The sequence below is a fragment of the Anopheles marshallii genome, chromosome 2 (assembly GCF_943734725.1).
Source record: "Anopheles marshallii chromosome 2, idAnoMarsDA_429_01, whole genome shotgun sequence".
Taxonomy (NCBI): domain Eukaryota; kingdom Metazoa; phylum Arthropoda; class Insecta; order Diptera; family Culicidae; genus Anopheles; species Anopheles marshallii.
In genome coordinates, this window is record NC_071326.1 from 72,878,633 (window position 1) to 72,950,721 (window position 72,089).

At 43.0% G+C, this 72,089-nt stretch overlaps 5 protein-coding genes across 5 annotated transcripts; 3 read left to right on the forward strand and 2 right to left on the reverse strand.

Annotated features, from left to right (window-relative positions):
- The first annotated feature begins 34,157 nt into the window (after positions 1-34,157).
- LOC128719149 (NADH dehydrogenase [ubiquinone] 1 alpha subcomplex subunit 10, mitochondrial) lies at positions 34,158-35,435 on the forward strand. Its single transcript, XM_053812771.1, has 2 exons — positions 34,158-34,403; positions 34,470-35,435. The coding sequence occupies exons 1-2, from the start codon at positions 34,170-34,172 to the stop codon at positions 35,433-35,435; spliced, it is 1,200 nt and encodes a 399-aa protein (XP_053668746.1). The 5' UTR covers positions 34,158-34,169.
- Positions 35,436-35,541: 106 nt separating this feature from the next.
- On the reverse strand, positions 35,542-36,736 carry LOC128718528 (nuclear speckle splicing regulatory protein 1). The gene is made up of 2 exons (XM_053812150.1): positions 36,726-36,736; positions 35,542-36,646 (listed from the first exon to the last, which is right to left on the reverse strand). Exons 1-2 carry the CDS (start codon positions 36,734-36,736, stop codon positions 35,542-35,544), a joined length of 1,116 nt encoding a protein of 371 aa, XP_053668125.1.
- A 463-nt stretch (positions 36,737-37,199) lies between these two features.
- On the forward strand, positions 37,200-38,066 carry LOC128710433 (ATP synthase subunit d, mitochondrial). The gene is made up of 3 exons (XM_053805486.1): positions 37,200-37,321; positions 37,486-37,789; positions 37,865-38,066. Exons 1-3 carry the CDS (start codon positions 37,200-37,202, stop codon positions 37,955-37,957), a joined length of 519 nt encoding a protein of 172 aa, XP_053661461.1. The 3' UTR covers positions 37,958-38,066.
- Positions 38,067-38,141: 75 nt separating this feature from the next.
- On the reverse strand, positions 38,142-38,870 carry LOC128708707 (DNA replication complex GINS protein PSF3). Its single transcript, XM_053803686.1, has 3 exons — positions 38,768-38,870; positions 38,607-38,712; positions 38,142-38,544 (listed from the first exon to the last, which is right to left on the reverse strand). The coding sequence occupies exons 1-3, from the start codon at positions 38,868-38,870 to the stop codon at positions 38,142-38,144; spliced, it is 612 nt and encodes a 203-aa protein (XP_053659661.1).
- Positions 38,871-39,376: 506 nt separating this feature from the next.
- Positions 39,377-41,416, forward strand: LOC128719495 (inosine-5'-monophosphate dehydrogenase). Its single transcript, XM_053813120.1, has 4 exons — positions 39,377-39,459; positions 39,596-39,746; positions 40,038-41,236; positions 41,311-41,416. Exons 1-4 carry the CDS (start codon positions 39,377-39,379, stop codon positions 41,414-41,416), a joined length of 1,539 nt encoding a protein of 512 aa, XP_053669095.1.
- The last annotated feature ends 30,673 nt before the right edge of the window (positions 41,417-72,089 follow it).

Here is a 72,089-nt window from a genome sequence, read left to right on the forward strand (position 1 = left end):
ATTTCAGCTATTTCTATATGAGGTCTAGGGTCTATCAACTATGGAGCTATTCTTTTATGAGATTACGAGTTAGTTTGTGTGACGAAATCGGCATTCGGGGTTCTGGTCGCATTGTCACCACCACAATTGACGTGAAGGAGTTAGACTTCGTGAGGCACTTTGGAATTCGATCTGATACAGACGATCTATCATCGTGACCTGAAGAAGAAGGTCAGAGCGTTAAACGGAGCCCGTGATCTGGCTACCCAATTGCACACTTGATATTAAACTGCAACAGAATGTAAATAAAATTCAAGATCGTGGCCAGGTTATTTGGCCCACAAGGTTGGTGGATCAACCTCCCAAATGGTGAAGAGACAACTGCAAACAATGTTCACTTCTATGTGAAAGTGTCTGACGTAACCGATCGCATCATAAAAGTCCGATTCTTAATATACTGGGGAAATATGCTTTACAGTTGGTCTGGACCAGCGGTGGTGTATTTTTTATAGTCGTGCCGTTCTTCACACAACAGCACCGGTCAAAATCACATCCGGACCAATCATTCGTACGCAGGACTAAGTATTTAGCTACGGGTAAATTGAGTCAAAGTAAGCCAGAAATGGCACCTCTTAGACCTTTTTCGGTTGTTACCGATAAACAGGTTGGTTGGTCCAAGAAAAACGACTGTAATATGACGACTCTTTCCAATATTGATAAATCCTTCTTAGCTGTCATCAAGAATAGTTCTCAGTAAAATTTGTAACTTCACGCATATAAAAAGACAATGAAGGATCCGTAAAACTGACGAGCTCTATTGCGCAATCGTCCGACTGTGGTGAGATTCTGTTGCCATTAGAATGACAAAGAACGTCCGGCCCTTTAAGGTCCTTTCAGGTCGTCCTTAAGAACAGAGTTGTTGTTTGCCCAATTTGAAGATGGATTATGACATTCTAAATAATAGCACCAGAAATATTGAAAAAATAAGTAAAAAGTTCAAATAAATCAGTTAATCGTTTCACACAAGATCATCCTTCCAATTATGCCACCGATGCGTTCGTCAGAACTTTTTTTATCTTACCTCAAACTAAATGCCTTCTCCAGTAGTTTCAGACTTTGCATGACAATTCAATTAATGATATGTATTTTATCGAACATACTTGTCATCATAAAAGAAAGATAATGAATTGGTTTCTTAGTAATAAATGTTAATCGACTAGGTTATCAAAATCGCACACACATACCCTTCTCATTCAAGCGTACATTACGAAACATTTCTGGGAAATATGTCATACCGTTTCCACAGAGCAAGTATCAAACAATCAAACTATCAACAAACAAAACGCACTGAAATTGTTACCGGTTTCGCAGTAAAAAAACAAACATTCAACTCCACTGCACAATGGATACATTTCCCAAGAAACAATCATTACACATTTGTACCTCCGAGACATCATCTCGTTCGGGCGAATTATGCCCACACGCTCTGCTGCACATTACAACCGGATCGGTTCTCGAGCGCGTAATGCTGACCTGCCGAGGTTGGAGAATTTTAATTGATACACGCTTAATTGATTGACCACGTGAGTGGCAGTCATGCGTAGGTATATTCATCAAACGCATGCATTACACTAATGAATTCCCGGCCATGGATTGGGATTAATACATTCCGGGCACCGATCGAGAAATCGGGCTCCTATACAAATCGCGCCAATACCCGGAAGCAGATGGATGCGCTGCAACTGCGCTTTTTAAAATGCATTAAAGTTAATTAATGAGGCTCGTGGCCCGATTGGCCCCATTGGCAACCCAGGCAAACAGTTGGGTTTGCTGCGTAAGCATGAATTAAAGCCCGAAAACGGACGCGTATTCCATATCCTCTACAATAGCTTAGCTTAAAATAAATTTTAAAAATATCCAACTTAGATCTAGGTTAAACCGAGACCACCGAGCTTCACACAAGAGCGAACGAATTTGATAAAAGGCTGAAATTCATGCAAGTGAATCTCACATTACGATGGTCATAAATGAAAAAATGTTCAAACATTACTCTAAATATATCAGCACAATTAGTGTGCTACTTCCCCATAAGCAGCTTACAGAGAGTATCAACTAATTGATTAATTATTGCCTTTGTGCATGGAGCAGACCATCGTTTGGAAGAACAAGGCCCGAAGCTAACATGAAAACACACACACTTTTCGTATTCTAAATTAACATCCTTCTCGTTAGCAATGTCCACATCATTATTATATGTATGGGAAAATGCTTGTCAACTTTCCTTGAAACTCACGCTACCCCAAGCCAATTTCAGCAGCGTAGTGAATACATCCATGCCCATATTAAGACTAAGAAAATGTTCTTCTGCCTCTAAAAATTCCTTCCCCAGGGTGTAGACTTCCACTTCAGCAAAGAATCGCCATTGTTCTGGTAGCGACAAAACGACCGGAGACATCGGCAATAAACCACACCGTATTGTGTGTTGCTTGCAAATTTACAGTTCATCCAAAGAACAACGAGACCTCGAGGCTACAGTGCCCGCCGTACAGCGCTATCACGGTTAACATCCAGCACGCTGGAACCTCACCTTTGCATCCACACTTGCATGCATCCATCATTCCAACACCGCTTCCCACTCGCTGCTTATCGCAAGCTACTTCTTGATGAATAAATAGCTGGATGGCCTGCGGTTTTGTGTTCCGTCTGCTACCGGAAATTGGTTCCTATCAAAACACTGCCACCGGCACCGATCTCGAGCATTGGCCGTTGATTGATCCTAACGAGCATTACGGTAGCATCCTGCACACACGGTTCACCAATGGTGTGCTTCCCCTGTATGACCCCCGGTGCCAAATCGGGCAGCTCCACTAAATGCAACTCCACCTGCCTTACTGTTCTCCCCAGCAACGTGAGCCTTCTCTCGCATAAAATCCCACCTACAGTTGGGATGCTCCACCTCGGAAAGCATACGGAAAATCTACTACATGCAACAACAATAAGACAAAAAATCAATGTACCCAGTGTCACTGGCACCAAACGCGCGTGTATGGGTGCATGTAAGCTAACATAAGGGTGTGTCTGTACCGTACAGCATAAAGAAATGCGAGCTTTTTTTGTTGTTGTTACTTCTACTCCAAATTGGGCAGCGTTGCGTTGGGCCAGAAGATTTTCGGAAGAAGGTTCTCCCCGGATCTCGGTTCTGGCAATCAACGAGCGATATGAATCATACGACTTTATCTTCGACCATCTGTCCCCGGTAAGAGCAGGAGGGAACTATCTGCGCGCAAAAACGACACACAGGTAATCCGAAAGGACGAGAAAATATGACTATTAAGTATAAGTATTTATGAGTGGTATTAGATGATGTATAGGAGCGAAACCGTAAGCAAAAGCCCATTCCCAACGGTGGCGATGGCTACTCGAGATAAGTGGATGGCGGGCAGGGGTTTGAATTATAGGGGCCAGACAAAGGGAGCGATACTTCTTATACCCGCCGGTGCCAAACCGTCCCCGACATGATAGCATCTGGTAATCGTTTTCTTACACCTGACGCGGCTATAAAACCTGCCCGGTAGTCCTCGTCGTCTGCTGGTACAATTATCGTCCGGTGGCATGGGATGGCACAATTCCGGTGTCGGGCAGAGTGATGTACATCAGTCGGTGGATCAACGGATAGGTGAATGACACACATTTTGGATACAGAAACGAGCGGAATGCACTAAAGTTTGTTTCTTTGTTGTGTAACGTCCAACAGCTTCGTCCCAGACAGTACCAAAGTACGGGCGGGAAGATATTGAGCTCATCGCAACATACATTGGCTGACGTGGCGTGTCTGGTGCTTCATCTAAGGTGAAACAATTGTGCAGCAAAATAACAACGACATAAGTACTAGTGGGCACAACTGTACTATATTTTGGTGCCACATGCAATAGATGCACGAACACAGTTAATAAAACTCATACTGACACAAAATGTTAGGTTTATTTCAGGCCAGACAACAAATTGATGGTTATTTTTATGAAGTAACAATTTATTGGACTTATTTAATCATTTATTTCCTAATTCATTTATTAATTAATTTGTGCATTGCTCTACTGTTCATATTTTTGTTTTAGAACAATTGTTCTAAAAAGCCTACTAAGAGCCTAGAAGTTAAACTTTTTAAAAATGGCAGGTGGATCAATAAAATCCCAGACAACCTTTTGTAAGAATAACCACCGTACCGGCAATCTTTTCTTGTAGGTGAAGCTTCAGTGCAAATAAAAGGCACAATAGGGGCCGCCTAGACATACGAGACAATGAGAAACGATAGAACGACGTACGAGTAAGCTTACGCTGCCTTGATTCGAACATGACAGGTAATCTAGTCTACAAAATTCTTCCATATTTAAGTACAGTACCAACAGAGTTTGGCTCATCATTTCGAATTATAATAGAATAATTAGCAAATAGATAATCCACACACAAAAACTTGAAACTTCTAGAAGAAAAAAAAGTTCTTATCCATCCGTCTTCAAAGAACCAGCTCAAACTAAGCTTCAAATTCGGGGAAATATCAAGTAAAATCTCTCTATCGCACCCAATTCAGGGATGAAAGCACCAAACAAAGAACGCTTGAGCAAACGACCCTTTGAAAGCTCACCCCAGTAAGCTACTGCAAGTGGCCAGATTGCTCCGTCACCCGATCGAAAGGGAACGTACCCCACACCACATTACCCATCGCAATCGGAACGCTGGAAGCCTGGAGTGCACTTTCCATTAGATGGTTTGCCTACGTACGAAAACGCAACAGTTCCGTTCAAACGAAGAAACCGTAGCAAAAAAAAAGGCGTTTCCACACCCACAAAAGCTCGTCGGCGTAAGAAAAACCATCACGAACACAAACACGCACAAACACAGACAAACGCCATGTCTGAAGCACCTCACCTTTTTTTTTTTGAACATTTGCAAGCTCCTTTATCCGTTCGGTGTCGGTTTGTTCGTTTGCCAGTTCGCTGTACGGATTGTTGCAAAATCACTTTTGCCATCTTGTGCGGCAGTTTTACGGGGAAAGAAACTTTTGTCGACCCTTTGCTTCTGGTATGTTATTTTCTATTTTATTTCTTTTCTTTTTTTCGGGGAGGATATCCTTCCACCAGCACTACGCTTTCAGGATCATTTTTCATTCGCATTGAAAGACGAGCTTTCAGCGTTTATTCCCAACCCAGATGGGTACGGATCGGTACGCTTCGATTGACATTGTTGCAAAAATTGACCCTCCGGTAGTGGGAAACCCGAACACGGCAGCCGTTGGAAGGGTTACAAACATGAGCTTGCTTTGAGCCCTTTTTTCTCCACTTTCTGAATGATAAGTAACCAGGAAGTATAATGTAAATCCATAAGCAAGTTAGCTTATACAGAGTCATGCTCAACGGATGCTCTTTAGGAAAGGAAAATATTACTCTTTACAATTTGCTTTCCTTGTGGTGCCCTAACGCCACGCATTCAATTGCTACAAACGCACACATTCGCGCGATGAACTAACCGATAGTGTCTTAATTGATTCCATTCAAACGATAGTAATAGGAGGCCGCCTTTACGATCATTCCCATACAAACCCACTAAACACATCGTTGTGGGAAAGTTCACACCACGTGTAAACAGCGAGCGAATGAGGGCTGGGTGGAGAGTTGGGCAGATAATTAATGGTCGTTAAATACCATCGACCGTAGCTGGATGGAAAGTGTGCGTCTTGCCGAAAACGGCACCATCGGCCCGCGGTACGTGTATTGATCCAATCCGGGGAAAAGGGGTTTTTTTTCCTGCGCGTCCGTGCACAACATGTCGCCAATCGCTCACTCCCACCCCCGGCTAAGTTCAATCCCGTAAGCCAATTTGAGCTGTTAAATTTATTTAAATCTAATTAATTCTTCGCATTTAACCCTTGTGCTTTAGCGCTGTTGTAAAAAGCGGCCAGTGCGGCGATTGGAAGGGCTTCTCCTAATTGATATTGATTCAACCGACACAACCCCGGACTGCGCCGGGGCCACCCCACACCCGCCGCCGGTCAGAAGCCATTTACCATTTCGGTAGGACATTTAGCATCGGTAAAACTTCCAGCCAACAGCCAACCGGGCCCGGGTGCTTTGGCGTGCACATTTGGTGCCCATTCCTTTTCTGCTTCCTGTTAAACCTAATGAGATGAGCTGAAAATGGATATTGGGATAGTTTTTGTCGCTCGTTACTTTAATCACACTCATTGGATAGAAAGGTCACGGTGAGTTGGTGAGATGGAGGGAGATGGAAGGTTGCTTGGGATGGGAAGAGAAATTATAGGGGGCCATAAAATTGACCAGACTACCACATAACTAAACGTACCGGCTGATGCACAGTGGACAAAATTAGATAGTTCAAGATAAAAAAAAATATTGTTGTCTTATTTTAGTTCTTATCATATCAAAAATTGTATATCTAAATCATCCGGCCGTTCGACCGATGATTTAACAAAATCGATATTATAAAAAATATTCTCGAATTATATAACGGATTATATACCCGAGAAATGTATGTCAAATTAAGGAACAGTTTGAAACCCTGCACAGTTCGATGAACAAAAGAAATATCTTTGAACGACAATGTTTCCGAATGAAATTTTGATTATTAGCACTATTTCGTAAAGATTTTTTTTTAATGTATTACATACGTTTGAAAACAATGTTTTTGGGGGATATAAGACATATAATGATGAGTTGATAATAAAAACCATCGAAATCTAGTCAAAAGAAAATAATAAAAAAAAAACAATTACTATGTTCGCTGTCAAGGTGACATTTCTTTTTTTTTTTCGTTAGAACGACTTATTTTACCACGTAGCCGGATAGTCAGTCCTTGCTATGGGGAGATTGGCCCGGATGGGATTTTGGTCCGGTCCGTTCGTGTGAAGACCGGTGCCGCTACCATCATGCCACCGGGCCCTTGTTTGGCCCTTGGCACCAAAGAACATGCTGGATTTTTATCAGCAAAGTCAAACGAAATGAAATCGAAAAATTACTTAAATGGTTGAAGATTCCTATCTAATGGGTTAAATACGACCATTTTGTGCCAATAAGATCGTAGTCAAAGTAGCAGGTTTAGCAGTTCAAACGGTAACCAAACCAGAACTCATACCGTAATTACTAGGAACATTGTACGATGTATTTGGTGGAACTAATTGAAAATCAAATATTACGTGTTGCTTCTGTACGGTCAAACACTAAATTCAGATCTCTACTTTCAAAAACTTTACAGTCAGCAACAGTTCTGGACAGCAATTAACCAGAATTGGACAACAAGAGAGGTGTATATATAGGAGGAGAAGAAGGCCAGAGCACATACATTTACCATGACTCGCCATAAACTTAGGGAACATTTTTGGAAAGCTTAAATGCATCAATGGTAGTAAGTGATTATCACCTGTTTTCTCTCAAAGCAAAGCTGTATGAGTGATAACAGCGTTTTCCTGCGTGAGTTTTCTTTCATGTACATTTTCAACTATTACTAAATGTCATTTTTTGCGCTGTTATATAACTTAAACGAAATTGTGAAGATATCATGACATCGATTTTTATCCCAGTATTTGCAGGGTCTGCATTCACTGTGCAAAGAACAAAGCAATAGAATGAGTTCAAAGGACTCATCCTATTTTTAGACGATGAACTTTGCTGACTATGACCATATCATGTTAATATTATTGATGTAAAAAAAACATTCTAAAACAAATAAACAACAACCGGATGAATTTAATGAAAATTAATACAAAGTGGCATGTTTCGTTCACCGCCACGTTACACTTAAAGCACGTTCTGGCAGCGTGGATTCGCACGTGCTCGTGAGGAAACAGCAGCTTGTGGTTGAATTTTTACGACCGAAAAACGCTTCCCGCAGCCCCCCAAACGCACACCTTATGCAACTATCTGCTGGAAATTGAATCCGTTTTCGCATTCCAGCTGACCCGCTATGACCCCTCTCGGGGTTGACCGGCACCGGGATATGAGGTAGTAGTGTTTAAGTGAAGAAAAGGTTAGCTTAGGTTGTAATGAAAGTTTAAAGATTCATCCACCTTATCACCTCGAGTGGGAGGTCGGCTGGAGAGCGTAACCGGTAACCCCGAGGTAACCCGTGCTCCACAAAAAGGGGGCGTTTTGTGGAGAAATCTCACGTGCATGCCATTAAACTTTTCCACCAAACAACCACCATCATGAGCCCGGTGTGGTTTTCTAGCCAAGCTGCTACTGCTGCCCGGGCCATTTCGTTCTCTGGAGGGAATAGAAAACTAAATCCCGGGGCTCTTCCGTACGCTAGTTGGTGTATGAAGTAATCCCCATCCCGTGGCACAAAATTGCGGATTAGATAAAGTAAAAATGTCTCCATCCGTTTTTTTCTTCTCTCGTTGTTTAAATTGGAATCCAATATTTGGGGGGTCCACCCGGCCACGGCTAGTGGCGGCGTATTGAATATTCATTCATATCAGTTCGATCCCGAACACTACCTCCGATCATCCGGATCATCCACCCCTGGCTGGATCCTGGTGGCGTGATTTCTGGTCCCTATTTTTTGTGTTCCTTTCTTTTTCTCTTTCTCTCGCACTCTAAAAACCACCCTCCCAGAATCGATCTACTAAGGGTGGTGGGAATCGACGCGTGGACGCGCGGGAACAAATTTAGTTTGAACAAGTACACGACAGGTATCGTGTTATGCCTTTGTGTGTCGGTTTTTTCTCCAAACCCCGACAGCTAACAGCCCCATTGGATACCCTTCTTCTCCCTCCCTTATGTTCGGTGGCCTTCGAGCAATCAACCGATAGAAAATATACGTTTCCACACACACACACACCCCTTACCGCACCCCACCTACAAGCATTCCCCATCAATACCTCCCCTCCCTTAGGTTAGGTGGGAAAAAAGGCACCGGATTTTTTGGCAAAGTCAGCATTCAGCAGGTTCACCGAACCCACCCTACACCATAGAAAGGTAACCGATCCAACCTTCCTTGGACCGGTTTGCGGTGTGGAAGGGGGGGAGGGGGGGTAGTTTGGCAACCCTCACGGAATCCCCCCCTCCACGGTCGAGAACATGCAACCTCAATTTCACAACTAGCATCGAAACAAGCGTTAAAGCTGGCGCGCGCGCCACGGCAAAGACGCGAAGGCGTGAAAATTTCCTTGCTTCGCTCACCATTAACGTCAGCATCGGTTTACACGAATGGAAATCAAATAAATCCGGACATGGCACTTGACGTTTGCCGAGACGGGTTGGTATGCTTTGTGTGAACGGGTTTTTTTTTTCATTGTTGTTGTTTTGTTTTCTCTTTTTTTTATCTTACTTTTTGTTGTTGTTGTTGGGCCTTCCTTTAGCCGTCCTCACACGATAAGGGTGCGAACGATGGTGGTGTATTTTTTTTGTTTTGTTCCGCATTTGATCTTTTCCTCCTTTTTGCTCACCACATTTTCACGCTTTGCCTTTTCTACTCGGCGTTTCTATTATTTTCCGGGTGGTAAATCATTCCCTTTTTTGATTGTTTTTGCTTGTTTATGCGTTTTTATTCTTTACCTTTACCTCTCTTTTTTTTTGCTTAAGCTCTGCCCACTACAAAATAGAGAGCATAACGAAGTTGCCCACGGTAGCCTGGAATGTACGCTTGCCTGTCGAATCCCGCAATACTGTCGAAGGTAAGTAAGTGTGTCGGTCGATGAAGTATATTATAAATTGAATACAACCGATAGGAATCCCACATCGACATACACGGGAATCGACCGTGCAGGGGCTTGAAAAACTTATTCAATAAAACGAGAGTGCTGGTACTACCAAACAAAAACAACCTACGAACTCATCTCGAATAAACTCATCTGACAGCAAATTGGGGTGTTTTTTTTCTGTTAGACAGAAACTCTATTAGTCCTTTCTGAAATAACCAAGAAGACGTTTTCAGCACACATATGAGTAGTGAAATTTGATACATAATCACCCAAGTTTTATGTTTTATCATTGTTCGAACGATATCGTGATTAGCATGTCAGCGAGACATTTTTTTTGAAGAGGCCAATTAAACAATAATGTTGTTTTTTTTTACGTTTTAGAGAACCAACTCTGAATTGATCAGAGCCATTTATTAATACTTTGAAAGCCATTTAATAAAACCATTTTTTGAGTTTCAAAAGATTTACAGGGGTTTCGAGGTCTTGTGGAAAAGTGCATTCCATTTTAGGATTATTTACAAACTGAACTGGAATTTATAGATATTAAGATATATAGATATTTATTCAAGATATTTGTGAACTCTGTTAAGATATATGTGGAATCTTGAGATACCTGTGGAGATATATCTGGAACCTTGAGATATCTGTAGCTTATCTATGAAGTTGTCTTAGTTATGTGGAATCTGTGTTGAGATATCTTTAGATGGTTCAGACATTCGTTGCGGGGGAATTTAACTGGAAAATTAGGAAGCTCTGTCTATTATTATTCTGTTCTGTCATATTCTGTGAAAGTTGAATAGTAATGTCCTGAGGTAGATCAGAAATCCTTCCTATTTTCTACTTTAAAATAATTCATGGATGGATTAAACTCTGACCCATACAGTTGAACCCATTTCTGGATCATTTTTAAGTTGAGTTCTAATATGTGAAGGTAGGCGGACAATCTTTCTTCCATACTTGTGTAAGTGCCTTATCATACACATCATCTGCTACTTTACACACCCTTAAACATTCTCGTCATGATAGATCTGTTAAATGAAAAAGAAATATCATTTTAAACAAGCATTAGCAAGCGAGAAGAATTCCATCTCTAACTGAACACATTCCAGATCAACTAGAAGTCAATAAAACAAAGGCTCCAACTTTATCCTTTCATCTCGATAATTCTGCAATAATGGTAAAAAATGATTACTTGATCTTATCACAAACAAACTTCAACAACCAGCGCCATAAAAAGTTATAATTGAACTTGTTTCGTATGAATAACTTTGACTATGACGTATGACTTAAGACATGTTTTTTCAACATCAGCTGACAAAAAACACTAATACAATGATAATGATGTAGAGAAAACCTTCCGCACTCCTGACCTCTTGACCAATCCACTCTTTCAATCCTGCAATTCCTTCATCTAATTGAAAAACAGCCATACAGCCATAATCGGATTTCTAAACGATTACCCTTTTACTGGACTTTTTTGTTTTATTTCTGTTCCACATCAAAGGTCTCTAAGCCCGAAAGCTTAGCGTCTAACAAACAACAAAACACAGGGGAAAAAAACTGACCCAGCCGCTCAAAATGTACAACAAATACGCGTACAATCTGCAAAACAAAAAATCAACTCTTTGTTTGCCGATAGATTCTACCAGTGGATTGAAGTAATAACAATCAATAACCCATCATACTATACCTCTAATTCCCTCTGTTTTCGTGTTTCCCTCTTCCTCTGCTGTCCATCCTACCGCCGGGAGGATCCCGCCAAGGAAGGGATGGGAGGAACTTCCGTGCATTCCCTCGAAACTGCCGGACTAGATTGTGGGTTGTATGTTTGTTTGCTATCGGCTGTCTGTGGCTATGGTACACAGTTGGTACCGTGGCACCACGAGCGCACAAGTGTCCCTTCGCCTCCCCCAACGATCCGACTTCCTGCTTCCTGACTGTCAATGTCTATTGCACCGCAAACACTCGCAGCAGCAAATCCCCGTTTGCTTAGCGTTGGCAAACAACAACATTAACAGCAGCAGCAAGAGAAAAAGGAGGGGGGAAAAAAAGACAAATGCGTGCACACGCGATCCCCGATGCCCGATGCAGCCGTACAAATGCCGTTTCGACCCATTCGACCACCGGTACCGACGACGCGAGAAGCCAATCCGCGATACGTCAACACGGCAAATCGTCAACGGTAGCAACGAACCCTTTACCCAACCAGAACCGTTCCGTACCAGCCGACGAAATTGTGGCAATTGTGCTGGAGCAATCCATTCGACACGCGGCGTACCCATGCCCAGTGTGTCGTGACCGGGCCCGGATGGAACGAAACATGATTCCATCCCCATCCCATGTTCATGATTCAAAACCCGAATCCACTGCATGGCTGGATAAGCCTGTTCGTCTGCTGATGCGCGAAAGGACTCCTCGTCGCACCAACCAAAAATAAGCCAGGATTCCTGGATGAAAGAATCACAGACGGCGACCCACCAAACCCGATACCCGGAGTTACGAGTTATTTCGATAAAACTATTTTTGCAACTGGCAAAGATAAAAACCCGCGCGCCATATGGACAGTATACGGCACGCACACACACGCATGCAAAGTGCTTGTTTCCACCAGGTTCAAAAGTGCAATCGATCGATCCGGCGGAAGTTGACACGAATACGTGCGCACGGGGCGAATACTTCTGGGAGAATTTATCTGCATTTCGCTGCTCATCCGAATGAAAACATTTGGAAGTTTCGAAATTGTGCAATCATTTTTGACAATATTTTACCACGCATCCGAAATGCGCGTTGCGACAGATTGTGCACGATGCCGATGGGTTTGCGATGGCCAGCCCAACAGCAACCACGGCGCTTGGTGGCCCCACCGAAATGGGCTGATACGCGTAACTATTTATATTTTTTGTGTATTTTTGTTATTTTCGTTTCTTTTGGTTTGAAGTATCGCAACCCATCACGGTCCATATTTTGCTCAAACCAATCATAAAATTGTGCTCGATAGCGTTCCGGCCGGCTTTCGCCGAGCGAAAAATTCGATTCCGACATTCCCTTTGTGAATGCCGATTTATCGGAGAATCGTTTTTTTGTTTCATCCAGGTAATGATAACCAAACCCTGTCGGGCAGTTAATTTATTGCTTAGCTTGTTTACGTACGTGGGGCGCAGGTTAAAAAGCTTCTAGTGAATGATTGACTAGGTCTTCATTAATTGACCACTCAGAATTAGAACGATTGCACTGTATGTAGTAAGGGAATTATTACATAAACTACGATGAAGTGGCTAATCACATTTTGAATTAGTTTCTTATGATATTTAAAATTTCATCTTCAAGAAGGTGATTAAAAATTTAATTTTTATATCTATTCTTTTTAAAATATTATTCTCAACTGTCAACATAACTAAGATCACAAATGTAATTTGGACTACAACTGAGAGCAAAAATTGTACTACAATTACCCCGACGGTCGACAGTCAATGAACATGGTGTAAAAATGGTCGAATTGTATGGAGAATGATTCTTCATCGGTAAAAAACTCCATACTCTAATTTCACGTTTCTTGTTCAAAATTCATTAGCTACGAGCAGCTTGGTAAATAAAAATTATACCTATCGGACAGACTATAACAAGAAATCGGTTGGAGCAGTGGAATCTGATATACCCCACGTAGACGGTAATCCAATGAGTGTAGTCATGTGTAATTCCTAAAAATTCCCTAATGATGCTATTGTCCTGGGCTGCATCATTGTTCGATTACGTTAAGAATTTTAAGAACCTCTTAGTGATCATTATTTAAGTCAATTCTAGGAATTGCATTATTATTGCAAATTAAAACTGTTCATTATTCTCTCTGTATAGCTTTCCATTACCATAACGACCAGATACGTTCGCTGCAATGAAGAGCCCAAACGACGCTGTTATTGCAAGCGATTTAAACATTCTTAACTGAAGATTGAACGTTTGAACGACTGCGTAATGATTTGCTTATATTATTCTTGGACTAGCAACAAAATGGTGAATACGGTGAATCACCGCAATCCGGTGATTACTAAAAATAACTAACTAAATCAATTAAATAAGGTTAACTTATTGCAACTTATAATCACAATTATGTTAGATATATCAGCATCACATTATTGTTTACCATATACAATACGATGAATGTTCCATCAAGTAATGTTTGGTTAAAGGACTACCTCATTTCCACCAGGAGCATTTTTTATGTTTATACATTTTTAGAGGAAATTGAATATATCATTAAATGTAATTTAATCTAACCTTATCAATCCTAAAGAAAAATAATCTCAGAATAATGAAGCTATATTTGATTTATGAGGAGGGGTTTTCATGGTATTATCAGACCCAATTAAACTGAAGTGAGCAAAATTTGCATTAATGATAATCAAACTCCAATATATTTTTTTTAGTTTTGTTAAACACCATTGCCAATAGGATCAAAAATGAATAAATGCATTCTAATTCTACATTGTTCATAATCTTGTAATAACTATTCAGACAACATCTATTATTTTTAAATTAACGCTTAGAATCTATTGCTCCCTCACGTTGTTGGTGTAAATACACAATGAGTAAGTTGTTCCCAATAATCTTTGTTTTTACCTATCTAGAAAACTTTATCAAACTGTAATTGTTCAACGAAACCATCGAAAACTTTCACCACATCTTGATTAATTTAATTTCGCGCGTGTTATTCAATCACTTACCGTTAGTGGAATATCGTTTCGCATCTTCATAATTTCATTTGCCTGCACTGAAATAGTCAACCAACACACAATCATCTTCCGGTGGCAAATTAAATGCTCCACACCTTCTCGCACGCCAAAAAAAAAAAAAACACGACAACACGATGTGTGCGTAACGCGGGTAGCAAACAAATTACCAGAAAGTGTGAATTACCGCTCAGGTGAGCGCCCTATGACACCGAGTCGGGCACTTGTTTATTATCGTAAGTGTACAGAACGCGAACGCTACAACTAAGTGTAACCATAAGTTAAATTAGCACTAGTTTTCTCTCTCTCTCTCGTCAACCAGCACACGCATTTGGCCCAAAAAGCTCGAAGTCACCCCGGCAAGTGTCTTGTACGTACGCGCCGTACGTTGAAGGCGAAAAGTTTCAACGACACCATAACGTGCACTGTTTTGCCAAGATAAAACTTTTGCCCAACACACAACCATTCCATCCGATCACCCGAGACCCAACCGTTATGGGTCGGGCGGGAAGCTCCGTCCGTGGAAGGGATGGTGCAGCGCGGACGGTATTTGTCGATGGAAAAAGCATGAAAATGCGCACTGGAAAAATGTACCGGGTGACACCCGAGTTGGGTGGGCATGGGGACAAACATGGCCAGTGGAAGAAAATTATTGTCCATTTTGCCGTAAGTGTCCAGAGTGTTGCAGCGATCGAACGGAATGATGCGGGCGTGTGAAACCTTCATGAACTTGTAACATTAATATTGCTTCATGCTATCATACACGTAACATACAAAGTCACTCTTGGCAAACTTGGGCGCTAAAATGGCGCGCTCGGATGGGGACCGGGGCTCGCTCACACACACACACACACACACACACGGTGGACTAACTTTTGCCCATTCCGGGGAGAATGTCAAACAGTACAAGCGAGTTTTGGAGGATGGGGGGGGGGGGCCGGTTGCTCAGTAAGTAGAAGAAGAACATAGAATCATAATGATCCTATCGTACTTCTTTTTACTTTTCTTTTTTTTTTTCGTTGGTCCAAGCACTAAAGCCACGGGGGACTTGTGGTTGTGGGAGCGTGTTCGTGTTTGTGTTTCTACTCTCGGCAATAGTTTCGCCATGATGCATTTTTCATACTATGTACGGAAAGGATTACGATTGCTCATACATATTGTTTCAGGCCATGGCATCTTGTTTAATGTTTTGGTGTGGATGAACAATTCCGCTACAAGCTCTTAAATTGGTTGGTAAAGTCTAAGTTTCTCCATAAAAAATGATAAATCGTTTAGTCGACTTGCAACTTGGTGTTGAAGATTTCACACCAACGTCAAGTAAAAATAGTTTAAAATCTCAAAGTTACAACGATATTCGTTAATGATGAATACGAACAATGTAAATAGTTTGAAAACTCATGGTAATTCACACCAAAAAAGGGCTTCCAATTTTCGTTACTTCCAGAAATTGCTTCAACGTGATTCGCCTTTTTGCCATCAGATCACTTCTTAATTTGGCCTTAGAAAACAGATTAACGACATTTTGACCATATCAACATCTGCAGCATCTGTGGTGTGGCGTTACTTTATATTCCACCCATACCCACCAATGGCCACCCGACCAGTTCGGGATGGCGATGGCTATTAAGTTGCTTTCGACAAGCAATCCCGGCAGCGCAGACGGAAAGGTAAATGGTGCAAGCTGCTACCACTCTGCCAGGCCCTCGCCATCAACTCGATTGTCGTTTCCGTTCAGGAAGGAATGAATGAAAGGCAAAAACATACTTTATCGCTGGCTAAAATATGTTCCAAATTCAGTTCCTTCTTCTACTCTCCGGGGGTACATGATTTTTGTGCAAGCATTCCCCTACACACACCCACAGCACAGAGTTCGATTCGATACGTCCATGCACTGCCCCGGTCTGAGAAGCGTCCACGTGCATGAGTTTGCATTGCTGATGTTTTATTGATTTTCCAACGATCTCGAAGCAACGCTCCGAAACGGGTGTGGGTGAGATTCTTCCTTAGGAATCACCCACCAAACACACACACACCTACTGAGAGGATGGAATAAATTCGGTCAACGCAAACAAATCGCCATCTCGTTTCACTATCCGGTTCGTCTGCAATGACTTCCAGGGGTAGATTTGTTCGTTCGGTTCCCGCTCTTATTGGCAGTGACGTGAAGTCCATCAAGGTAACGTATCCGTACCCGGCATGGTACCGGAAAGGTATGCGCACGAAAAGGTGGAATAATTATTCCATCAAACGGCTACAAACTATGGTTTAATTAAAATTTTACCTTAGCTCAGCTGTCCGAGAATCCGGTATTGCTGGTGCATTCGCTATTCTTCCACGAACAAACAAAGACGGCGGGACCGGACTCGGACTGGAGGCATCCTTCGGGGCACGGATCCATGTACACGTCCGAAGCGTGCGTGCTGTCGGTGGAAAATTGCTAACTGACAATCGGGACAGCACAGAAATAAGTAACATCTGTGGTACAAATTTGCTGCTCTGTGCTCCGTGGCGACTGCTGCCACCTTTGGCAGCAATGTAAGATTATTTTAGAGCCAGTACCCAACCCCTTACCAAACGAGGGGAGTTTGCAAAAACAGTCCCGATGGTACGAGTGGAAGTTCATCTTCTTAGCCCTTGAGGGGACAGTCGGCATTTGAACAGTTCTCGACCGAAATGAGATAATAAAATAAGGCTGCATTTGGAGAATGAAACATTTCATTTCTTTAGACACTGTACAGTTTTTCGAAATCGCAAGACATCAGGACGCTCAGGAATATCCGATGAAGATCTCAAATTAATTTCTCAGTAAGTAACGAAGCGCAAAGACTTGACACTTCTCCATGTTCATTCGAAATTGTTCATAAATATCATATTCTCTAAATGTCGTTTACCAATTCTAGAAATCCTTTTAAAACATTTTAACCGGATTGACTTTAAACATTTGCCAGGAGTTTTTTGCTTCATTATGATTTTCCAGTTCTTGGCAGAAACGAGAGAAACATAAGTTTGATTGATATTAGCTTAAAGTGCGAGATATTGACATATTTAAAGTAAAAAATCACAAATCAGAACTACTAAACTATACGTTATTTCTCTATTTTGTCATGAATAAACCGTTTTGAATTTTCACATGCATAGTACTTACAATTTATTTTGTTCTTCATTTTATATAAAACTTCTATCTTACGATACCCTTACAAAACAGCTCAAAAAATCGTCATTTTACAGTGCATTACATAGCATTATGACCAACTATACGCAATATGGCAACCTATTACGTTGCATTTTCAAAGTTCTTTCATTATCCTACTAAAAACCTCAGCACATAATGCCACGACAACACCGCAAAGTGCAGCAGAATCTAAAGATCGAAGATCGAAGGCAAAGTGATACAGTCGAACCTCACTGGTTGGAATACGAATGCGTGCCAACTAGTGAGATCGCACTCAATGTTTGGGTCGTTTGACATATGTCAAAATCGTGAAATTAAACGAATAAGCACACGAACCGAACACGAAGCATTTACATAGAAAAAAAGCCGGCTTAGTAGGCCATATTTATTGAAAAAGACACCCTCGCTGGTTGGGGGTGCAACCCAACTATTGAGGTACCAACTATCGAGTAATCCAACTAAACCAATCGATAAACCCAACCAGCGAGGGTCGACTGTATCTGCATTCTCCCTGGAAATTGAAGCAATCGTCTGGACATGATGGACTTTGCGTTGTGAAAATGTCTGTCAAGACCAGTGACAGCTAGCCAAGAGTCAATCACCCAGAACTACTGTTAAGGTTAACTTTCAGAAAAGGTTATTATAACATTTCACGGAAGACCACAAGCTTCGTTATTGGCACTCGGAAGCGATTTGGGGATTTTTATTGCAAACCTAAAACGTTGAATTAAATCCAATAACTTCAAGATGGATTGACAGTTGATATCCAAGTCCTCGAAAAACATTTTAATTAACATTAAAAAACATTTATTTATGACCGAAAAAACATTAATGGCCATATAACCTTCCAAACTTGTTATGATGGAACTTGGAACAAACGATTCGAATGTATCAGGTTGTTGTTATTGTGTATCCAATATAATAATTCATTTTAAATATAAACAAACAATTCTATTGTTTTATCCGGCACTGTATGCGGTTATATATTAGTTTTCCGGACAGAACATATTAGCTTTCCCACGAAAACATTTTCAATACAACATTTGAAGCTATTTTCCATATATAACATCACCAAAAAGTCCTTTCTTCAAATTTCACGTTTTGATGCAAAATAGTGCACTATTCCTCTACGCCGCTTGCACGGTTAAGGGTTAACCAGAAGTTACATCCACTTGGCAACTGGCAACTGCCCCCTAACCAAACCCTGGTATCACTTCGATTACGAAATTGTTCTCACACTGCCAAAGCACCCGCCCAGTTTCGCCCAGCGAGTAGATGAGGCCTTTTGCGTCGAGCCATCCCGGACACAAAAGTCAAAAGAGTAATTCATAACTTTTGCCAAGTATGTTACCGAAAGGAACCTCGGAAAGCTTTCGGGGTTTGCAGCGCTACCGTGAGACGTTTTTGCTCTAACGCGCCACACAGCTGGCACACGCTACGCTGCCCCGGACAGAACGCGCGAAGTGGTTCATTTTAATTCAAAATTTAATAAGATAATACGTTAAAATTAATAGCCCTCTCCTAGGTAGCCGGTTGTGGGTGCCACGAAGAAACCGACCCGGGCACACATTGCCGGCGACAGTTCACGCGCTGGATGGCTCGACAATTTTCATCCAGTCAGAATGATTAATTATGCATCGTTTATTAAAAATCGGCTCATCCAAAAGGTGTCTTGTCCGGGGGCGGGACGTAAACCTTGCAAGGGTTACACAGCCCCATACCATGTAGTGGAAAAGAATTTAAATTACATAGGATTTAAAAAAACATCTCACCCAAAATGAGAGCCAAAAAAATGCCAAAAAGGGAATAACATCCGCAAAGTTCGCGTGGCAAGCAACACACCAGCTTACGATTGGTTCCGTTCATCCCATAACTCATTGCAAAACCGGGCGCATTGTACTGTCAGTTCACTTCAGGCCTGGATTAGGGACGAACAAAAACAGAAACAGCGCGGATCAAGCGGTTTTTACTAATCGAAATCATTACAGCAAAACTTTTCCACCTTTAACCTCGGGATTTGGGAAAATCGGCCCAGGGTTTCTTGCGTTGCTGCACAGTCGCACTCGGAGCTGGTTCGCGCGGGGTGGGTTGGGAAGGAACAGGCGTGCGCGAAGGGGAGGGAAAGTGATGAGAAAAAGTTTGCAATTGGAAGGGAAGGGCAGTGGACGGCATAACGAACGAACCCCGACCATCGGTACCGGAGCAGTTGTGACAGGCCTCGTCGAGTTTGTTTTCTCTGCGTTAGCTTAGAAATTGGCCTTTGCCACCTTTCGGCAGGTGAAAAGTACAATGCTTACTGCCGCCACTGCGGATGCTGCTCGTAGTCTCGAATGGATAAAGGCGTATCCCAAACATCCCCGGAAAAAAAACCCCGGACCACTTCCCCCCCCCCAACTACTTCCCGAACTGTCGTCGGCGCTTGTCGAGCTTGTCGAGCGCCCGCCCATTAAACGCACAACTGCTACTACAGGTTAATTGCGTTTGTTTGTTTGTTTGACTTTTGGACTTTTCCGAGGTTCACTTTTGTTTATTGAATACCATTTTGATGCCATTAAGGTATTCGCTGGAAATTGCTTTCGGTTGTTTTTATCAACTTTACCTGTGCGTGCCTTCGAGGTCGTTTTTTCGCTCCATTGCGGTTCGGTGCCTTCCGACTTCCCGAAATGATGCCGCTGATTAAACGATTTTCATTGCAGGTGGAGCTTAACTCTGAGCGCTTCGCTTGGGGTGGGAACTTTTCCACCAATGGCTGGTAGTGTATGTTGCATTTTGGTTCAAACTGTGGGCCGTGTGTTTCTCCGTTCCCATTTTAACGAGCACAATAATGCAGCAAGCGGATACTTGTGATGATCTGTCCGGCAAAGAAAAAGTCATTCGAGTCGATTCGGTCCGGTCCGGTCGTGGGAAGGAAGTAATAGTAGTAATTTCCCAACGACTAGAAACGGTTGGATTAACTGTACCATAATCGGGCCCATTAAGATGAAATGGGCTCAGTTACAAATTGCTAAATCATGAGACAAATTAAAGGATGCTTTTACTTTGTCAGTTACGGTACGCAAAGTTCGCTGGAAGTACCGAAACGGGCCATCGTAATGAATGTCTTTCCGATGCAAATCATAATGGGCTCGTTTGGGGAAGGGGGAGGAAAAAAGGGTTTTCAGTAAATAAAACCTACTGATTCCGTACCGTTAGTCGTTAGTCGTATTGATCTGCTGAAATCTCTTAAACCGCTCACGGTCCAGCGCCGTCGACTGCCAATCAATTATTCCGCCATTTTTGGTACACCCATCAAAGCGAGGTTTCTTTCTCTCATTTGGGTCTTCACAGTTTGGCGGCGTTGTGTGTGGGTGTTGTGTAATGAGTATCTTTTATCTTTGGTGACTTAAATTTTCCATTGCTGTATACTGCAACCTCAGTAAGGGAGAAACCCGGTCTGGAAGAGGGTTGAACCTTGACCGGATGTCGAAGTATTCTCGACTACTCGTTGATGCTGCACACTTATTTCTGGTCGAATAATCTCAGCTTGAATTACTCTAAGCCCCTTATATCCAATTAATCTTATTAATCTTAGCTTCTTATTTCCAGACATTTCATTCTATTTTTAAGACAACAAAAACTAAGATCACAAGAAGATGACGACAAGAAGACTCAAGCCTGTATCAATTACCGAGAAACGGACACTATTACACAAACACAATACAACCATAATTTATTTTTGCTTGCAGTTACGAAAATACCAACTCTTCTTACATTCCATGGATTTTTTAACATTGACTTTGTAGGTATGTCGTGTATTACTGACCTTATTTTATTCCACTCTATCACATCTCTAACACTCCATCTTAGTTTGAGAGATGTCTACCACACTGTTTCTATCCATTTGGACAGTCTAAAGCGATTTTTCTAGTATCATGAATCATGGCTAATTTAATCCAAACTCATGGAAACCTGGGAAAATTAATATAAATTCATGGGAACCAGACAACTTTAATTCGTTGCCTATTAGCGGGGTATTCCTCGTTTCCTGAGACTCAACTTCTTTCTCTTGATCGTGGGTCAAAGGTCTTTTGAAGCTTTCGGCACAGTTCACGTTTCGAAACCAAGTCAGTAAAATTGTAAATTTGTTGCGAAAATGGTAGAGATGATGATGATAAGTTTCTCGTGGCAGCCCGCTAATGGCTTAAGGGGAACGCATTTATCTTATCAATTCTTATGACAGAAATGTTGTGAAGTTTTATCAGATTTTGGAAATTTATTTGATAGATCACGTTTGGGTATTAATTCGTTTGGTAGTTATGATCGTAATGCTATCTTTATTCCTATTAAAGGTTCTATTAGGTCTAGGGTCCAAGAAGTATTATGTGCATCGTAACATTCATGAAGTTCTCGCAGCTGATGTTCGACAAAAGGTAGATGAAATTTTGGACGAAAAAAATCAATCAAAAAGGCGATCACATATATGTATATTGTCCCTGCGTAAATTGGTATTCGTTAACGACTTCTTCATGATGTTTGGCTCTTTCCTTTTTACCTCTTTGCCTTGAGATTAGGGCCGGAACATCTACTACGTACGAGAACCGTAGTCTAGTGGAATCTATTTAACGAGGGATCAAATTTTTCCTTTGACATACTATTTCAAATAACACAATAACTCAACCATTTCAATACTCTTGTCAGAGGTCATGTTGTCACAAAGTGTTGTCTGGGATGGAGGTAAATGAAATAAATGCAATGTCAGTAAACGTTTAATTGATTTCTACCGCTTGGCTCAACTGTAAGCGATGGTTTGGGCAGGTAAAAGAATGTAACCAATTACGTTTGCTCTCGCTTACAAATGAAATGATTGAAAAGCGCAAAAAGCACTCAAATATAACCCTCCCAAAGCAGTCAGCAGCTAGACAAGTTAACCCTAATCGTCATCTAAAAAAGATAAAAGTATCGCGCTTAAAACCAATGAAGGCTCTAAACCACGTCTTGGAAAAAAAAGATCCTGGCAAGTGCTGGTCTCGATTGGCATCCAAAACACCACCATCACGAGTGCCTTCCATCAAAAAGATTATCCATACCCTTTTTTCTACGCACAGACGAAGGTGAACGGTAGACAACCGAAAATGTACATTAACCTACCGGCACGTGAAGCGCGCACGGGCGCAGCATTAGTGCATCGGGTTGGAATTTATGCGCCAAACCCAAATCGACTCGCCCAAATGGATAGCAAATGTTCCACCCCGCAATCGAACGCCCCCTTTCCTTGCCTCGGTTAGCGCAACGCCACAGCACAAAGTGCGAACGGAGGAGGAGCAGATAAAAAAAAAACCTCCTTCCAAGAAGGAGAATGGAAAAGAAACAATAATAACAAACCGGTTGAACGGAGTATAAACGGCTGTCCGATTACTTTATTTGACCGTCTACATCCTCCCGCTACACCACATAATAAGTACATTCCTTCTGGGTTTGGTCCGGCTACAGCTGCCAGTACCGCAACAAGGCAAAACAGCAGAAGAAGCAAAAACGAAACATATGCTAAACTGAAATGGTTCCGCAAATGGAAGCATATCATTTGAAGCTTCTCTTGGGTTTCGCTTCTTTTTTTGTTGCTGTTGGTGGTGGTGTCTCTCGTTGCTTTCGCCATTCTCGTTTTTCCCTTTTTTCTGCAAAATGGCAAAGACGAGCAAACCTAATGGCAAATCACGAGGACACTTGATTCTATCGGTTCCAAAGCTTCCTCGCCAGGCCGATGCTCGCCACGCGTTCCGTTAGTGGGTGGACCGGAAAAATATATTAACCACCGAGCCAAGGGTGGGCAAAGGCACAAAGCGGACGGAAAAACAAAGCAAAGCCACCCTCCCGGGGTGGCTGGTGTGTGTTGGGAGCTGGCCACCGAGAAAATGGTGCAATTATTCGGTACGCTCCATTTAGCATATTAATAATCTACGTTTGGCACGAACGAAACACGCTCGCTAGTTTTCGGTTCCTTGCTACGTCCCTTGGTGGCATTTTTTTGTGTGTGTGGTCTACCAGAAGGGAAAGCGCGCATGCATATTAGTGCACGAAGTTAAAACACGGCCTCAACCCGAGCGGATAATGCACAGCGGACGTACGGGCGGACAGCAAAAAAAAAACAGGATCAGAAAAGGGAAAATAAAAATTTCTAGCCCATAAATATTCTGCACACTACGGTGTTGCCTTGGTTCCCAGGCCCCAGAGAAGTGGCCAACTAACACACTCGTCTAGGCACGTCTCGTGAGTGTGAGTGTGTGTTTAGCGAAGGAAGTCGCAAAAATTAAGTAAAATTCCACCATCCAAGTAGGGATGTGAAAGGAGCTTATGGGAGTCAGGCGCTGGAATGAGCGCTGCACAAGCCACAGATGGTGTCATTAAATTTGCACACATACACACACACATCCCGAGAAAGAATAAAACAAGAAACAACTTCCCAAAAAACCCCAAGTTCCCCGGTTTGTTGCAGCGCAAGCAAACAACTCCTTTCCAGTGGTTGTTTTTTTTTTGCGGGGGGAAGGTGGGAAAACGATGGTGACCTTTACAGGGCAGGTTGAGGCGTGAGGCGAGGGAGGGTGATGATGCAAAAGAGAAGGAAGGAAGCGGTAATTTGCTCTAAATTTTGCTTGTTTCTTAACCAAAAATCCGCTGGACTGCTGGGCTAGCGCAAACATGGCGCAAACGACAGGCCAGATAAAATGGTACGCCGGAAAAGCGGGAAACCTCCGCAAAAACGGGTAGGTTACACTGTGTTCCGAAATGATTGTCTAACTGGGGTTATTTTTCAAGAATATTTTGCGCAGGTTGTAAATTAAAGGAATTTAAATATCTGAATTAATCAAAAAATTAAAATTTATAGCATCACAGAGGGATAGTCTTATTAAAGGCATTTACTAAATGCTAACTAATACCACTTTCAATTGAAGCTGAAGGAATGTTTTAGTGATCTGTAAGAACTCCATTACAAATAATTGGATGAAAAATGTGTTTGAGCACTCTTTCAGATAACTCTTGCTACTAATTTGTTTACTTGAGCAAGTATTCCTCATACATTATGCTATTCTGTTCTCCTCACGTTAATTTACCTTAAGCTTGTAGCTAGTCTCTTATTGTTTTTCTCGTGAAAACGAAGGCGTTTTCCAACTGGAAATTGAGCAACAGATGGTTGTAAAGATGTCCATGTATGTATCACGGTTCATGCACATTGCAACTGGCTGCCTGGCATATGAATGTCTGTAATGAAATGTCCCCCGTGGAAATAACTGAGGAATTTGGAGGATACTCAGTTATCAGCTACTGTCTCACTCCAAGCAAAGAGAAGAAATAGAACTGACTTAAAATCACATCAGAATTGTTTTATCAGAACCCAAACTAGTAATTACCATCATGGGTTATCGTAGTTTAACTTACAGGGTTTTTCGAGTACAAGTGTCAAAGATAAACTTTTAGACTTCTGGATTATTTTAAAATTTATACCCGATACTCGATTGTGCAAAGTACAAAATATAACATTGGAAATATTCGCCGAATTATTCACAACCTTCGTGGATGTTTTAAAACTGTAACAATCTAAACATCGGCATTATTATTTTTATTTTTTTCTAGGTCAAGTGGTAACGTTGACATTTCTGGATTCTTTTCAAGTTGAACTGAAATATGCTGATGTAGACCAAGAATCTTTCTACCTTTGCCGAGCTTTAAGTGCAGCACTTTTTCACCCTTTCCACTAGCAATACTTCCCAAAATTATGGATGTGTCAAACTGGAAATATTTGATGAAATTAATTATTTCTTTTTAAGCCCAGACCAAGAAATGAAGAAGAATTCTTCAATTAACTCATACAAATTCCAGATCAACTTGAAAATAATTCAGAAAAAGCTCCAACTTTACCACTTCAGCTTGAAAACCCCTGTAATTGGCAAATATCTATAGTAGATTACATATTTTAAATGTATTAACCAGAAATAAATTTTGCAAACTACGTCTATCAGTGTAAGACCTCGTAAATAATAAATATCCTAACAAATCATCCCATTTACATTTTTGACACACACTGTAGTAGCTCAGTTTTTTAGCTTCTTTTCCGTTGTTTTGTGTACGTGGGACCCTTTGATTCCCTTTTCCCCTTTAGCACCCCCACCAGAACGAAACATCCCATCTTAGGGTCGTTGGTGCAATCATTGTGATCCCACCGCTCGGTGTGGCCACTCCCCATTGCAGGTGCCCGGTGCTGTTGCGGTTTTGTTGTGAAGTTGTCCCCCAGCAGCTGCCGCGTGAGACAACAAAATTAAGTGTGTCGTCTTCGTGTGCTTTATCAATTCAGCATTAAATTTCTGTCCGCTTGGTGGTTTCGCATTCGCATCGCCAAATGAGCCCGGGAGTTGGGGCAATGCCTTAAGTAAGTTTGCTGTCACAATCAATGCAATAGGAAGTAAAGAGGGAAAATCGTGACGAATGTGCTACTCAGTCAAAATGTAGCCAAGTTATCTCGCGCTTAGCTTCAGCGGAGCAGATGTTGCAAGATTTATTCAATGAAAAGAATTAAATAGATTGTAACCGTGATGTGCCCGACCTACCAACCATCAGGCAGAGAGGTTGTGTGGTTCGGGTGGGTTTGTGTTTGCGCGCCAAACTTTCCCGATGTCATGACCATGCCCCGGGTACACGTTGCGGTATTCAAACGTTGCTTGCCGTTTTGCTGGAAAGTTTTGCGCCCGGCAACTCAAACTTCACTCAAACTTCTGCACCCGGGGTGGTATGGCCGGCAATAGCCGGTTGCCATCCGGGCAGATCCCTGCGGTGTAATATACACACATACCTTGTGCGCTGTCGTACGCCGAAATGCTTTCGAAACCGACATCGCTCGCCGAGCAGCATTTCAATAATTACATTCAAAAGGGACGGGTGCGACAAAGCCCGTCAGACGCCGGTAGACGAGAAATGTTACCGAAATGACAAAGAAAAAAAAACAGCTGTACCAGAAATGTGCATCGGTTCCCAGCGCCACACACATCTACCCGGTGCTACGCCAGAAACTCGGGCTGACGTATTCGGGCACGTATCGGGTCACGGAGCGTACGTAAGGGTTTGTTGAATAGAAAAATTCATCGCTGGAATGGGGAATAGAACGAAAGCAACAAAGAAAAAAAAAAGCACAACAGCACACAAATTCAAACAAGCACATATTGTCCCCGAACGTGTGCAAGTGTGATGTCCTGTTGTTGTTGTCGGCAGTTACGCCGGACCAGTACCGGCACTCCAAAGCCCATCCCCCAAGCAAGCAGCAGTCGACCCCCCATCCAAAAAACCCACCCAAAAGCAAGGGTTACGAGACGCAGCACTGTAACAAACCGGACCGTGGTACGGGAAACAAAACAATATGAAATGAAAATAAAACGAAGTAAGACACGAAAGCACGAGACAAAGTTTAATTTAAACTTATCACTCACGTGGGGATATTCGCAGTGCCTGCAGCACCACCAACACCACCGGATACGGTTTTCCCCGAGATACAGGTCCGCTTCAGGACCCCAAAATCGACAGCCATTGTGGTGGTTGGTGCACTGAAACGAAACGCGCGTACGTGGCGAATGTGTGGGTTGTTTTCTTTTTTGCTTGCAACGATTTGTTTCCAGGAGTGCTCCGGATCCTGGAGAATGTTGGTACTCCTGCTGGACAAAATTTTGCCCACCGTAGCCATTCCCGGCCAAGAAACTCATAGTGGCAACATACGGCTGAAAAAGCACAGACACAAACCGAACAAACGGGAACTGCGGGAACCGGGAATCCAATCGTTTCCATAATTAACCTTACGGAAATGGGATGCTCCTCTAATGGGGTGCCCATTTTCGATAAATTAATGTCGTCTTCGTCGTCCTGTGTCGGAATCGAAAATTTCCCGGCAAAGAGACCCGGGAGCTACTGTTTTCGTATTGATATGTATGTGAAGTTTCCGATTACACACACACACACACGCGCGCACGCACACACCCACCGAAGAAGGTAATAACAATCATTCATTTCACACCGCTTGTGGTTTTGCTGCTTGCTAACAAAACCAGCACCAGCCTCATTAATTACTGTGATGAAGCTTTGCCATTTTACACATCTAGATTAAACCGTGCGAAACCACAACACCCCGACCGTTGCTTTACTGCACTGTGATGGGATTGTAAATTTAAAGCTTGTTAAAAAGGATGGTTGACGTTACATTTTTAATCGTTAATGTAGGTGAATGATTTAAATGGAATTATTTTTTAAGTAGGCGTTGTCTTTCAGCTAGAAGCCCTTTCATCATGGAATAATTGTATTAAATTTAATTCTGTCATTGATTCTGTCTACCCTTTTTTATTTTCCTATTATACACTAAATTAATTCAAGTACCAATAGCCATATTTAATACTCCTTTGTATACGTTGAACGTAACCATAATCCCGGTGGTGGAATATCTCCAATTAACTGTCACCCAATTGTTCGATAATAGGCCAACATTCCCTAGACGCTGCCTTCTTTGAGTGCAAAATTCTAATCACTAGAAATTAGTTTGCCTCACGCTTTAGCATTTTTACCGAAAACGATCCCATTGTGCCAATTTTTCTACCCTTGCCGACCGTCACCGTATGGCTTCAGCTTTACGCCGTTTTCTTGCATTGTGGCTCAAGCACGTTGGGCAAACGCGTGGAAAAAAAAAGTTCAACAATGGTTTATTCAGTGCTACACACCACGTGGCGGAAATTTAAATTTTCTCCCTAAATGCAAAAACCACCAGGCGTCTCCATTGCTTAGCATTTTTATGTTCGCTGTTTGATTTATATAATTATAAAAATTAAATTATTGTCTAGGGTTTTTAAACATTTATAAATCTACTAATTGAAACAGAATCTAAGCAAAGCTAACTAATAATTAGTAAAGAATTTTATTTTGACATTTCCTATACACTACCCACTGTGCGGCGTACTAGCAGTGCTCCGTCGTATTCTATGTGCTTCAAACGGACAACCGAGACTCGCCGGATCCCAGAAGCAATTTCTTCGGGAAAAATCACGTACATTCCGACCAACTGCTCAGAATCCTCCATTTTTTTTTTGCAGTTCAAAAGCCCCAATACAAGCCCTTTTCTAGGTGAGTTGTCTACAATCGAACTCCCCACCCGCAGTGGTCCGTTTGGTTGTATCGCTTGTGTGTTAACCCGACCTTATCCACTGCACACGAAAGTGGGGTTTAATTACGATTATTAAATTTTCTCCCTCACCAGCGCCACAACGACCGGGGATGCACACGCGTCACGATCACGATCGCGCGCCCATCTGCGATTTCGTGCTGCGGAAATGAAAATGCCACCCTTACGTGAAATTGTGCGCAGCCCCGTAGCCGGTGGTGCCAGCTCGCAAGACGTATTTCAACCGATCGTTTGTCTTCATTCCGGTCTGATGCAATGGAGAAAAATTACCATCATCACTTCATCAAACGCGGGTACGCGGATGGTACCGGTTGGCTGTTGGATACCCGCTTAAGTGAAGTCGAAGAAAGGCGGAATTGTGTTTCCTGAGATTGGACCCCACAATGCGAAAGTATGAGTGTGCCGAGGGAGTGAAAGAAAGACGGAAAAAAGCACGAAACATGGTACGCGAAACAATACGTACCGCGGGGTATTTCGCACACGCTTACGCCCGTGGGAGACAAATTATCGCAAAAAGATGGTGTTTTATTAAATTTTACCCCTTTTCCGTATCGAACGTGTCTGGTGCGATTGTGCAGCGAAATGATGGATGCTTTCGGTTCGGCCACTCCCAAAGAACGTTTTGTGTTTTATCGCAGTTCTTGCGATGTCGTTGTTGCGTAGTCCCATATTAAGACTTGCTTAAATGCTCTGATGAGTGGGAAGTCTTCAGACGATTTAGCAACTTCATGGTCTTAATCTGCAGCCGGAGTCCACTAAACCTCTGACGGACGAGTGCCGTTGTCTGTCCATCAATTATCCCGGACTTTCTGGCAGACGTACCAACGCAAACACTCCATCTCTGAGATGTTCTATTAAAACAAAAGTACAGCACACTCAAGATAAAGAGGATCCCACTCTAAATAACGCTGTTAAAGTCTTCGCTTAATACCATTTCTTGATTTCTTAAAAATTCAAACGGAGAGAATTCAATTCAATTCTACTATTTACTTACCCTGTTATGTCAACCATGACTCCATTTTCGATTTTTATTAATGACAGCAATGCAATTTTTCCCCTAAGATTACATCGGTCAGTAGATGAACCATGCTAGGAAGTGTTTGTCGACTGTTTAAAAATAATTTCAGCATCAGATCAGAAGTTGTCGCTTCTTTTTAGCAAATGCATGACATCGACATTGATACCTACAAACAGCCTAAATTCACCCTAAAGCTTCACGCCTTTCATTGCAACTCAATAGCTGTTGTATTTTTTTCCCTGATAGTCTCTATTGGATGGTAGCCGAGTCAGGTCCGAAAATATTTGGCGGCCATTTTAAAAATACTTCACAAAACGGATCAGAAGCTGTCGCTTCTTATCAGCTATCACATGACCGAACTATGAACAAGCCACAACATTGTTGATACCTCCAAGAAGTCCAAAGACACTAACGAGTTGCGCTCATTGTTAATTACAATTCAGTTAGTAGCTCAGTTAAGTGTTTTCCCCTGAAAGGTACTTTTTCGTTATCGGCACAACAACCTAAAGAGGTCTAGATCTGTCTAGATTCTGGCTTTCTTTCATTTTTTTTACTCTTTGCCAAATAGTCAGTCCTACGGTTCTATTGGTCCAGATGGGATTTTGGACCCTATCGTTTGAAGACCGGCGCCAGTACCAATACACCATCGAGACGACGGCTGGGCCTGAAAGATACAGACAAGGAGAAATTAGATACAAACTAGGACAATTTTTAGTCATGAATGTTAAATGTGAAATCACCATTGCTTACGATCGATAGTCTTTACGCTCTAAGGCACAGTTTGGTTGATCTTTGGACGCAAAAGACCTTATCGTCCGAACACAGGTAAGGAATACACCAGTTGATCTAAACAATCAAAGTCCTTACAGTTTTACATTAATGATTAATGATAATGATAATGATATTAATGATAAACAAAGGTACAGTTTACAGTAAAAAGTCCTCAGTGAAAGGAGTTTTTAATGTAAAAGGAAAAGTGTACAGTAAAAGTGGAAATTCTTACGATCGTTGTATCGATAACGAAAAATTAAGCTTATTATATTATTTGAAAGGCTCAAGACTAATATTGATGAAGAAAACATTAGCTAATCTTCAGATGCAAAGTCCTTGTAGTCTTAACAATGATAAATAAATATTGATAGATCCGAAGATGCAAAGGCTTTCTTCCTTTAAGAAATATAAGAAATATGATCTTTACAGATGCAAGGCACTTAAGATAATATTGATCAAGAAATTGATAAAGAATAATAGAAATTGATAAAGAAATTGATCGTAATATTGATAAAGAAACGATTGTGAAGAAACGAATAAAGAAACGATCCTTTAAGAAATATAAGAAATATGATCTTTACAGATGCAAGGCACTTAAGATAATATTGATCAAGAAATTGATAAAGAATAATAGAAATTGATAAAGAAATTGATCGTAATATTGATAAAGAAACGATTGTGAAGTCGTCTTCGAGGCCCAACGTTCGAAGACCCAACATTTTCAATGATGAAATTGTTCTTATAGTCTAAATATTGGTAATGTAATGTTCCGTCTTATGACACGCTTGAACCTAAGACTAACATACGCCTGATCTTTTGACATCCGTAATAAAGCTTTATTAAATACATGTGCAAAAATGTTTTCGGCGGCTACAGTTACGGATGGCTAGAAGGTAATTTGTCTGCAGATAAATGAGCAAAACCTCTGGCAACAAATCTTTTTTTTTTTTATTCGAACGTCTTATACAAATAAACACCCCTGCATCAATTACTTTTCTTCACTGGAGCAATAATGTGGCTACTAGCATACGAAGCATAAATATAATCACTAAAATCAGCCCCAAAACTAACCATTCATCTCACCGAGATTTGGGTGGTGCATGATAAATATTTCGCCCTTTTGTTTGCACTCTCTTTTCACACAGCTACTCTAGTGGAAAAGTGGCGAAACACTATCGTCTTTCAAACTTGCCACATAATTCGTGGCTCAACGGAAAACTACACTCCTTAGCGATGGTATTTCACCCAACCCCAGGTGTGTTTTTTCTTCTCCTTGTAGTGTGTGTTTTTTTTTCCTCATTTCACGTACGATATTTATGGTAACCTTTACCTAAACGGTTGGTCACAACTTAGTTGCACTTGTTTCTTTACTTTAGCCGTGTGTTTCCATTCATGAGGGAGAGAGAATGGCGGGAAGTTTTTTCCTCGTTCTGCTCGTCCGATAGGTAAGTTTCGCTAAAACCATTGCTGGATAAAGTTTTGCTCACTATCGAACGATCAACAGAACTTCGTGGGGTGGGGAGTGAATAGGCTAAGTGCAGCGTGCAGCAAACTCGCACGAGCGTGAACGCAAGAAAGAAAGAGAGAGAGAGAGGGAGCGAGATGATGGCGACACTTAGTCCTGGGTGGCGGACGCAATTGATGGTGGCATTAGTATTGATGTTTCACTCGTAAGTAGTTTTCTTGCCAACTATTCCGGGGCCGAACGTATGGGGAACGCCATTTTTCACTCGATTCTTTTATTCTGCTTTGTTGTCCTTTCTCGGCGGAGTTCGTACCGATAAAGACGAAGACACATATCTACCGGTGCGTCCTTAGGGGTGCAGGTAGTATAGTATCACTCATGCCTTTAATGTACGTTTGATCGAGACGATCATGAGACGTTTGGCTGACAGCTGTTAAAGTTGCGGGAGCAACTTTCTCACAACCAGCCACACCTGGCAAGTATTCCGTTGAGCGTAACTTTTCCGAAAACTTTCCGATACGTTGCACCTATACCGAGGGAAAGCATTTGTACCCGTGTGTATGTGAAATGAAGTCATTTGCCCCTAATTGAATTCAGTTAGTTTTCTTTCGGTTTGTCGCATAAAACACTAGCACAATATCGCAAATCCGAACACGACGTGATAGATGCGACTAAGATTAACAGTACGACTGGGAAAGGGGAAATTGTTTGCAGTTGGGCAAATGATTAGTCAACTTTGCGGAGCATCATTTTAGTTCTTTCATTTCAATGGTTTTGCAATTCTCTAAACTACCTAACTATATATTAAATTATGTGACTATTTTCTTGATATTCTATTTAAAGAATCTGACTGAAGGAATGGATGTAGAGAAATGGAAATCCTATTTTCAGACTTAATTATCGTCGATCGTTCTTATGTATTTGATATCAAAATCCACCATTTAGCAACGAACCGACTTAGGTCATTCATCGGTTCAAGCATTACAAGACAACAGGCAACAGAACGCTAGCCAGAATAGTGGTCGAATTAATAAAGAAGAGAAATACAGCACTAAAAGATGGAATTTGTGAACCAGTATCGAACCTAACGCAAAGTACTAGGTCTTACAAGGTATTTGGTCTTACTAAATCCGTATATCCCAATCGTAGAGGAGATAGTTGTGAACTATCAGAAGGGATTCTAAAACTCAACCTCTAATTAGCTCTTCAATGTGCGGCAGATGATAGCCGTAAAGTTAGTGTTCTGGCTATAACTATACTTTACGACGCAATTTGCTCCTCTGGAATCCAGGTCAAGTTTATCAGACTTTAAGAAGGATGTTGACCAACGTCACATAATGTTTCTAGATGGATCATCCTTCCAGGAGCTCCAAACTTCAATATTTCCTGAAGCACCTGGTTGATCTGCCAGGCAGGCGGAGTAGGACCGCGTATAATTACTAACTTAAAATAACATTTACAAGGATATTTCAAATAGGAGTCACAGTCTTCAATTCAATAATCCGATGTTCAATAATATAGCAGAGTAGGTTTGCACTAGACTGGATCAGTACCAAATCTTGTCCGGATAGTTCAACCGTAACAAGAACTATTTATGTCTGACCATTACCCCAGGAAAAAATCCATTTTTTCTGCCAGATATTCTTTATCAACTACGGTTTTAAAATTTCTACCATATTTCCATAGAAATTAAATAATCGACCGGTTAACCGATTATTAAGTAAACATTCTTGGCTTGATTTAAATTATTTGAAAAACTATTTCAAATGTCCTCCATTTGGTGGACGTTGCACCACTGTGCACATTTAGATCGTTTTCAACACTGCCGTCAATTTGACAACCAAATCAGCAAACCGATCTAAAACTGTCGAACGAAGAAAATATCCGATTCTGGTGAGACTGCCAAGTGTTTTTATCAGCTTGTGCAGCATTTTTCGGCCCTTCTTAGCCTTTTCTGCAAGGTAGTTTCCACGGTTTGATTTACTGCAACACTTCCACCGCACCGTTGTTTGATTCGTGTGATTTAATTCCTCTGCCCAGACCTAAATACACTGTCCGAGCTTACGTAATTTACTGCCACCGGGAGTGAATGTTTTGATTGTGTGTTCCGTTTTCTTCCCTGCTTTGTAGCTAGTGCTGCGGCAACGAAATGTCGGGTGTTTTCCGCATCGGAGTACGCCTGGTGAAAGGTGCACCGGCGGCCGGATCACCGGTGAGCCCGTTCTTCATCGCGGCACGCAACATTTCCGGCAAAACGTTGCGCGGCTCGAAGCTGAGCAAGCCGAAACCGTTCCCGTATCTGGAGAAGCAGTACACGGCTTGGAATGCTTGCATAGACGTACTGAGGAAGAACACGACCAGCCGGTTCGATGAAAACACCAAGGTGAGTGTGAATGTGTTACAAACAGTCGATAAAAAATGCTTAATGATGTCTCTTGTATTGCTTTAGGTCGTCGTAGTTGATGGTCCTATTGCGGCAGGTAAATCCGCATTCGCAAAGGAACTTGCAACGGAGCTGGAAATGAAATACTTTCCAGAGGTAACGATGGACAACTACTACATTAATCCGTATGGTTACGATATGCGTCAACTCGACCCACAACTGCCGGTCAACATGCAAAGCTTCGACGTAGCTAAATTCCATCAAAATCCAACCCATCGCAATGTGGCCACGTTCCAGGTGCGTATGTTGGCGGAACGTTTTTCGCAGTACATTGACGCGTTGGCCCATCTGTTCAGTACGGGCGAAGGTGTGGTGCTGGATCGTAGTGTCTACTCCGATTTCGTATTTATGGAGGCGATGTTCCGCAACGGGTACATCTCCAAGGGAGCACGCTCGGTGTACTACGACATCGTGAAGAATACGTTCTGCGACCTGATGAAGCCTCACCTTGTGATTTATCTGGATGTGCCCGTGAACGTGGTGAAGGATCGTATCAAGAAGCGTGCAAACCCGGCCGAAGCCGGCTCGAAAGCGCTCACCGATCAGTATCTGAACGATATCGACACGATCTACAAACAGCAATATCTGAAGGACATTAGCACGCACGCGGAGTTGCTGATCTACGATTGGTCCGACTATGGTGAGACGGAGGTCGTCGTTGAAGATATCGAGCGTATCGATTTCGATCGATTCGACAAGGACGATCCGAAGATGCGCGACTGGGTAATGGAGAACGAGGAGGATTGGACCGAGGCTCGCTGCCGGTACATGGACAAGCCGGACCTGCTGAACTCGTTGAACGTTCCACGGTTTGACGTACACGAGCTGACCGTATCGCCGGACGACTTCAAGGCATGGTACGACGTTTGGTTCTCGGCACCGGGAATGCAGTACCGCAAGGGTTACAACGAAGAGTGCGGTGACACCGGTATCCTGACCAAGATGAAGACAGACTTCCGCAACAGCCTGTAAAATATGTACTCCTGGAGGGACATTCTTTTCGGGACACGCAGTGTAATAAAATTTAATTGTTAAAATATCCACCAATTGTGTATTTCGTTCGTTTCAAATGTTCCGCCTAGTACGACTCCTGCAGCTGGCGTCTTTCAAAGTATCGTTGCCGTGCAGCTTCAAACACTTCGCCCACAGTGCGCTTCTTCCAGATGTCTATCGGTGGTGGTTTGGGCTTTTTGATTTCCGGTTCTTCCGTGACGATCGGTTCCTTTGGCGACTCTCCTGTTGCTTCCTTTGCATCCGATACGGACTTTGTGTGACCATTCGTTTCCTTTCCATCTTCCTTATCGTCTTGCTTGCTTTGCTCCTCTTGTTCACTCTCGGAAGAGCTACTATCGCTGCTATCCGAATCAATGCTGAAGTCTGAATCAGCGTCTAGATTCGATTGCAGATGTGTTCGCTCCGTCGTTCGATGATCTTCTGCCGGTTCGTCATTTTCATCCTCTGACTTTCTTTTGCGATATTTACGTTCCCGCTGATTAGAAGCCTTCGGTCGATCGTGTTTCTCCTGTTTTTCTGATGTTTCTCCACGTTCAACACTTGCACGAGCCGATTCATCATCACGAGACAAATCTTGCTGTTGTGCCGTGTCTTGTGTATGCTTGTCGTCCTTTTCTTCATTCTTTGTTTTCTGTTCATAAATATGCCGATAGAATCCTCCCAAATCGGACTGCTTCGTTACGTCCCCGATTGATTCGAGGTATTCTTCGCGCTTTTCTTGCTCTTCTAACTTTTTCATCTCCTCCAACTTCGCACGGTAGGCGGATGTTACGAACGATTCTTTATCCTTAAACTTCTCTCCTTCCGCATCGCGTTCCTTTTGCACCTGCCGCTCAATACGACGCTCGTGTTCCTTTTTTCGACGTTCCGCCGTTTCAAGCAGCTTGCCAATGTATTTAGGCTTTCGATCCACAGTCTGTTCCTTGGCTTGAACAGAGCTTTTCTCCCTCTCTTCTACCATATCATCGTACAGTTCGTCATACTGGTAGATGGTTGGATCTTCCTCGATCGCCTTCTGCTGCATCGCCTGTGCCTGTCGCTTTTGATTCGCGCCAAGTTCTATCTTCACTTTGCTTGTACCACCGCCGTCTTCGGAATCCGAATCGCTTGCAAATGCTGCATGTTTCTTGACCGGCCCGGAATCGGCACCACGTTCAATTAGACCGTATCTACAAGCAAATAAGATTACTTAAATGAGTTAAACACACAAACACAATGTCGCGGATAAATAATAAAAACTAAACTTACTTTTTCGACATACTGGAATGATGCTAGCAAAAGATTGTAAACAAATCCGGCAGAATATTCCAATCATACAGTAATTTCCATACGGACATTTAATTTGACAGCAACAGGGTGTCGAAAAGATTTGTAGTTCGATTTTATCAAAAATATTTACAAATTAGGGCTTTTTCAACAACTTATTATCGTCTTTGTGATACCTTTCTTTGTTTATTTGCGTTGATATAATTATTTCCTTTTGTCTCTAGATTAATTTGGACATATGTCTATCCAGAAAAACACAGCAAAAACTAATGAATCACAAATTACAAAAAACCATGTACACTCGATTGCCCACAGTGCAACTTCGCGTGACCACAGCACGAATTGAGCATATTGTGCTTGCTGTCAAATTACATAAGTTGATTTTCTCATTCTCGCAGAAAGGAAGATCGCACATATTTTTGTCCGGAGTTTGCACGGTATTTTGGAAATCGCACGATGGCTTCTCGTCGAATTGCACAATCGAGCGTGAACTGGGCGGCTCTGGCCGAACGTGTGCCATCGAACCAGAAGCCCAACCTTGCTGCATTCAAGACGAAGAGTGATAAATATCTGCGCAGGTAAGTAAAAAAATCCGGTGTCTCCCCTACAAAACACAACCTCGCCATCATCTTCCATCTGTCAGTGAGCGGAGTGTCGAGTCGAGTCCACCATTTCGGTCCCAGCAAAGTGGCCCGTGTTTCGTAATCGTTTCATGTTCTTATTTTTTCTCGCACATCCACAGTGTTGTTGCCAATCCGGAGACACCGCCGAAAATTGATTGGTCATTCTACAAGAAGAATGTCCCCGTCGCCGGTATGGTGGACAAGTTCCAGAAGTCGTACGAAGCCCTGCAGATTCCGTACCCGGCCGATAACGTGACCAAGCTGGTAGAAGCTCAGGAGAAAGAGGTCCAGCAGGAAATTGTCAAGTTCGTGAAGGATTCCGAAGCACGTATTGCCGATTTCCAGACGCAGATCGCCACCCTGAAGGCGCTGCTGCCGTACGACCAGATGACGATGGAGGACTTCCGAGACTCGTTCCCTGAGGTGCGGATAAACATTCGGGTGGCGTTGAATATCGTCGTTGCTAATCTTGTATCAAATCCGTACTATTCCCTACAGCAAGCCCTGGATCCCATCAATCGTCCATCGTTCTGGCCCCACACCCCGGAGGAGCAGGAGCCTGGTGCACCGAACGCTGAACCGCACCATTAAGAAACGCTACGTCACAAGGCCGAATTATCAGTGATGCCGACGGTTGGTGCACCCGGCGTAGATCCGGTATAGAAATAAAGCAGTCTGCTGTTTACTAACTCCGTAATACGCCCGATTTCGACGGACAAAGTAGTGTGCCATGAGAAAGAAGAAATGTTTTCAATCTGTACAAAGGTGGTTCGATTTATTGTTCTTCCTGCACTTCGCTATCGAGACTTCGCTTGCGCTTGCGTAAGTTGACGGCTATTTCGGTCGATTTGATGTGAACCTGCCGCTCCTGGAGCCAATCGTCAAACAGTTTGTTAGTTTTGCACCCTTCGCTGAACAGCAATCGTTCCATGAACTCAAATTTACTATTCACATTCAGGCTTTCGTTTCCAACGTTTTGGCACAGGTCTTTCAAAACTTTCATTCGCTCCTGGGCCGTGACGTGTAACATTTCCGGAACGCTGTTGGTGCCATCGTAGCGCGACAAGTACATACCTAGCTCGAAGTAGAATTTACACAACGCACCAAGTTCGACATAATTAGCGTCTGCTTTGTAGATTTCCTTGTATGCCGCACTGTAAATGTCCGGAATCTGAGCCCTACGAAACGAAAGTAAAGCTTATAGAAGGTTGCATTCGATCAGTCCGACATGGTAACTAACTCGAAATGTGGGTTTCGTTCATCTTGCTGCAGTATAACCCACAGTGGCAGTTCCAGCGTATGGTTGTTGGTTAAGTTGGCCGACTTTTCGGAAGCATCCAAAAATCCTGCAATACAAACATGAATTGAACACACACGGCTAGCGCAACAATATTTGCTTACCCATCATATACAGATCCTGGGTAGCCCGACATGGTACACGTTCTTGTGTTACCGTAATATCTTCCAAGCTGTAGTAATTCGGTCGATAGCTAGGAATATTCATGGCGTGGGACAACTGGCAAAAAAGTTGTTTTGATTTCAACGTTTTGTGCGCCTTTGCTCCGAGCGCAGAACAGCCGCTGTCAGCTGCTATCTGTTTCCATGCCAGAGTTGATTTCGCGTGTGGTGTATCTGTTCCGAGCATATCGCAAACCAACCTGCTGTCAAAGCAGTCGTGTGTGGTTGGACCCGGTTTTCGTTGCACATTGTTTAATTTCTTGTGGCAAATGTGGAGTGGAAGTTGTTCGCTGTGCCAATAATCCATTGCCCCAAAAGTTAAATAGCCCTCCTAGCTTAACCGAACACCAAACTGTTGCAAGTAGAACGTATCCGGTTCAGTGTAAAACGAGGTTGCATTTATTCGACAAGAGATACGCGTGGTGATATACTGCAATCTCGAATTTCCTAATCACCACGTGTTTTTGCGCAATTCGCAAGAGGTTTTTAGCAAACCACAAACGAGGAATCGAAACCGAGCCGGAGCAGACTAATCCCACCGCGAGCTAAACGATGGAGAACGGAACTTCCAACAATCTGCAGGATGGACTTTCGTGCGAGGAGTTGTTCAAGAAGAGCGATGGACTGACGTACAAGTAGGTAGAGCGGGCGCAGGGAAAGGTGTTGCTTGGCCCACCCCCTTTTGGTTGCGCTCTCCGCAGAAACATATGTTTTGATCTGTAATTCATTTACTATGCATTTGCGTCGTTTGCTTGCGCTTCATTCCAACAGTGACTTCATCATCCTGCCCGGTTTCATCGATTTTATTGCAGAAGAAGTGGATCTATCATCCCCGTTGACGAAGAAAATCATGCTGAAGGCACCGCTCGTATCCTCCCCCATGGACACGGTTACCGAAGCCGAAATGGCAATCGCGATGGCGGTGAGCATGACCTTTTTCTCTCTCTCTCTGTTTTTCTCTCTCGCTTGCGCTCGCATAATGTTTTCATCGTGAAGTTCCCATGTGGTTGAGAAACTAAACCTTTGCGTCTGGACGGATGAACGGCAACAACAATAATAATTTCACCCCGTTGAACTTGTTGCGTTTGACAACGTTCCAAAGGCTTCCGGCCGGCTTTCTGTGGGCAGAAGAGCCCTGGAATCCTTACAAATGGCCAGACAGACAACGTTTACTTAATTGTAATTTCAATTCCGTTGCATTTTTCTTCTCCAGCTGTGTGGTGGTATCGGCATTATCCATCACAATTGCACTCCGGAGTACCAGGCGAACGAGGTTCATAAGGTGAAAAAGTACAAGCATGGCTTCATCCGTGACCCGCTCGTGATGGGTCCGGAAAATACGGTGGCCGACGTGCTGGAGGCCAAACGTAAGAATGGCTTCACCGGGTATCCGATCACGGAGAATGGCAAAATCGGTACCCGGCTGGTGGGTATCGTTACGTCACGCGATATTGACTTCCGCGAGCACGACGTCGACATCAAGCTGAAGGACATTATGACGAAGCTGGATGAGCTGATAACGGCACCGAACGGTGTAACGCTGCAGGAAGCGAACAGCATTATGGAGAAAAGTAAAAAGGGCAAGCTACCGATCGTGAATAAGACCGGCGAGCTGGTAGCGTTGATTGCTCGGACCGATCTGAAAAAGGGACGTACCTATCCGAACGCACTGAAGGACAGCAATAAGCAATTGCTGGTGGGCGCAGCCATCGGTACGCGCGAAGAAGACAAAGCCCGACTGGAGCTGCTGTACCAAAACGGCGTGGACGTGATCGTGCTGGATTCGTCCCAGGGCAACTCGCTCTATCAGATCAATATGATCAAGTTCATCAAGGAGAAGTATCCTTCACTGCAGGTAATTGCTGGCAACGTTGTGACGCGCCAGCAGGCGTACAATCTCATTACGGCCGGGTGCGATGCATTGCGCGTGGGCATGGGCTCGGGGTCGATCTGTATCACGCAGGAGGTGATGGCGTGCGGCTGCCCGCAGGCAACGGCCGTCTATCAGGTGTGCAATCTTGCCCGCCAGTACGGTGTACCGGTGATAGCGGACGGTGGCATACAGTCGATCGGACACATCGTGAAAGCCCTGTCGCTGGGCGCATCGGCCGTGATGATGGGATCGCTGCTGGCCGGTACTTCGGAGGCACCCGGCGAGTACTACTTCAGCGATGGCGTACGTCTGAAGAAGTACCGCGGAATGGGCAGTCTGGAAGCGATGGAGCGCAAGGATGGTAAGGGTGCGGCCAGTTCCCGTTACTATCATACGGAGATCGAAAAGATGCGTGTGGCGCAGGGTGTCAGTGGCAGTATTGTCGATAAGGGTTCTATTCTGCGCTTTGTACCGTACCTGTTGTGCGGTCTTCAGCACAGCTGCCAAGATATTGGTGCACGTTCCATCACAAACCTAAGGTAAGTCGGGCTAAGATTCGTGCAAGTAGCGATCAAATAAATAATGCTATTTGTTTTTTTTTTTTTTTTGTCAGAAAAATGATCTACAACGGTGAGTTGCGTTTCATGAAGCGTACCCACTCGGCCCAGCTGGAGGGCAACGTGCACGGTCTGTTCTCGTACGAGAAACGTCTGTTCTGAGATCAACCCAACACCCAGGAACATCCGTGAGGGTCCACGAGTCCCTTCCTATCGTCCTATCCAGTTTAACAGAATGCCGGAAATAGTTGCATTCAGTGGTTTCGAACCCGACGATACTTAACAAAGATGAGCGGAGCTTAGATCTACAGATGACGTCCCAGATTGATGCTCTGCAACTGTAAGCATGATTTGTAGAACGTAAACTTATAAAGTAAGAAGGAGGCAGACACAAGTACGCAACAGCAGGGTAACCGAAGAAATGACCTCTTGCGTTCAACGCGTGCAAAAATTCCTTAAACCGATAATTTTAACGCCCTTGCGCAGAAGCATTATTATTTCCATTGATCATTTATTTGTAAGCAACCAAAACCTGCGCGCAATATGAAAACAATCAATCAATAGGTGGGAGTGCCATCGGGGAATTATTTTAAGTTCCTTTCGTTTTGTGACATTTGGTTCCGTTTCTGGTACTGCCACTGGCACCGCAAAGTGAATGTTCGCCTTTTTCTCCATGTTGGAGAAAGCACCTAATGTAAACAAGCTGTGTTTAGCGATGATAGTTCCGAGTGAATGAATATCAATTTCAAACGTACCCTCGTCTTGCTGTGTGCAGGAAAACTTGTTGTAAACAGCAACAAACTATCCACAACGAACGATGGTGTTTCGCTGTAGAAATGGTCCTTTTGCCTTCAGAATGTGTAAAACACTTGTAGTAAGTTCGTACCGAGGGCTGTTTAGTTGGAAGAAAAAAAAAACTAGCACTGTGGATCAAAATATGTTTAGCTTAAACGACACCATTTGCATTAAGCGTAACCTCTGTCCTATGAAGGTTCTGCCGTTACCGAAAGGGTGAATACGCAACAGTTGTACTGATAACTCAAACACAATAATTCAACTTCTCAGAGCGTAATTCGCGGATATTGCAACTTCTTTACTCACAAACTGAAGCAGATTTTCTTAAAGCCTTTCGGCCGCCTAAGAGTTATGAAATTAAGTGACCGTAGTCCTTTCGACCACGCTTGAAAATGTTGCGTATCCCAAAGGGGGATTTAGTAAGATTGTTAAATGTCCAAAAATTGCTGTTGTACGGTAATAGCGAGAGCGATACTTAATGAGCTTTTGTGGGATATAAAGAAAACTGTGTGTCTAATGTTAGTTTGGTACAATCGGCATTTGAAATGTGTAAAGAAAATAAACGTTAGAGAGCGGAAGCTAAAAATCAATCGCTCTTTTGGTTGTTAATTTTATCCGATGCTAGAACAAATGTTCGATCAGGGATGGTAATGAGCTAGAGAACAAGGAAGATGAAAATAGGACCCCTATTTAGACGACATTACTAACTCTACTACTAGTAAGTAAAGTCGATTGAAGTAACTCTTTTGAGTAAAGGAAGAGATAAACCTCAGTGTCTGAAAGTGGGCGTACGGTAATGTGAACTAAACTGCGAGTTCTTAAGGATTGAAGATCAATGCGACAAAAGGCAAACTATCTGTTTGTCGGAGGCTCTCACCGTTATGATGCCCGCCTTGGGAACAGAGAATCAATTCACGGCGGCAATCTCAAGTTAGTTAAGAAGTTCTACTACCATGCTACGATCGTAACTTCGAACAATAACCGAAACATCCGAATCCAGATTGTTATGGGATATAACTTCAATGATCTCCAGTGATCCAGATCCAATGTTACTCTAATGATCCAGAATACGCCAATGCCCATCCAGAGGACGCCAATGCCCTAGACATTTACCAACGGCGGGTGCTACGGACATTATCTCCACATTGTGAGCAGAGCATGTGGAGAAGTAGAACGAATCAAGTGCTGAGCTGAGTTGTTAGGTTAAACAGACATCCTGTGGGTGATGAAGACCGGAAGGATTCGAAGGCAAAGGCGTTCCCGAACCAGGAAGGCCCTCGTCAGTGACCTGTTTGACATGAGGCGCACAGTGCACAGTGAGCTTGTTGGCTGCAACAAGTGGAGCTAACCCTGTCGGAACTTAAGAAAAGCTGCCCTGAATCGAGTTTCCTGGGCCTTATCAGCACAACGTACTTAACTGTAAGCGATCCAACAACAAGATGAAAGTAAATGGATGTAGAAGAAATTGGGTTGATTGTCAAGAATAGTTCTAGTAGTGCTTTAACTAAAAAATCTTTATAAATTCTATATGATTTGACATTGATCGTATTCTTATCTTTTAGAATTGATCACAAAACTCCCTAAAAAACTATCTACCTCAAGTATCTTTTTTGAATGTTTACTATTCGATGTACTAAGTTTACATAGAAGTATTCTTTGATTTTACCACCCAAAATACCAAAATAGTTTCTGTGCGATGCGCACCAACAAAAATGTACGCGATTTGGCAAACAAAACCAATCTCATTTATTTCGTGGCTGCGAAGCAAATACTTCAAATCTCTTGTCCATTTTCTCGTTACGACACCCTCCGGACGTCTTGCCGAGAGTGTCGCGGTAGCGGCCAAAATGGGACCGGTAGAAGGAATTTATGTTTCGCTCGTTAAACACACAATGCACACGGGTGCGAAAACGTCACCCGAGAACGGTCGACATCCAACACGAAGCAGACAAAACCCGGGTCGTATTGGTCGCCCGCCAACCCGAAAGCTAACGCCGGTGGTTGAACCACGTGCCAGAGCGCCCATTTCGCTTACGACCGAGCGAATCGATAAAAGTTGATTGAGTTGTCCCGTGCCGCCCTAATCCAGCGGGATGTTTCTCCGCAAAAAAAAAACGAACGAACGAACGAGACGTGGTTCGCGATTTGTGATGTTGACAGATTCGAGCGAAAATCAACCGCCAACACACTCGAAAGTTCATCAGAAGAACCCACTCTCCCCCTGACATCACGCCGTGTGTACCGGATCGGATGAAATGGAACCATTTTCTCTCGCCGTCGGTTTGGTTGCCGTTTTTCCAAAAATACACACCATCATCAGTGGGTTTGATGTTCCGGAGATCCTTCGGTGCTTCGGTGTCACTCCACTTCGAGTGGTTTCAGGGGGTTTTGGGGAATGAAATGAAGAAGCCACTCCCCACCCACCTTGGGGCCGCACAGGTCGCGGTGGTGGATCTTCTCGCGTGTGAAAAGGTATAAATTAGTCGCCCGTGCAATTAATGCGCACTGACTGTCAATCAAAGGGAAAATTGGGTTCGATTGCGGCATTCTTCAACTCTTTTATCAAATTGCCCTATTTTTAACACGGAGTTGGAGGATAAAAAAGATAAAATATTAACTTAGCATTGACATGAGATTAAACAACAACATGTTGAGTTTGAACTAAAGTAAATTGCATCACCAGGACATCTTGTAGGAATAAAAAAACCTCATTGTCAGAATAATGTAGTAACGCTCTACATACATGTATGAAGTTATTCCTCATGGGATGATTATTTACAACATGTTCTTTTTTTTACATTTCGTGGAATTTCCTCATCCAAACGAATTGTTTAATTCAGCTGTCGCTTGTCGTTACCGTGTGCGGCCGTTGCGTGTTGCTGCACGTTTAAGCGTGTGCAACAGGAATTAAGAAAATAATTAATCAATAACCTGACTCCAGCACCACATTTCGGCCCCGAATGATTAAAACATTGGGAGTTTTTCTTTTTCCACATCCCTTAAACAGTGACGCACAGTTGGACGGTCACATGCGCCTGTACAGGTACGCTGGCAGCGAGCTGCGAGATGCAAACAAAAAAAATAATAATATTCTCTCCACCATCCTAGAGCGTGATAGTCTTCGTCAAAGACGATCTTTACGATCGATTAAATATTCATAGCTTTTCATATATTCATAGCGTCGACAAGATCAAAGGCCGCTTCGTCTATTCGGGAGGGGACCGACCGGGCCGCTTTTCACACATGTGGACGTCATTGATAGGAAATGTCCATAATTTATACGGCACATCCGCACATTGCGCACCATTTATCAGGAGCACACCGAACATTGGAGAAATAAAACGTTGCTTTATTGATGGTGGTACGGTGAACCATTTCTTTTTGCCACGGAACCTTCAAAATGGTCTGCGTTTGAGTAGAAATCTAGCGAAAGGTTTAACATGTTGCCTCGTCTCAACAGAACTCAGCAGAACAGACTAAGAATTTAGACCGTGCAAAACGGTTGATAAACATCATCCAGTGAAATAAATCAGTTCCTCGTTATTATTCACCTTCCACCGTTACCCGGTGTCCTTTTGGCGCACCGTTGAAATGTGGGACAAGGGACAATGTGTAATACACAGCAGTACACCGTAAACGGCTTTAGCTAACGTTCGCCAGGATCGCTTGTCACTCTGTTAAGCGAAATTGGAAAAAAAAAACTGATTCGGCACCACGGTGAGCCCTTACCTGTACGGAAAGAAGCGCAGAGGATGCGAAAACACGGGCGGGGAGAAACAAAATGTTTCGTTACATTTAGCTAGTGGTTCGATGCGTTTTTTTTTGTATTTTACACACTTTTTTTCTACTCTTCAGGCGTTTGGTTTCGTCTCTGTCCCAAAGTCCGGGGGCGCTCGATATCGATGGTAAAATCATGGCCGGTATCATCACCATAAGCAAGAGATGACCTCATTCGTTATTCTATGGTTTGCGGGTCGCAAGATAATAGAACCTAGGTACAGTATTGGGCGAAAGTTTGGTGGACGATGTGCGATGATAGTGTGATGTTTAAACGAGAAAATCAAAGGGTTATAAAAGAAAGATATTCCAGAAGAGAGAAGGTAGCGCTGTGCAAAAAAAAATGTTTCCGGCATAATAGAACTAGACGTATCTATTGTTCTGTTGTTCTGAATCGATCAATATTTCTCAACGTGAGTCGTTGCAAGCGCACTTTAGAGTCTGTAGATGAGAGAGAGTGAAGGGACACTAGACCGATAGATTGAGATTCTAGACCGATAGATTGAGATTGGGAGAAAATCCTCAAGTTCTTAGTAGGCGAAAATTTCAAGAAGCTCCTCCACTCAAGTTATCTGTCAGATGATTGGAGAACATTCTAGCCCCCCGAAAATATTTGGATACATTGGAATTTCTTTGCATTAAGTTAAAATAAATAAAGGAACCGTTTCGATGACAATTACTCTTAATTTTGCCAGAGAAGTTGAGGGTTGGTCACGTCATTAGAAAGACAACCCATCTTGTAACGTCCTTAGAGACGGTCAAAAAAGAACATTGATTCACAAAACTCACAGTCTATTTTGTTATTCGCGTAGTAACGACCAGATGTTTTGAAACTTGAAGAGTTTTTGAGATAGGCCACAAGGAAGCAGGAAGCTCACATTAACCCAAATGGAAGTGAAGTGATCGAGATTATACATTCTGCTGTACTTATGGAGAAAAGAATTGTATAAAGGGCTACTTATGACGCAGACCAGTAAGCAGTTGAAGTATCTGATAAGTGAAGAGTTAAGTGATGAGTGATTGAAAGTGTAAGGGTAATTAATTTTGAATGCTTCATGAATATTAGAGAATACATCAATGTTTGGAATGGAGATTTAGATTGATTCATTCAGTTCCGATTTATGAATCTGCATCAGATTCACCCAACACTATTTTTTTCATTATTACACCCACTACTTACATACGTTTCGAAGACACTCTTACAAAAAACTGCATACAAACCTTTTTTTTGTGACGAAATATGTCTCAGATATTTGATTAATGTTTTTAAGGCTGATAGTCGTGTTCCTCACAAGAGGCCATCGGAATTGGAAGTTTCTCTAACCACCCGCTCTGGATGCATGTATTGGGTTCTATCGTTGTTGAACGGAACATGTTAAGTTGAGCTCTTGGACCAGTCGTACCAACTCCCTGCATCTCCGTGATCCTTTTTCGAACAATTTTTACATTAACTTACACTTGTTATCCTATAGAACCCACTATCGGGTCGTTTTTCATAAAATAGTTCCTGTTCCTTTCAGAAAAGGATGGACCCCATTTTATCGTACCGGTAAAGATAAGTATAAAAAGCATTTGTGGCCTTCGTTAGTGTAGGAAAATCATAATTCTCAAATTCCCAGATACAAGTTACAAACTCCCTCATTTACGGCAGGTTAGTCACTTAATTAAAATTTCACCGTACGTCCCTGTTTGTGATTTGTTTGAAGCCTTCAACGGTGACGGAATTTGAAGTAGAATTATGCAGATTTATGCTAGCAGTAGGTTTTGAATTGAAACCGATTATTAAGTTTTTTTTTTCTTTGAATTTCATAAATCATAAAGAATTTTTATAGAATTAAAATCAATAATTTTCTATCTATAATTTTTTAAACGTATTGCTATAAGTAATTCGCTAAATTTTAATAGAAATCCCCATAAAAAAGTGAGCCACAGTTAACCCAAAAAATTAGCTTGTATTTACAAATGTCTACACTTCATCTCGCGCTACTAATGTCCCTAACACCGCGCCATACACTGTAGCGCCACTAGGCTGTCCAGAAGATAAACACCGCAAACCAACGAAACGAAACCACCAACATCAAAATCCTGCCGCCAACGTCAGGCCCATCTTTCCCCGGTTCCGCTCATCCTTCAGCCCTTCGGTTGATGTTGTGGTTGAGGGGGGAGGGAGGGGAGGGGTAATACTGCCCACTGCGAAGAATTCATCCGCCGAGAGAAGGAGGAGGAAGGGGAGTGGAATGGGGTGGGGGGGGGAATTGTCTCCAAGTTTTCCACCCTTCCTGGGTGGTGGGTTTGTGGCTATGCAAAAGCCATCGACTGAGGGGAGTTGTACTGGTCGCCCCTATCGTCCCTTTACACCGCCCCACAAGCCCCTGTTCAGCCATCTCGGACACAATATACCTACCCGATTATGTTGTCGATCCAATTTTTCTTCCCATTTGTGCTGATGGTACAGCGCAACAAACACACATTTCGCACCGCTCTGTGTAGTGATGTTTGTGTGCGCCTGTATGTGTGTGTGTGTGTGTATATATAAATGCCAGGGAATTATCCTTGTTGAAAACTCAACACTCCCGTTTATCTTTTTCTTTTCGTTCGTACTCTCCGGATGCCCACACCTTTCCACCTCACCCGCACCCATACTCTTTCTTTCATTGGTGCTTTCTAGAGCGCTTTTTCCTTGCTGGCGCACATAAAAAATGCGATCTTTTCCTTTCTCCGAATCCTGGGGACCATTCGTTCGCCATTGGATTTTCCCCGAACCGCCATCATTACCATCTCAGCAACACGGTCCGCAACAAAAAAAAGGACTCCATCTTTGTTTCTCTTTCTCTCACTCTCTCTCACTCTCTCTCGCTCTGCTCATCAGCGTTTTGGTGGAGGAATAGGAAAAAACAACAAGAGAAAATCGTCGAGCTCCATCGTGTATTCCATCGTCACAGCAGGCGTCGATGGAGTGAAGGTGGAAAATATAGGCAAAAGCGTGTACGTGTGTGCGCCGGCCCCCGAAAAAAGAGACACTCTTCGGAGTCTCTTCGGAGGTGTACGCGGGCAGCCCGGGTAGGATGGAGGTGTGTTGGATCCGGTTTGTGCGTGGGCGTGCGTGAGAACGGAAAAGTCTCCGGTTTTGTACGAAACACGAGGGATGTGGAACCATCAGCGCAACGGTTTTGGGTGGAAGTATTCTCCGGTAGTGGTAATAACCAATCTATATGCATAGATTTTTCTACTCCTCCCTGCACCTCTCAACCCAACCCGTCTCATTCTTCCTGCCAGAACCGAAGCGAACTCTAACGATGCCGAGCGTGGGCTGGCCGGCCAACCGAGAGATGCGCACAAGGGGATGAAAACTACCTCCAAAAACATTGCCACCATCGTCGTAGTCGTTGCCGTCGTGGTCCTTGGTTGACGGTGCAAGGATCGAATGTTTCCCCCTCCCCCGTGGGGAAAACGTGGAAAATATGTACCATTGTGAATGTCGGCGTGTATCTCCGTGTGTTTGTGTCGGTAAAGACGAGAAGAACCAGCTGAACCGGGAGACTTGAACAGTGGCGAAGGAAGGAAACGAGGTAGGGAAGGGATTATGGACGGTAACGGGATGGTGGGCAAATCGGCAAATGGATGAATGAGTTCGCAGGAACGGTATGCAGGATAGGACCCGGCTTTTGGGGGGAGGAAGCAAAACGAGTGCCCCAGCATAAATGCTATTTCTGTGTGCTAGCGACACGATGAAGCGCAGAGAGTGAGCGCGAGTCGCGCACGAGCCCGAGGCTGCAGGGGACGTGGTCGCAATATGATTGGTGTCGGTGGTGAGGTGGAGAGCTATTGAGGGGGGAGAGGGGAGTCGAAGGGAGAGGGAGAAGGTGTGGAAGATAGCGTCCCGGAGGCGACGACGACGACGACGACCGGCAGGAAGGATGATGGTTCCCGGGCTGATTTTGGAGTGAGTGTACACAGTACTACTTGTGGCGATGGAACAACGAAATTTCATCTCCGTGGCCACCTGGTGGCGTGCAACCGAACTACAACCATCGGTACGGGACGGTTATTCAGCATTGCTCATGCCCAATCCTCCCAGAGGGATGCAGGTTCAATTGCGCGGGATACACGAAGGTTCGGTCCCTATTTCCACCGACAGACGTGCGAACACACGGTGCTTAAAATGCTGAAACTTTAACAAAACCTTCCAAAACAAAGCAAGAACAAAGTGGCAAAGATACTATTTACTCGTCTTTTTTCATCTCTTTTTTCTCATCTTGTCGGGTTGTTGTTCGGAGTTCTCTACGATGCAGCTTCTAATATGTCCTTTATATGCATCATTTGAGGAAAATTTTAAAGTTTTCCCTAATAGTCGAGCTTTTGTTGAGCATTTTTGCATTTTAGTTGTTTTACTTTTAAAATTGCCTTTCTTTTATGAATCGTTTTTAAATAATGCAAAAAGCACAGAATTTTCTTGGTTAATTTTTTGCATTGTTGTCCTTTATATGCATACAGTTATGCAAGTTTTGCAAACTTCAACAAACTTGTTTAATATTTTAGCATTATTAAATTATTTTTTAACATAACACAGTAATAGTTTTGTAACTAAACAATATTTGTCTTATCTAACGTTTCCTCCAAAATTTTCCTTTATTTATTTTTATAAACCTAAAAATTGGAAAAATATTCAAAACCATTGTTCAAAACAATTCATTTTTTCATTGAAGCAATACAAAAACTCTTTAATGTCTTTTAAAACATCCACCAAAGACGATTCTGTTCACCGTAAAACGTACGATGAAATACTTTTTTTGTCAAAATTGTAACAATTATTCTTCCACATTCGGTACCGGCCCATCACTCATAGCGAAAACTACACTAAAATTAATACGTTACTCTATCAAAATGGATGGTCGGGATGAAAAATCCCCCTAACTACCCTTAAAGCATTCCATCACACTCTAATCGTGCGGGAAAATCGGTCGGTCTTAAACAACAACAAAAAAATGACACACACACACACACACACACACACACACACACACACACACACACACACACACACACACACACACACACATACAACGGAGGGTTTTGCTTTAAAACCCATCGACAAACTCCCGGGTCTGGTGATGGTTTTCCATTTTCCCCACATCAACCATAAGCCGCGTGGCTCAACGCGCCTCGCGAATCCCTCGAGTCCCGCGAGTTACTGCCGTGTGTGTATGTGCGCAATCGCTTGCAAACCGAAGAGGGTGGGTTGGGAAAAGCCAAAGGTACAAACGACAGAGAGAGAGAAAAAAGAAAAACGATGACAAACGAATTTCCTCCCTGGTACAATCCCTGGATTCTGGCAGTGCTGACAACCACTGCTTGGGGTACATAAACCAGTGGCATTATGTTTTTTTTTTCGGACTGCCACCCATGAAGTTAGATGAGGGTTGGAGAGGGGGTTGAAATGGCAGGATTGTTGAGTTAGGTAACAGACCAACAAGGGCACGTACACACCGGTGGCAGTAACACTCACTCGCACACAGAGCCCAATGTTTTATAGCATCCGATATGGAGTGACTTTCCAAGTCCCGATACCGATGGGGGACTCCCGATATTGCCTCCCGGGATTCGGCGATACGATACGGGTTTTGTGCAAGCCGCCCTGTGTTTGGTACACTTTATTCACGAATTTATATCTCTCCCACTCTCGCACGTGCTCGCACTACCCCTACCATTACGTGCCGTTCCCCCGTATTAATCCGCAGACTTTGGAAGTTCTTCGACGAGCTCAGCGAGTATCTTTCGCCAGCCCGCTTATCCCTTGCGTCTTATTACGGGTCACGGCACGGCTCCGGCCAGGATTGGAAATTGGAGCTACGACTCGACAGCACGACGATGCTCGGTGCACGGTTTCTTCGGCTCAATTTTCGGTCTCCCGCCCTCCCCACTCGTTACTCCCTTGGCCGGTTCCGGTCCGCCACAAGATCAAAAGCTTCTTGCCTGCAACAGCAAGAAATCTTGCGCTCCCATTCGATGGTGCAATTTTATATGCGCCCTTTTCTTATGGCGTTGGTATTTTTGTTTCATCCCCGTCTTTGCTTTGCTTCCCTTTTTTTGCCAGTTTTATGCTGTTTTACATAAATTATGTCTAACCTTTCTTTCTTACCTTCGTGCTCTTCCGTGTGGCGTTGCTTTCGCCGGGCAAATGTTGTTCTTGTGCTTTCGGTTCTGTTCCTTTGGAGCCGGAGCTCCATCTTTTTGTCTTTCCTTGGTTTATGTCTATACGCCTCCCATTGCTCGTATTCGCCACCCGGCCACCCCTAGGTTTGCCGGGGTGGGGTGGGGAAAAGGATTTACGTGGCCAGGCGCTCGAAACCGAATCGAAGCAAATGGCTCATCGACCATCGTGCCACTGTGTACGAGATTATTCTGGCCCTATTTATCCCTAGCCCTACCGCCAAAGCATCGCACGACATGGAGGATTTCTTGGGTTCTAATGCGTTTGCCATTGCCAGTGCTCGGTCGTACCGTAATTTACAGTTTACCGTCTCCTACCATCTTACCGTCCAGCCCGTTAACGCCCTTTTTGCCCCCATTCTGCCATGGCCGTTTGGTGGATAATTTAAAGTACGACCGGCGCACCCTAAAGTGCCGCACAAAATGGCTTTAAGTAGTCTTACACGCTGCCGTGCTGTATCGGGCTTTTCCTTGCACGCACGCACGTGACGACGGGTCATTTGTTCTGTGGGTGACCTACCCGTTATGTTCGCCTGCCCAGATTGCGCCCAGCTTTTCGATCGGGTCCCGGGCAGGACAAAATGTCGAAACAGGATTATTCAGACACGACGATTGTCTGCGAGATGGGTGAATCAATAACCGACAAACAACGGATTCCAATTATACTAACCCACAAAGCAGGCGAAGGAGGGAGATCGGTCGCTAATCAAGCTCTCGATCTGGACATTCAAACACGCGGTCCGTTCTGGTTTATCATAACAAAGTCCCGATTTCGATTGCATTTGCACGATCGATTGAAATTTTGCAAACGGCCAAAGCTCACAAACGGATAATCGTTGTTTTGCTATTGTTGTTCCACGCCGAAGCACAATAGTGCGCATACAATTTACGAGACGATTTAATTGGAACCAATAGACTGTTATAAGCGCTATAATTTAGCGATACAGGGCGAAATTCAATAAAACGTGTGGAGGGCAAACCTGTGTTCGGGTGTTACACAATTGTGTGGTTAATAATTTCTTCGGGTGATAATCAACGCTGGCAGTAGAATGCAGCTGTATTTATGTTAATTTCTATTACGATATATTCTATTCATTTATAAGTAGTTTATTTTTATCAACTACAATCCATACAGTGCGGAACGGAACTATTCCGTTACTTGATTTAGGGATAATTTGTTTCATACAATTTTTGAATACATTTTTGTTTAACATTTTATTCTTGGAAAAGCACAAATGGCTCCAGGAAACATAACTATTCGTTCTCTTAAAAATATTTGAAAAGGTAGATAGGGAGTAGAAAACGAGGACCAAGGATTAAAATTAGTTAAACGACCTAATATTTCTCTTTTAGAGATAGATTATTGGTATATTTTTTTATTTTGTTTCTATATTTTACGACACATTACGATTAGGCCAATTACTCTCTATTTTTATGCTGCTTCTTTTACTGTTGCGATTGTTATAGAACTAATATACTCACTCATTTATGATATTTATTCAGTTTTGATAGAAATACATTCGGCGTTCTTCTTTATTGGTACAACAACTTCAAGAAGTCTAAGCCTGATGTTTCTGGCTTTCTGTGACTTAATTTCCCCGTGGGGATTGGTACGAATGGGATTTTAAATCGGATCTGTCGTGTGGAGACCGGTATCGCTATCAATACATCTCCCAGCTGCCCCTCATTCAGTGTCACGATATAATATAATGGAAATCCGAAGTATAACACAAAGAATCTAACATTTATCGAAGCAAATATAACAAAACTTGAGGTGCCCATGGTTTGTTTATAGTTTTGGAATAATCTCAAAGTTAATATACTTTACTAATTACAAACTAGAATTTTTAACTCATCTCATCAACTTTTATTATTTTTGGTTACAATCAGTAGCCGTATTTTTATGTAATGAGCCGTGTAATATTAACGATTATAAAATTAACATTTTGATTGATAAGAAGCTTACTCAACCTATCAATCAATTAATCTATTGTTGAGTGTTATGATCCTTCTTTATATTATTGAAAGAGTTTTAAATATTATCTTTACGTAAAATATTTGATCAAAGGCCGTAAAGAGAGCTTAACTAAAGCAAAACATTGAGATTTGTGAATGCGCGAAGTTGCATTTTACTTGTTCTGTGAGCCTTGTTGTGCTTTCAACACTGCCATTAACCAGCGTCTGCAAGATTTATCGACTTCTATCGATCTACCGAAATAATCGAAACAACTTTAAGCGTTTGAAGAAAAATAAAACTTTTTCCCCAAGTTCGTGCGCCTCCATCCGCGTTCTACATCAACTTCGTTCTTTGTTTTGACAAGAAAGCTTCTTTTACGTCCTCCGCTCTTGGCCGGACGCAACATAAAACTACCCCCCTTAACCCCCCTCCCTCCCACACCGATCGAATCATAACATAATCTCTGTACAGAGGCGGCCTCAATCTTGCAGCGAAACTTCTGAAACAAAAGCCTACCCCCCTCCCCTCCCCTCCCTCCTCCCACCTGCTCGTAATGGTTGGGGAATTAAATCTCCGAGAATGCAATCCACTGCCGCCATTGCATCGCCATTGCAGCGGCCAACTTCCAGATAATAATCCCAGGTACCCAGCCCCCTCTTGGTTGTGCGCACTCGTCACAACCAGTAGGGGGAAAAGTGGCATCGAGTGGTTCACTTTGATATGATTTTCCCACCCAGTGCCACCCGGTGCTCCATACCTCCGTCGCACCAGGAAACGGTGTGCCGCGATGCACAAGATCATCTGCGTCTGCGGGCGCGGTTTTGCGAGAGCGCAGTGCATTTATCTTCCTCCCAAACATTCGGTGGCATGGGAAGGCGTGGTATGGCATCGAAAACCCTCGGCGACTTCGCTTCGATGACTTATTTCCTTTTGCACGAGCTCGGGTTTTGTTTCTTGCCTACAGTACGGGGGCCCTTTTCTTTCCGTTCGGCTTGTTCTTTGCTGTTGCGTTCAACCCATTACCTCCACAGCCGCGCGCTGGAACCCATGGGATGCAGGGAACCCGGGAAAGTGGACCGTTTGCTTTTTCTTTTCGATTTGCAATCGTAAGCTACCGGCATAATCATGGCAATTCCAGTTTTCTTTTGCCACAGCCAATATCGGTGTGGTACTTTTTTTCTTGCTGCCGCCTTCGATGGTCATGTCCCCAACCAACCAACGGACTTTTCTCCAAGTGCCTCAGCCAGTTTTTTCATTAGTCTTGGCCTGGCCTTACATCCATCATGCAACCCGTGCACGACACGTTGCAGCTTCTGCAGGCACACCGGCCGTAACCGATTGGACATTTTGTTTTGTTTTCACAAATCACCATCAACACCGATGCCGTGGAACAATGTGAACGAGATTGATTTTGTGCAATTCTTTCCATTCTTTGTGCAGGGAGCGATGGAGAAAAGACAATCACAAAAATTACGTCCAACCGTACGGCACCCGTATCTTTCCACTTGACGAGTGACTGCTCCGCATTGACATACTGATACATTGAGGCAGGAGCCGGAGTTCAAAAGATCACCAAGGTGAATCGAGTGTAATGGAGAGAAAAATGGATAAGATTGATCGAACTCCAAGGGCTGTGCACACGGCATTATGTGACGCATACGCTTGCCTAGAAGTTAGACGTAACCGTGCGTGTGTATTATTGCAAACTTGTGCGGAAAATGTTGCAAACAATGCAGCTTTTGTGGGTTTAAATTGATATACAAATGCTGAAACTAAAGAGGCTCATGTTGTTTACATTATAACGAATAGATTTTAAATCATCAAAGTTTGAGGCTTTGTCATTTTGGGCTTAAATTTGAAGAACATTATATGTAAGCTAGGTTGTTCGAAGCGGATAAAAACATATTGGTCAGAAGTTCTGAGATGTCCAAGGTGTTTTCTTAATTAGGTCCCTGTATGAAAAAGCTTTTATGTCCTCTTCAAACTGCAGATAGTTCAATAAATATTATCTTGTCCCATTCTAGTAACACACCTTACTGCATGTAACGACTTACGGGTGAGACCGCGAATCGACAGTAGAAAATAGCAGATTTCAGAAGGATTTCATCACAACAAGATCATATACATCTTGATTTAGCCTAGGCTAATTGCTCATAACTAAGAGTAACTTAATCTAAGATACAATTCCCATTCGTTGGAAGACATTTCCTTCTCCATACAGTTAAAGGTTATCCTTACCCTGGGTGTACTCGGCCAACTAATAGGATTATTTGCATTACAAAACATGATTTGAGTTTCAATCCTCGCTGAGTGTAGAAAATTCACACTGGATTCATCTTGCAAATTTACAACTGAAGAATATTGAGAGACTTTACAACAAATCAGCGGCTGAACACTTAAGCATCGACTGTCCCTTTGTTGAGATGCTTCTTCCTAGACTTGAAAGTGCATTTAAACCCTGGAAACAAACATCGAGACAATCGCTTCAACAATAAAACTTCCAATACTTATGTTCTCCAAACCAGTATTCTCTACAAGTGAAGTAGGAATAAGGTCGCCTATGTCTGATTATGCCACCTGTAATCCAAGTAGCAAGTTGCTGAGTGCGAAGCCATACTGAATGTCCTCTGCTTCTAGTAGCCATTGATGACCTTAACCATATCTAACGTCTTGCACGTGGTGCACAAGGAAATGGTAGCAGTTGAATTGGACACAAACTTAAATTGTTTTAAACCAGAGGGGATCATTCAAGGTACTCTAGAAAAGAATTATACACTTTTTTGGTGACATAAAGTATGCTCCAATACCCAATACCCCATAGTAACATCCAATAACGATCCAAAATCAGTTAAAATCAGCTGTCTAATTGATTCGATCGCAGACGAGTCTAAATTTTTTAAAAGAAATACAGAAGCTGTCTAATAAAATAATCCAAATAAATGAAAATAATTAGCAAAATAAGCTTATTACCTTTCATGCACGAAGTAACAGTACAGCTCCTTCATTCAATTTTCTTCCTCCAAATCCAAAGAGTGTTTTTTTTTTCTCGCCCCATACCATTACTCACTGCACTTGCCCCTATTCTTTTGATAAGAACCGTGTAATACTTGCTTCCCTCAGCAAAACCCCGAATGCTGAGAACATAATTTTGGTTGGCCTTACGATTGAACTCTGATTGCCGGCAACTAGTCGATTAGGGCATGACCAACGGCACGGTAAGCGCTGGGAAGGATCGTTATTCCTGCGCATCGGTCCGCCTAACCGAGTCAGCCCAATCGCAGTGTTCGTGTTTTATTTTCAACAGCCGTTAAAAAACCGTTCCAACATCCGGCCATGGTAAACACCCCGAAAAAAAACAACAACATCCACAACCACGCACCACCAGTAAGAGCTGCGGAGACGCAGCATCCGATCAATCCGTATGAATGGAGCAGTTACGCGCACTCTTCACGCGAGGAAGCATTGAAGATCAGAATTTCGTGGCTGGAAACATCGACCGTGACGCCAAATTATACCCTCGCGGATGCTTCTCGAATCGGGCATTAAAGAACTGAAGCGAAAACCCAGAAAACCAGACCAGCGCTGTGTTCTGAGACGGGGAATAGGTGTAAACGTTTTCGGTGCGGTTACCGGTGTGGTGCAGCAAACGAAAGCAAAATCGTAAAATTGGGATAGTTTTGGGAATACTTCCGATATGGTTTTTCGGTTCGTTTCGATTCGTTCGGAGGGATTGTTACCAGGTTTCTTTTTTGTGTGGAAGCTGCTGAAAGGACGGTTCGATCGTGTCGGGTTGGGAAAGCATCACTGTTGCTGTGTTTGTCTTGTCAACGGAGGCACGGAATAAGCCCTTTACACCTGTCTTCAAACTTTTACACGTTAATTTAGTCACTAAATACACTTTTTAACTTAAGATGTTTATGTTTTTAAAGACATGCAACCAACAATTTGGTCTCGGCTGCTGGATTCTTTTCAATATGAAGAGGAATATATAGAGATAGATGAGGGATCTTCCCACCTTATCTTCATTTTTGAAGAACTGAAAAAAAGGAACCTGTTCTGTTCAAGTTGAACTGGAATTTGTCAAGGTATATCTAGAATCTTCCCAATATTTCAGTGAGTCTATGGAGTAGGCTCTGCAAATGACTAAAAAAAACCCGAGATTTCTGATTCAGATTTGTGATTCACTTCAGATATTTAAGCTTAAAAAGTTAAAGCCATTGAGCAGGATTCCTTATCCACCGCAACCCATTCCAGTTCAACTTGAAAAGAATCCAGAAAGCATTCCAACTTTCCACTTGAACCTCTCGCCCTACAAAAAACAATCGGCCAATAGCGGCTTTCATCGTGTGCACGCCTGTTGCCACTTACCTGCTACGGGGAGTTGAAGCACTTCCAAATCAACGTCACATCATAATTACAGCGCTGTCTCACCACCACCACGGTACCGAGCGTAATAAGCCAAGAGTTTGATGGCGACCGACATGTGTCCATCTGTGGGCTTCTGCTCGCGCTTTTTCTGGCAACAATATCGCGCTTCGGCCCATTTTACCACAACCAAGGGTGTGGTGTTGTTTTTTTTTGCCCCCCCACTTGTACCTTATAATTTTTATGATCACTCCTAAACGCGCTCGATCACACCCGCAACTCGTTCACCACCGTTCGTCGCACCGAAGCGGCGCGTCGTTTAGGGACCGTACAATTTTCCAGCGGACCCGCATGGTGCGAGCGTGAGACGTGCGGATTGGTAAAGGGCCTCTAGCGTTATGCTTCTGCAGCCGTGAGAGGCTTACGTGACGTGTGATGATGTGACGGTCGCGCTGGGGGCATACGATCGTGGCCAGTAGGGATTACAATTGGAAAGCAGAAAAACGGATATTATGCTTATAATGACCATAATTACAAATAATTTTGTGAATTATCGAAAAATCCAAAGAGACAGAGCGTCTCGCGGTCGTGGTCGCGCCGAACATAAACACACCTGCGACAGTACGTTCCGTTCCGAGCGTTTGGAAAATAAGGCCAAACGGTCCCGGTATCGATTCTACGGCACGGTGGCACGGTGGACGACAGCAGGACCAGCGACCAACCGTTGGTGGCGCTATTACCCGGTACAACAGCCCGATCGTTTACTCACTTATGATTGGAACATGGAGCGTAAAAGCTAATTATCTCGTAATAGGTTGACCACCATACGCCATATTACAACGTCCAGCGCACGTTTCGTGCCGATATTCCGTGTCTCTAATCATGCTTAACTCCATCCGGTCCGGTACCGACCCCGGTGACGCTCGGTTCGGTTCATCCGGTTAGTGTCCGGCAGCGGATTTCCGAGCTTCGTATCGGGGGAATTGTTTTTTCCCCTCTCTCGCTCTCTTCTAGGTCATTTTCTCTAACGATTCGGATGTGATCACAGCCACTCGATCGGGGCAATTGAACGGGGTAAAAATTGTAAAACGAAATTAGAATTGCTATCTTACGTGGTGTACGTGGCTCAGGTGTAGTTTAAGTCGTAAAACTTATCAATGATGAGATTACCTCAGGAAACCACGAACAACATGAAGCCGTAAAGCTCCATCCTGCCCCAGCACCAGCACTTCGTGTATGATGAAATAATATTTTATTTCCCTGGTTCCCGATTGCAACGGCATTCGTTTCGCTCCTTGCCGTCCGAGTGGACCATTAAAATTGAATTCAAACAATCAAATTGATGCCGCATAAGGCAGCAAATATCGACAGCTCCCCGGCATCCCGATACCAGGAACGATGTTTCATTCATGGCCATCGCGAAAGCAAACGAGTGGACATTCTAGGAAAATTGCCCGAAAACATACAACAACAACAACAACAACAGCAATAACCCAGGAAGCACTACAACATTTGGAAGGCGAGCGCATCCTTCTGGGCCTGTTGATTTTTCCTTCCCAAAACGATTATGTTTTATGCCGCATAATGGGGTTTTTGTGCGCGTCTGTCCCGGTGCCCGATGCTACAACGATCCAATTATTGTGACCGTCCCATTTGGTACGGGAGACGCGAAATTGGCGCTAATCGTTGGGTATCGAAGGGTTGTTGTTTTTTTTTGTTTTGTTTTACCGAACCGATCATCCATCCATCAATGGTATCCATATCTCGGGTGGCTTCAAACCGATCGATCCGTTCCTGTTCCGGAACAGGGCGACGTGAGTGACGATTAGCGAAACTGCACCGTGACGGAGTTGGGGGACTTTGAAATTTCTGCTGTCGATGTGGTGCGATTAAGCCTATGTAACACTGGTGATGATTAGGATGACTTTAGTTTGCCTGTGGTCTGTTATGTTTATCTTTATGATGTTATTAATATTCTTTAAGAAGTCATGAGATGACATAGACGTCTTATAATATTAAATTTGATATTTTTGGCCAAATTTGTAAGGACAATCAAACACTACGAATGAAGAATCATTGGAACATTTCATAGATATTTGTTGATTTTGCAATGCTTCACTGCACGGATCCTATTATGATATCCAATAATAATTTGCATCAAACAATGCAAAAAAAACAGTCAAGTAACTACGCATTACTACCAGGTCTGTCATGTTTTTTATGAATTATTCGTTCTGCATGCCACCTCCAGTTGCGAAGACATCACCATCATCCCCGCCGGCTATAGTCCACAAATCCCAGACATTTATAATATCTCTTCTATTTTGAAGAAAGACAAGAGCGTAGAAAAGAGTCCTTGTTCTGACCTTGTTCGACAGTTATAGAGTAGGATACCGATCGAGAAATGAATGATCACGTCGTTCCGCCGGAAAATCGCACCCAGCGGTCCAGATATTGAAGAAGAACCCGGGCAGGACGAACAATTTCTGGTACATGTGAGAGACGAAGCCGGCCCCATCTGGTCATTAAAGGCAATCACTCTAAAGAAGCTGGTGATGGTGCATCTGGTCTTCATACGCTACAAGATCTACTTGACTCAAAGAAGGTCCTTCTATAGAAATGTTCTTTCCTTCAGAATTTACAGCTAACATTCGTCGCTATTATACCAAAGTATCAGGAGAAATACAGTGTTTTGGACTGATATGGCCATGATACACCACCGATCATGAAAAGCGTTAAGAAAAAAGATCAACTCAGCGAAGACAACTAATGCTTTAGAAGTCTCTGATCATCCATTATTGATAAGCTTAGATCGGCATGATTTTTTAGACGTAGCTCACATTGGACATCTACTTATATTATTTGAGATCATAACAAAAAATTGGGACACTCGTTTGCCAAGACATTAAAGTTCCATAACAGAGAAGTTCACATGATGATTCTAAAATATTCTTAATGTATAAAACATAACTTAGTCTCTTTAGTATATCCTTAAGATAACACTTTTTTCTTGATCATGTTTTGGGCAATTTGCGTTGAAGAAACCCTTCAAAAGAATGATCATTCTCTTTTGAATACAACAAAGAAAACACTCTCTAAATCGCAATGTACGATGGAGTAACACTAAACAATCACTCCAATGTTCAACATAGAACAAAATATCTCTCAACGAACGTAATGATTGAAGATTTGGCAATCTCGTTAGAGCTCCCAAAGTTGTAAACATGGCATAAAATCTTAATTCCGTCAACACCAGATTCATCCTCAAAAACCCAACCATCAAAACACTCTTGAGCAACCGAATATCTAACGCACAACGAATGCCCCTGAATCGATCGCGCCATCTCCAAACCGAATCAGCAGCAGTCACATTGTTGCCTTGAAAGTTTTCCACCGCCAGTTACATCCCAAGCCTTGTTTTGGGCCCAAAAATCCTGTCGCGTCACCGTCACTCCACGGGGGAGCCCGCTTGGTCGGTGTGCCGCCATACAAGACACGGTTGTTGGCGGTACAAACAGGATCTTCGCGGTGCTGCTACCCGTGGCTTCCCTTAAACCGAAGCCGAACCGAACAAAACAAAAAAAGAAACGCAAGCCGTCAAGTCAGCGGGAGTAGAAGAAGCGCACCGGTGAAAAGCCACCGAAAGGCAACGCTGTTTAGTGGCCGGTTTGTTGTACGGCTTTCCGTACCATTTTCAAACCATTGGTGACGAAGCGAAAAATTGCCCCGTTTTAGGACGCGCCTCACGTGTAGCTTTGCTTTCTGGTACAAAATGGCCGCAACTGGCTAGGGGTACAAAGGGATGGAACTTGTAACAGAGGGAGCTACAGACACAATGTGCACACACACACACACACACCCTAGGAGCCGATGACCCAGAAGCTAGAAAGAGAAGCCGGGTTGCAGCTTCAACCAAGGGTAGAAAGATCAAGAAGAAAAGTGAACTAAAATTACGTTGTATATTACGACTAGATGACGGTGCAACAAATTCGGCTCCGTAAACAGCGCCCACCAATAAGGGTGGACGGAGGACTTGGACTTGATCCGAAACGGCAGCGGCCGAAATCGAAGGCCAGCCAGCGTCGAAAGTCGATCAATCGATCGTCGCTCGCCATTCCCGCCGCACGGACCGAGGCCGAACGGCAACTCATGCTTCCCGACGCTTGACTCAACTCGAGGCCCCACGGTTTTGATTCGTTCCCAGGGTCCACCCTCCGACGCAACACCGGTGCACGTCTTCGTTACACGAACCTATTCCAAACCGTTGCGCCGTTCGCTGGCGGTGAGTGGACGAAAAAACAAAAGACTTCAATCGACACAGGCAGGCGAACGCCTTTGGCCAACGTCGTCGCCGGGGGTGGAAATCGAAGGAAAAGATTAATTATTATTTTTTTCTGCTTTCCGTTTCAATCTTGGCATTTCCACCGCGCGGTGGCCAGCTTTCGGGGTGCATCCTTCCGTTCCAGGGTGGCCTAGGTGGAAACTAGATCGTCTTCCGAAAGGGAAAAACCACACAATCACCCTATCGCACACACGGCACACAGTGACGATCCGAACTGCTCGTTCGTAACCGATTGTTTTTGCCGTACGAAGAAGCGACCGGCTAAGTAAGCCTTTGCCGAAAGGCTTAAGCTAGCCATGGAAAAGGCACTAGAAGAAGAAAGGCACAAAAAAAAACGCCACTTAAATGGATCAATGATGACGTGATGAAATTTCGAAAAACAAACGTTTGCTCACATACAACGCCACCATACGATCGCTCGGGGGATGATTATTGTTACGACACTTACGGCGCACTCACACACACACACACATTGTGATGGTCCCATTGTTGCGGCCAAACATCAAAGTTTCACCTGCCAAACGGGGACGGTTTGGCCAACTCATTCGGGCAGGCTTCCTTGAATTAATGATGTTTTGGTTATTGAAAAATGTATTGCCTTTAATACGGACGGCGGGGATGATCCCGTGAGCATCGAGCGAGAAGGGGCGCTGTTTGGATGAGAGGTGATATGGTGAAAGCTTCGTATTACACCCTTTCGAAAGAAGTCATAAATTTACTCAACAGAGAGTAGTATTAACTTCTAGTGTATCAAGATATATATCTTAGCTTTATTAGTTTGAAGGTTTAACTTATAATTTTAAGGGTTCATGCCAATTTCTGTTGTTACAGGGTTTCCATTTCAGTTCCATGTCATGCTGTCTAGAACATGCGAATTCTTGGTTCCAAGTTAATGTTAAACCAACAAGATGTTTTGTATATAGTAGTGCCTGAAGATATGTAACATCATCAACAAATTATTAAATTATAGTCAGCTAAGCTATGTTTAGAGTGAACGGAAAAAATGAAGTGGTTGGAAAACTGATGTTCAACGAAGTGAATTTAAATAGAAGACATCCAATTTCACAATTCTTTTCACCCGGTTGCGAATTGAGTCATTATTTTACGGCAATTAGTAAAAATCTGTTGCTCTTTTATATTTTTTTTATATCTTGACTGAAAAAAAGATTTAAATTTAAAAGAAAACATATTTCAGAACAGTTATTTATTAGTTTAAAACTTACTCAGGATTTCGATGTAAAATTTCGGGATTTTTGATCATTGTTATTTCTTCAATGACACGTGTACGGCCGAGTTCACCCGGGATAAGGTGCTGCGGTCACTCTTTGGTGAAGGAAATGTCTTAAAACTGTTGTGATGAGATTGAGAGGTTAAGTTGTAGTATTATGTAAGTTTTCAAAACCTGTCAAAATCTTTACAAATGTTGTTAATTCTAATTAATCTCGCAAAACGTATAGGATCAACTTGAACAGAGTAAGAGCGAGATCAATTACCCCGAATAATGTACATCGCCTCTTTTTCGTCAGATTTAATTACTGCTCATGAGAAACGTGATGAGGAATTAAAAGGAACATTAGTATTGATTAATATATGACGGAACCTTGATATATTTATAAATACAAGTTAAAAAATAGAGTTTAACAAGAAAAAATGTATTGCGGAAAATAAATCTTGGCTGATCTTAGAGGATTTGGATTCATTCATTCCTTTCAAAGATTGGTTCAGATTCATGAATCTGAATCAGATTAATCCAACACTATTAAAGCCTATTCAAGCATTATGTTTTTCTAATTCTTCTAAGACCATGTGTGGCTGGCCGTTGCGGACGGTACCTATCGAGAAATAATTAGAATTAGGATATTTTGGAATAGAATAGCTGTAGATAAATGCTAAAGATACTATAGTTTGCTCGGGTAAGCATTGAACACCCACAAAAATAGATCAAGTTTTATTATATAAGTGAGTAAATAGGTTTAAATTACAAAATTTTACAATTACAATTACAAATTGAAGCAAAAATACTATTTTTCACTGTCAGAAATGGATACACTACCCGAAAGAATAGATTTTCTTGCATAATTAGTGAGTTTTATCCTGCAATAATTGTTTTATGTTTTTTTATCTATATAGACTATAGAAGAGAAATCTTTAGCATTGACTTCGAACAAAAATGGTTGAAAAATTACTTTAAAATAGATATTAAGTAAAGGATCCACGGAGTATTTCTAGTAACATCAACTCATATTCATCGTGCAACATCAGCCTTACATTACAAAGAAAATGATTATTTTTATCCAAATTTGTTCAGAAGTGATGAACATGGAACCAGAGCAGAGCACTTAATTATATATGCAGGCCTCGGCATCACGGCATCTTCCTTATGACATAACCCAACGTAATCCATAATGGATTATAACTCCTCACACACCGGCGTTCGTGTGAATAATGTCATCGATTTTTTTCTCCATCGCCTCCTATGCCTTCCGGGACGAACGGCGTCACCAAGGCAGGGAACATGATCCCGAACCATCCCAAACCTGACGGATAATCATTCATATCTGACCGACATTTTGCACGCGTACCACACCTCCCACCTGGCCCGGCCGGTACGTCACATTTCTTGCCCCCCATTTCCGGCCCAAAAGCCGCCTATCACGAAAACCCATCATTTAGCTGTGCCCGGCCAGGCCCGGCTTCCGGACGGATCTGCCAGAAACCAGAAGACGTCACCGATTCTGTGTGCACGGAAGCGTAAAGCGAATGTCCCCGACGTGCACGGATCCGTGTACGGTGCTGTACAGTCCTTATCGCATTCCCTTTCCGCAGTTGACGAGACTTCAGCAGCAGCTAGAACGGAGCCAACCACGACCGGGGTGCAATATTCGTCGCCTGTCGTTTCCGGCTGATCCGGAGGTTAGGAGAGTCCTGCACGTGACTACGTCCCCCACCATCACGCCGCAACCATCGTAAATCAGATTTCTGTACCGTCGGATTAGTGGCACCTCGGGACGTTCGGTGCAACGGTACGAAACTATCTAAATCCTTTAACGTGACATGATCGTGGATAAGGGCGAACCGAACGGTCGGTCGCACGTTCCGCAAGGGGGCAGTGCAAGAGTTGCAAGAGACCATCAACCAAAAAAAAAAAGAATGCACAAGACATCGTGTATAAAACAACATCACGACATTGCACGGTTGCAACGGCCATAGCGACGTGTGGCCGGGGTTTGGCCATGGTATGAAATATGAAGATTATCTGTATGTTCCCAGGTGAATATATGTGATGTGAGCAGCTCAAGTCTGTTTTCGGGAACACATTTTTCTCATCCTTCTCCAACCGTGTGCATTCGGATCCTTTTCCCTGGGCATTCCCCATTTGTTTCCCCTTCCGACAAACGGGGCACTGCCTCAGTGATTTGTCTTCCGTGTGCACTTCAATCGTCTTACATCGCGCGAATTGGAAACCATTTGCCCGCTTATAAACAAAACCAAAGGAACAACAAAAAAAAGATGGAAATCAAATGCGCAATAGACGGAAGTGGGTTGGGCAACAGATACAATCTGTTTCTTCTGTGTGTTCCCCAGCTTTGCTTGAGTTAATTTTCGGGGGGTTTTTTGAAAAGCCTTTCGCCTTACCTTTGCACCGGTTGGCGCAACATGAATGCCCACAACTGCCCAGCAGCGTGTTTTAGGGAGTTAGTTTAGTAGAAGCCTTCGTTTCCATCAGTTTTTCCATTCGAAAAGCGTTTTACCAATTTGCGGCGTGACTGCCGAAATGTTGGACGCGTCCATTCATGCGCACTTCATTTTCATTCACAAAACTGGCTGGAACGAAACGGCTCCCGATGAGAGGGTGACTGGGCAGGTAAAGGGCACAAGCGAACCAGAGAAATCCTCCCAGTCTGTCCTGGGCTGTCCTGGCATCCGGGCACAGCAGGATATGGCCGTGATCGAGATGGGCAGATTCCCAGTGCCGCGCTGACGTTCACCGAACGAAGGGAACACCGCGTGGAACTTAATCAAAACTTGAGAAGCCGATTTCGTCGGCTTTTGGTTGTGTTTTGTTTTGCGGTAAACAAAAAAAAAACGTGAGCACAGATTTGAGCGAGCAGAAAACTGCACACCGTGCATACAAGCTGCATGTTTCAAACGGTTTACGAATGGTTTGAGGCTAAAATAATGGCCAGCTAAATGGCATTCCACGTTGATTTATTAATAATCAACATTGGTTTGAATTATGCATAGGTCCATTTTTCCTGCATTTTTTAATCGAAGTGATATAAATTATGACAAGCATTCCTTTTCGAGCGGTTTTAATTACGATTGAGATACATTAATGGTTATGATTCGAAACAAAAACGCAAATATGTAGCTAAAAATAGAAGATTTTTTTTTAAATCTGAATCTGACTATTTGGTCAAGAACTTTCAAGGATTCATGAGCAGATATCGCAACCCATACCTTCACTGTTCCTGATGGCTCCGATTGTGTCAAATCCTGTTACATTCTATCATTTGCTCCACAAACATCGCTTTGATCTTCCGGTGTTCAGCATCGAAGCAGGCCACCGCTTCTCCGGCTCTGTTGCTGCCGCTGATAAAGCCCATTCCACCATCGTTCCAGCTGAGATACAACTTTTGCTTCTGTTTCTGACTGATACAGAACGGTATCTATCGTACTATGAAGGGGAAAAAATCGCCAAACGTCGGCAAACGTCACTAATCTCGGCACCCAGAACACAGACGGTCTGGGCGATTCCGAGCAAATAACTATATTTATGCACCCAATCTCGGGGCGTTTGTGTTTGATAATTCCTGCACGTGCCCGCCGGTACGACACGTGGCACGCGCGAGGACATCCCTCGGTCCGCGGGCGGGTACGGGTCACCCGGTGCCACGTGGCTGCGTGTTTTCCATTGTTATCATATCATGTTCCACTTACAGGCATTGTACAAGCGCAGCGCTATGCATAAACCGTACCGAGGTTTCTCACTGGCAATAGCTTAAAGATGGTGGCACTTTCGCGCAAATCATCTCCAGCACTTCATTTACCTGGAACGGGCAGTGCCGCCCGGGCCCGTTTCGGGCTTGTTACGCGGCCAGTTAACCGTTTCGTCATGGAGCTGCATCGAAAATGGTCCCGATTAGCTCGATGGCGGAAACGACGATGGTTGGTGGCGGTGGTTCTAATGAATAGGCGACACTTGCCAGCTTTCCAGACCAGACCAGGGGTGTACGCCAGGAAGCCGTTCCGGGGTTTCCTTCCCGAGTTGGGGTTTTTTTTTTGCTTTTCTACTCGACAGCCCAACGCAATTGGTAATGGTTTAACACATTAGCTTCGCACTTTGGGTAGTTTAAGCCAATTTTGGCTTAATTGAGTTATCGAATGGTTTAGAATGATTGAGGTTAAATGTTGCTGATTTTTATTGCTTAACGTGTGGACGTGCATAATTCGGTAACGATCAATTGTTTTTAATGCTTTGCTGTCTTGTTTTTGTGTTTTTGGTGCAGCATGAATTGTTATAGTTTTATAATGCTAGTAAATGTGTTATCGTTACTAAATCTTCTGTGATTATGTTTATCTTTTCCACTTTTGGCCACTGTTTACCATAGCCATTTGAGACACATAGGCTGTTAGTCGAATATTACCCATTGCAAAATAATTTGCTCTGCTTAAAAAACTATCAAATTAATTGATTGATCTCACTGTGTTAACCTCGAATTGGAGCCTTCGGATTGACGATCTTTGAACATTGTCTTCAACCAACCTAAGAGTAATTTTACAATAGAACATTTATCTGCTCCTGGGGGATTAAAATCAGGTCAGATGCAACTGGTCTTGACTAACACTTACGCATAACTAAATCCATCTTGTTCCGGGACTTCTTCAGTGGTTGACCGATTGCTTTAACCTGCAGGTGGAATGAAAGTATTGCCTTCGATCTTCATTTTTAGATGCTTACTCCTTAAAATAAGGAACAATATATTCTGTATTTCAAGTATGTAAGCAAATTATGTTAAGAAATATCTCAATTTAAGCTAGTAAATACCAATTTGAAATGCAATTTTATTCTATTTGACTTTTTGCTTTAAGAAGTTTACTGATAACAGAGTAGGTAGAGTCACAACCTATTATTTACCTATACTAACTAGTCAATAAGTGCTACGTAAGGTGTAGTGGATCCGATGGAATTTCGTATCAGTTGCTGTCTTGTGGATTCCAAGACCGCTACCATTACTTCCAAGATTTGATTGAATTTGCAAGACTTCCACTGGACCAAGACTTCCAAATTACCTGTTGCTATAAGCATAGGATCATTGTTAGTTTTTGTTTAAGAATAAATAAAAATTATAAAAATTACTAAATTATTTTTAATATCAATAATGCTAATGAAACAAAATGTAGACCTTTAATCATATTACAAAGATGATAAAGTGATTGATTATTATTTAGAAGTTTTAGAAAAGTGTTGTTTCGTTAGTTCTCAACCTGCTCAAAAATCGTTGTAGGATCCCAATTTAAATTATTTAATAATTCTTATTGTAAAACTTTCTTTTGTGTTTACTTATCCATTTTTTTACAGTTTGATATTTACAGTCGGACTTAACCGTATTGAGTAAGTGCTTGTAGGGAAGTATTGTTTTATTATTTGTAATTTAAATGCATTGGCTAGTAAATATCTATATCGCCCTTAAATTCCACACCAGAAATCTCGTTAAACTACAATCTCATCCGCAAAAAAAGATTTGTGTATTGTTTTGCAATCAAATTCCCACAATCAGAGACTGTCCACACTATCAAAAAGTCAAACCAACCGGCGGGTAAAGAGAATGATACAGCGGTGATAACATTATCATAAATATCCACCCATTGTTTTATTGTTGTTTTCGTAGCAAATACGCAAAGAAACACTCCCCGTGCTTGTACGGACATCCCCTATCTTAGGCACACGGCACACAGATATATTTATTCATACCGAAGCCAAAAATCAAATTGTTCCACTTTCGATTCCCAATACGCTTCCCGGAGGGCATGCAACGCATGGTAAAAGACACAAACCCCCCCTCGGGTAACGCCTATTGCAAGGACGTGCCTCCCACGACGCTCGGGTGCAACATTTGGCAAGGACCGGAAATTTTTCCCTCTTAATTTGCACACCATCTGTCGTCGCCGATGTCGTGATGCGGCACCCCGAAGGGAGTACCGATTCCCCGGCCAAAACAGAGGGAAATTATAAAACTGTTACAAGTTTACCATTGTCCGTTAATCTTTCGCTTCCCTTTCGTTATTCTACGATTATCCGACGGGTGAGAACTCGGTGCGTGCTGGGTTTGGCGAATGTGCCGTGCTGGTAGAGCGGCCGGGGGTCCTGTCGTGCGCCCTCGTGTCGAGGGTGTATTTACTACTGCAACCGAGGGATAAGGACAAGTGTCGGCAAGTGGATAACAAACGTCAGGACGAATATGTAAACGGACGTTCCAAGCGATGACAATGTTCGCAGATACTTTTGCGCAAACATATGGGACCATCACCCCGTTCGCTTGTGTGAAGTGGGTTGTACTTGAAGTGTAACAGCACTTGGGTCCTTTCACAGCGATAAATGTACTTTGAATCGATTTTGTTCGACTGTTCAATCTTCAATTCGAAGTGTGAAATTTTAAACAACATAAAACAAAAGCACTTTCTGTACTTAAAGATGCAGTTCGGATGAACCGCTTCACAATGCCCGGAACAGGACCTGCGATTTCATACCGTCATTATTTTACGATTATTTATCAAACAGCTTCCAAACGCGTAAAAAATAAGCCCGAATGTCCCGCGCCCTCGAGAGTATCCTTTGGCGAGTCCAAACTTTGTCATCCCACACAGCAGGAACACAAATGGCGGGATGTCGCTGCGGGAGCCGAAAAAAGGTCCCCAGGGCAATATGCGCAAAACATGTCGCACACCGAGTCGGGTTTCCGTGGCCTCATAAACAGCCGGTATGGTTATAAGAGTATTAGCAATTATGATTACCGATCAGCATCCCAACGGGATTGACTTTTCTATCCCGGCTCGTACCGCTGCCGTGGTCGCGGGGTCGGCTAGGGATAGCCGGATGGACCCTTCGCGCGGGTGTTTTGTGTGCCTATTTTTATTGACACCTTGGCAAACATCGTCAAGGGAGCGTGGTGGTCGTTCGGTACGAACTACTCCAGCCTGCTCGAGGACTACTCCTGATGGGAATTTCGGGTTGATGACGATTTGTTGGTTGGGTGATGAGATTTCGTACGTGTTTGTACATTCGTATGCAAACACTTTACGATTGGTTGTCACAATTTTATGACCATAATCATTACAAACCGCTTGGTGCCTTTTTTGGGGGAAGTATGTATTATTGGATATGTGGTTTTAAGGGTGAATAGAACAGGAGCTGAATAAATGGTCTATTTTTTGTGGGAAATCAAACCGAAGTAGATGTTATTCATCATAAATCATTTTAAAGCATGGCACGGATTCGTTTTTATGTGTGGCTTTATACAGCCAGCTTAACACAGCGGACGCATCAACGCCATCACTCCATCTCAATTTGCACCTACCACCCCTTCTCTGTTCATGTGGACAACCTAAAAGGATTTCTCGGGCTGGGTCGTCCGGTGTCAATCTAATAACCTGACCAGCCAAACGCAGCCTGGCGAGTCTAGTTCGCTGTACGACAGCGAGTTCGTCGTACAGCTCGTAGAGCTCGTCATTCTAGCGGCTCATACAAGGCCAAAAATCCTTCTAAGCTCTTCTCTGGAACGCGGTTAATAAGGTTTCGTGAATTTTGACCAAATTCCATGTCTCAGAGGCGTAACTAAATAAGTTCTACATAGTCCCAGCCTCCTTCGACGCGGTAGGTATTTTGAGTAGAAAACTTTCCTCAGACATGAACTTGTTTCCGCAGAGCGCTTATCTCAACATCAATGTTGTTATCGGTGACATTTGACCCAAGATAAGTGAGGATTTCTCCTGCGTAAGTTTGTCCGGGATTCCAAAAGACCCCATTCTGTCGTACAGTTTTACCCTGGCTATGCTATCGTATGCGGCCCTAAAGTCAATAAAGACATGGAAATAGTGGATCCGTAGCTTGTCCAAGATCTGCCACATGGTAAAGATCTGATCAGTGGTTGATTTTCCATTTCGGAATCTCCTCTGATAGTTTCTGAACTATCTCTTCCGCGAATGGGACTAGTCGCTCTTGAAGCAATACCAAGTTCACATTTTTTGGATCAGTACATTTCATTTGGTTCAGTTTAAAAATCCTGTTTTACCGTTTTCCAATTTAAAGCTGAGTCTCAAATGTATTTCCCTGCTTTCGTTCCATTCTCCTGAGTCTCTCCATCGATTTTGTGCTGCTACTAAGTCTT

Bases quoted from the DNA above. Each gene is read 5' to 3' on its own strand.
- LOC128719149 (XM_053812771.1), top strand. From the start codon at position 34,170: ATGTCGGGTGTTTTCCGCATCGGAGTACGCCTGGTGAAAGGTGCACCG. The intron at 34,404-34,469 runs GTGAGTGTGAAT...GTATTGCTTTAG, and splicing joins GGTTCGATGAAAACACCAAG to GTCGTCGTAGTTGATGGTCC.
- LOC128708707 (XM_053803686.1), bottom strand. From the start codon at position 38,870: ATGAATATTCCTAGCTATCGACCGAATTACTACAGCTTGGAAGATATT. The intron at 38,713-38,767 runs GTAAGCAAATAT...TTTGTATTGCAG, and splicing joins CCAGGATCTGTATATGATGG to GATTTTTGGATGCTTCCGAA. The intron at 38,545-38,606 runs GTTAGTTACCAT...TTCGTTTCGTAG, and splicing joins GAACGAAACCCACATTTCGA to GGCTCAGATTCCGGACATTT.
- LOC128710433 (XM_053805486.1), top strand. From the start codon at position 37,200: ATGGCTTCTCGTCGAATTGCACAATCGAGCGTGAACTGGGCGGCTCTG. The intron at 37,322-37,485 runs GTAAGTAAAAAA...GCACATCCACAG, and splicing joins AGTGATAAATATCTGCGCAG to TGTTGTTGCCAATCCGGAGA. The intron at 37,790-37,864 runs GTGCGGATAAAC...TATTCCCTACAG, and splicing joins TCCGAGACTCGTTCCCTGAG to CAAGCCCTGGATCCCATCAA.
- LOC128719495 (XM_053813120.1), top strand. From the start codon at position 39,377: ATGGAGAACGGAACTTCCAACAATCTGCAGGATGGACTTTCGTGCGAG. The intron at 39,460-39,595 runs GTAGGTAGAGCG...TCATTCCAACAG, and splicing joins AGCGATGGACTGACGTACAA to TGACTTCATCATCCTGCCCG. The intron at 41,237-41,310 runs GTAAGTCGGGCT...TTTTTTTGTCAG, and splicing joins CGTTCCATCACAAACCTAAG to AAAAATGATCTACAACGGTG.